General features: G+C 61.9%; 6 non-coding genes across 6 annotated transcripts; all 6 read right to left on the bottom strand.

Moving 5' to 3' along the window:
- Positions 1–6,112: 6,112 nt before the first annotated feature.
- On the bottom strand, positions 6,113–6,231 carry LOC131869724 (5S ribosomal RNA). Its single transcript, XR_009368099.1, has one exon. It is a non-coding gene; the product is annotated as a 5S ribosomal RNA (ribosomal RNA).
- Positions 6,232–14,035: 7,804 nt separating this feature from the next.
- LOC131869723 (5S ribosomal RNA) lies at positions 14,036–14,154 on the bottom strand. Its single transcript, XR_009368098.1, has one exon. It is a non-coding gene; the product is annotated as a 5S ribosomal RNA (ribosomal RNA).
- Positions 14,155–21,958: 7,804 nt separating this feature from the next.
- LOC131869722 (5S ribosomal RNA) lies at positions 21,959–22,077 on the bottom strand. Its single transcript, XR_009368097.1, has one exon. It is a non-coding gene; the product is annotated as a 5S ribosomal RNA (ribosomal RNA).
- A 7,804-nt stretch (positions 22,078–29,881) lies between these two features.
- Positions 29,882–30,000, bottom strand: LOC131869721 (5S ribosomal RNA). The gene has a single exon (XR_009368096.1). It is a non-coding gene; the product is annotated as a 5S ribosomal RNA (ribosomal RNA).
- A 7,817-nt stretch (positions 30,001–37,817) lies between these two features.
- LOC131869720 (5S ribosomal RNA) lies at positions 37,818–37,936 on the bottom strand. The gene has a single exon (XR_009368095.1). It is a non-coding gene; the product is annotated as a 5S ribosomal RNA (ribosomal RNA).
- Positions 37,937–45,754: 7,818 nt separating this feature from the next.
- LOC131869728 (5S ribosomal RNA) lies at positions 45,755–45,873 on the bottom strand. Its single transcript, XR_009368102.1, has one exon. It is a non-coding gene; the product is annotated as a 5S ribosomal RNA (ribosomal RNA).
- Positions 45,874–58,574: the final 12,701 nt, after the last annotated feature.

Here is a 58,574-nt window from a genome sequence, read left to right as displayed (position 1 = left end):
GTTGCGCGCCTTGGTGGGCACCATGCAGTGCACGAAGTCGGAGCCCGGTTTGCCCCGGGCGCGCACCTCCGCCAGGGTGGGCACCTTGGTGCGCACAACTTGCCTGGGCTGCGCATCAGGAAGGGCTCAAGATGGCACCCGCGTTCCGTTTTTTTCACTATCTTTCAGAACGGAAATTTTAAAATATCGTTTTTTTTTGCCTTTTCTGGAAATTAGTGAAGGCAGCGCATCAAAGGTGCGCAACGCTGGTGCGAACCTGGGAGCGCTCCGATGTGTGCTCCAAGGTGCGGCGTGCACGAAGTCGGAGCCCGGTTTGCCTCGGGTGCGCCCTGGTGGGCACCATGGTGCGCACCAAGGAGCGCTCCGAAGTGTGCTCCAAGGTGCGGCCTGCACGAAGTCGGAGCCCGGTTTGCCCCGGGTGTGCACCTCGGGTGGGCACCTTGGTGCGCATGCCTTGCCTGGGCTGCGCACCAGGGCGGGCTCAAGATGGCACCCGCGTTCCTTTTTTTTCACTATCTTTCAAAACGGAAATTTTAAAATCTCATTTTTTTTTGCCTTTTTCTGGAAATTAGTGAAGGCAGCGCATCAAAGGTGCGCACCTCGCTGCCCACCACGGTGCGCAACGCCGGTGGGCACCCGGGAGTGCTTCGAAGTGTGCTCCAAGGTGCTGCGTGCACGTTGTCGGAGCCCGGTTTGCCCCGGGTGCGCACCTCGCGTGCACCTTCGTCGGGGTGGGCACCTTGGCTTGGTTTGCCCCGGCTGCGCTCCGAAGCGGGGTTATTGGAGCGCCGCCTCTTTTTTTGTCGGAGCGTTTGGTGGGGTTTCTCGCATTGGCTCTTCCGAGGCCCGGTTGCCACCCTGGCGCGCACGAAGTCGGAAGTAGGGTTAATTGCCCGGGTGCGCACCTTTGCCAGGGTGGCACCTTACCTGGGCTGCGCACCAGGGCGGGCTCAAGATGGCACGCGCGTTCCGTTTTTTTCACTATCTTTCAAAACGGAAATTTTAAAATCTCCTTTTTTTTTTGCCTTTTCTGGAAATTAGTGAAGGCAGCGCATCAAAGGTGCGCACCTCGCTGCCCACCTTGGTGTGCTCTGAGGTGCGCACCCGGGAGCGCTACGAAGTGTGCTCCAAGGTGCGGCGTGCACGTTGTCGGAGCCCGGTTTGCCCCGGGTGCGCACCTCGCCTGCACCTTGGCCGGGGTGGGCACCTTGGCTGGGTTTGCCCAGGGTGCGCTCCGAAGCGGGGTTACTGGAGCGCCCCCTCTTTTTTTGTCAGAGAGTTTGGTGGGGTTTCTCGCATTGGCTCTTCCCAGGCCCGGTTGTTGGGTGCGCTCCCACCCTGGCGCGCGCGAAGTTGGAAGTTGGGTTAATTGCCCGGGCGCGCACCTTCGCCAGGGTGGGCACCTTGGTGCGCAAACCTTGGCTGGGCTGCGCACCAGGGCGGGCTCAAGATGGCACCAGCATTCCCTTTTTCTCACTATCTTTCAAAACGGAAATTTTAAAATCTCGTTTTTTTTTTGCCTTTTATGGAAATTAGTGAAGGCATCGCATCAAAGGTGCGCACCTCGCTGCCCACCTTGGTGTGCTCCGAGGTGCCCACCACGGTGCGCAACGCCGGTGCGAACCCGGGAGCGCCCCGATGTGTGCTCCAAGGTGCGGCGTGCACGAAGTCGGACCCCGGTTTGCCCCGGGTGCGCACCTCGCGTGCACCTTGGTGCGCACACCTTGGCTGGGTTGCGCGGCCTGGTGGGCACCATGGTGCGCACCAAGGAGCGCTCCGAAGTGTGCTCCAAGGTGCGGCGTGCACGAAGTCGGAGCCCGGTTTGCCCCGGGTGCGCACCTTCGCCGCGGTGGGCACCATGGCGTGCACGAAGTCGGAGCCCGGTTTGCCCCGGGTGCGCACCTCGCGTGCACCTTCGCCGGGGTGGGCACCTCGGCTGGGTTGCGCGCCCTGGTGCGCACCAAGGAGCGCTCTGAAGTGTGCTCCAAGGTGCGGCGTGCACGAAGTCGGAGCCCGGTTTGCCCCGGGTGTGCACCTCGCGTGCACCTTCGCTGCGGTGGGCACCTTGGCTGGGTTGCGCGCCTTGGTGGGCACCATGCAGTGCACGAAGTCGGAGCCCGGTTTGCCCCGGGCGCGCACCTCCGCCAGGGTGGGCACCTTGGTGCGCACAACTTGCCTGGGCTGCGCACCAGGAAGGGCTCAAGATGGCACCCGCGTTCCGTTTTTTTCACTATCTTTCAGAACGGAAATTTTAAAATATCGTTTTTTTTTGCCTTTTCTGGAAATTAGTGAAGGCAGCGCATCAAAGGTGCGCAACGCTGGTGCGAACCTGGGAGCGCTCCGATGTGTGCTCCAAGGTGCGGCGTGCACGAAGTCGGACCCCGGTTTGCCCCGGGTGCGCACCTCGCGTGCACCTTGGTGCGCACACCTTGGCTGGGTTGCGCGCCCTGGTGGGCACCATGGTGCGCACCAAGGAGCGCTCCGAAGTGTGCTCCAAGGTGCGGCGTGCACGAAGTCGGAGCCCGGTTTGCCCCGGGTGCGCACCTCGCGTGCACCTTCGCCGCGGTGGGCACCATGGCGTGCACGAAGTCGGAGCCCGGTTTGCCCCGGGTGCGCACCTCGCGTGCACCTTCGCCGGGGTGGGCACCTTAGTGTGCAGACCTTGGCTGGGTTGCGCGCCCTGGTGGGCACCATGGTGCGCACCAAGGAGCGCTCCGAAGTGTGCTCCAAGGTGCGGCCTGCACGAAGTCGGAGCCCGGTTTGCCCCGGGTGTGCACCTCGGGTGGGCACCTTGGTGCGCATGCCTTGCCTGGGCTGCGCACCAGGGCGGGCTCAAGATGGCACCCGCGTTCCTTTTTTTTCACTATCTTTCAAAACGGAAATTTTAAAATCTCATTTTTTTTTGCCTTTTTCTGGAAATTAGTGAAGGCAGCGCATCAAAGGTGCGCACCTCGCTGCCCACCACGGTGCGCAACGCCGGTGGGCACCCGGGAGTGCTTCGAAGTGTGCTCCAAGGTGCTGCGTGCACGTTGTCGGAGCCCGGTTTGCCCCGGGTGCGCACCTCGCGTGCACCTTCGTCGGGGTGGGCACCTTGGCTGGGTTTGCCCCGGCTGCGCTCCGAAGCGGGGTTATTGGAGCGCCGCCTCTTTTTTTGTCGGAGCGTTTGGTGGGGTTTCTCGCATTGGCTCTTCCGAGGCCCGGTTGCCACCCTGGCGCGCACGAAGTCGGAAGTAGGGTTAATTGCCCGGGTGCGCACCTTTGCCAGGGTGGGCACCTTACCTGGGCTGCGCACCAGGGCGGGCTCAAGATGGCACGCGCGTTCCGTTTTTTTCACTATCTTTCAAAACGGAAATTTTAAAATCTCCTTTTTTTTTTGCCTTTTCTGGAAATTAGTGAAGGCAGCGCATCAAAGGTGCGCACCTCGCTGCCCACCTTGGTGTGCTCTGAGGTGCGCACCCGGGAGCGCTACGAAGTGTGCTCCAAGGTGCGGCGTGCACGTTGTCGGAGCCCGGTTTGCCCCGGGTGCGCACCTCGCCTGCACCTTGGCCGGGGTGGGCACCTTGGCTGGGTTTGCCCAGGGTGCGCTCCGAAGCGGGGTTACTGGAGCGCCCCCTCTTTTTTTGTCAGAGCGTTTGGTGGGGTTTCTCGCATTGGCTCTTCCCAGGCCCGGTTGTTGGGTGCGCTCCCACCCTGGCGCGCGCGAAGTTGGAAGTTGGGTTAATTGCCCGGGCGCGCACCTTCGCCAGGGTGGGCACCTTGGTGCGCACACCTTGGCTGGGCTGCGCACCAGGGCGGGCTCAAGATGGCACCAGCATTCCCTTTTTCTCACTATCTTTCAAAACGGAAATTTTAAAATCTCGTTTTTTTTTTGCCTTTTATGGAAATTAGTGAAGGCATCGCATCAAAGGTGCGCACCTCGCTGCCCACCTTGGTGTGCTCCGAGGTGCCCACCACGGTGCGCAACGCCGGTGCGAACCCGGGAGCGCCCCGATGTGTGCTCCAAGGTGCGGCGTGCACGAAGTCGGACCCCGGTTTGCCCCGGGTGCGCACCTCGCGTGCACCTTGGTGCGCACACCTTGGCTGGGTTGCGCGGCCTGGTGGGCACCATGGTGCGCACCAAGGAGCGCTTCGAAGTGTGCTCCAAGGTGCGGCGTGCACGAAGTCGGAGCCCGGTTTGCCCCGGGTACGCACCTCGCGTGCACCTTCGCCGGGGTGGGCACCTCGGCTGGGTTGCGCGCCCTGGTGCGCACCAAGGAGCGCTCCGAAGTGTGCTCCAAGGTGCGGCGTGCACGAAGTCGGAGCCCGGTTTGCCCCGGGTGCGCACCTTCGCCGCGGTGCGCACCATGGCGTGCACGAAGTCGGAGCCCGGTTTGCCCCGGGTGCGCACCTCGCGTGCACCTTCGGCGGGGTTGCGCGCCCTGGTGGGCACCATGGTGCGCACCAAGGAGCGCTCCGAAGTGTGCTCCAAGGTGCGGCGTGCACGAAGTCGGAGCCCGGTTTGCCCCGGGTGCGCACCTCGCGTGCACCTTCGGCGGGGTTGCGCGCCCTGGTGGGCACCATGGTGCGCACCAAGGAGCGCTCCGAAGTGTGCTCCAAGGTGCGGCGTGCACGAAGTCGGAGCCCGGTTTGCCCCGGGTGCGCACCTCGCGTGCACCTTCGCCGCGGTGGGCACCATGGCGTGCACGAAGTCGGAGCCCGGTTTGCCCCGGGTGCGCACCTCGCGTGCACCTTCGCCGGGGTGGGCACCTCGGCTGGGTTGCGCGCCCTGGTGCGCACCAAGGAGCGCTCCGAAGTGTGCTCCAAGGTGCGGCGTGCACGAAGTCGGAGCCCGGTTTGCCCCGGGTGCGCACCTCGCGTGCACCTTCGCCAGGGTGGGCACCTCGGTGCGCACACCTTCTCAATGTTTTCTTGCCTTTTCTGGAAATTGGTGAAGGCAGCGCATCAAAGGTGCGCACCTCGGTGTGCTCCGAGGTGCGAACCCGAGAGCGCTCCGAGGTGCCCACGAAGTCGAAAGTCGGGTTAATTGCATTGTTTTCCCCGGGTGCGCTCCGAGGTGCGCAACATCGGCGCGCACCAAGGAGGGCTCCGAAGTGTGCTCCAAGGTGCGCACGATGGCGTGCACCTCTGGTGCGCACGATTCGGAGCTCGGTTTGACCGGGGTGCGCACACCTTGGCTGGGTTGCGCACCTTTTGTGCGCTCCAAGGTGCGCACGAAGTCGGAGCTCGGTTTGCCCCGGGTGCGCACCTTCGCCAGGGTGCGCACCTTGATGCGCACGCCTTGGCTGGGCTGCGCACCTTGGTGGGCGCCATGGTGCGCACCTTTCGTGCGCTCCAAGGTGCGCACGAAGTCGGAGCTCGGTTTGCCCCGGGTGCGCACCTTGGTGGGCGCCATGGTGCACTCCGAGGTGCCCAAGATTGGTGCGCACCAAGGAGCGCTCCGAAGTGCGCTCCAAGGTGCGCGCGAAGTCGAAAGTTGGGTTAATTGTCCGGTTTGCCTCGGGTGCGCACCTTGCGTGCACCTTCGCCAGGGTGGGCGCCTTGGTGCGCACACCTTGGCTGGGCTGCGCACACCTTGGCACCCGCGTTTCCTTCATTTTAAATTTTTTTTTTTTACAATCTCTCAAGTGGGAAATTCTATAATCTCAACTTTTTTTGCCTTTTCAGGAAACTTTTGAATGGAGCGCATCATTGGTGCGCTCCGAAGTGTGCTCCAAAGCTCTCTCCAGCTGCGTGCACCTGCCCCGGCCGCGCACCCGGCCCCGCCCAGCTTCGCTCACCTGTCCCGGGCGTCTGGTGCGGAACCTTAGAGTAAGAAACATCACCGTGCACCTTGGCCAACGTGCGCGACTCGACCGAGCGCGCACTGGCCGAGGTGCACACCGATTTCACCTGGGTGCGCGCGCAGCACCTCGGGCGCACCGGGGTGCGCGCACAACGCCCGGGTTGCACCGTGGCCTGTGTGCTCGGGGCGCCTCGGGTGCGCGCTCGGTGTCGCCCCCGCGCGCGCGGTAGTGCGGGCAGCGCACCCCGGCCCGGCCCGGCCCCGACGAGAACGCAAACGGGCAAAAGGTTTATTCAAATAGCATTGCGACGCCCGGCGAAAAACTAAAAAAGGGTGCAACACCGGGACTTCCCGGGAGGTCACCCATCCCAGTACTACTCCGGCCCAAGCGCGCTTAACTGCGGAGTTCTGATGGGATCCGGTGCACTAACGCTGGTATGATCGCACCCGTTATGAGCTTGTCGCAGTGTGTACTTAGCAAACCGCGACCCACGTGCGAATCCACCCCGGCCACCCACCCCCGTCGAGGTGCACACCCTCCCTCGCGAAGTGCGCCCCGTTCGCCAAGTGTGAGCCCTGCCCGGGTGCGCGCACCTTGCTAGGGCGTCGGGTGTGCACCCGGCCCGACCTACGTGCGTGCACCTGGAGGGGGCGTCGTGTGCGTGCAGTGTCCCGTCTGCAACGCGGTGCCCACACACCACCTCGGGCGCAACGACCTGCGCTCACATGTGGGCCGAGTGCACCTTGGTGCATGTTCGGGGCGCCTCGGGTGCACGCTCGATCTTGCCCCGGTGCACCAAGGCGCTCGGTTTGCCCCGGGTGCGCACTTGGTGCAAGGTGGGCACCCAAAATAGGGATCAAGCACCAAAACACAAGTTTCGGGATGCAAAATGGGACCCAAGGACCACAAATGCGTTCCAAGACCCATGATGGGTCCACGAGAACAAAAATGTGTTCCGAGACTTAATAAACAAATATTGGGTTTTAGGAGAAGAAACATGCTCTGATGCCCAAAACGAGAATCGACCCCGAAAAGGCCACAGGCCAAAAGTGGGATGCGAGACAAAAAAAAATGGGACCCGAGGACCAAAATTGGGTTCCCAGGTCGAAGACAGGGCAACCGGACAAGAAACGACCTCTAAGGCTCGAAATGAGTCCCGACGACTAAAACTTGACAAGAAGCACCCATCAGGCACCCAACTCGACACCCATGGGATGCCGACCCACCCGGGCTTCCACCTAGCACACCTTGGCACCCACCCACCCTCGCACCCAACCTCGCACCCAACTTAGCACCTTTGAACCCACATTGGCACTCACCCTGACCCTGGCACCTTGGAACCCACATTGGCACTCACCTTGACCCTGGCACCCACCTTTGCACTCACCTTGGGACCCACCCTGGCTCCCACCTCGGCACCCACCCAGACACCCACCTTGGTTCCTTGGCACCCACCTTGGATCCTTGGCACCCACCCCGACACCCACCTTGGCACGCAACTTGGCTACTTGCCACCCACCTTGGCTCCTTGACGCCCACCCCGACAACCACCCCGTGACCTACCCTGGCTAGGGTTGGTGCACACCCACCCTGGTGCCCACCTTGGCACCCACCCTATGACCCACCTTGGCACGCACCTTAGTACCCACCCCGTTACCCACCCTAGGACCCACCCCGTGACCCACCTTGGCCAGGGTGGGTGCCTTGGTGCGCACAACTTGCCTGGGCTGCACACCAGGGCGGGCTCAAGATGGCACCCGCGTTCCGTTTTTTTCACTATCTTTCAAAACGGAAATTTTAAAATCTCATTTTTTTCTTTTTTTTGCCTTTTCTGGAAATTAGTGAAGGCAGCGCATCAAAGGTGCGCAATGCTGGTGCGAACCCGGGAGCGCTCCGATGTGTGCTCCAAGGTGCGGCGTGCACGAAGTCCGAGCCCGGTTTGCCCCGGGTGCGCACCTCGCGTGCACCTTCGCCGGGGTGAGCACCTTGGCTGGGTTGCGCGCCCTGGTGCGTACCAAGGAGCGCTCTGAAGTGTGCTCCAAGGTGCGGCGTGCACGAAGTCGGAGCCCGGTTTGCCCCGGGTGTGCACCTCGGGTGCGCACCTCGCGTGCACCTTCGCTGCGGTGGGCACCTTGGCTGGGTTGCGCGCCTTGGTGGGCACCATGCAGTGCACGAAGTCGGAGCCCGGTTTGCCCCGGGCGCGCACCTCCGCCAGGGTGGGCACCTTGGTGCGCACAACTTGCCTGGGCTGCGCATCAGGAAGGGCTCAAGATGGCACCCGCGTTCCGTTTTTTTCACTATCTTTCAGAACGGAAATTTTAAAATATCGTTTTTTTTTGCCTTTTCTGGAAATTAGTGAAGGCAGCGCATCAAAGGTGCGCAACGCTGGTGCGAACCTGGGAGCGCTCCGATGTGTGCTCCAAGGTGCGGCGTGCACGAAGTCGGAGCCCGGTTTGCCTCGGGTGCGCCCTGGTGGGCACCATGGTGCGCACCAAGGAGCGCTCCGAAGTGTGCTCCAAGGTGCGGCCTGCACGAAGTCGGAGCCCGGTTTGCCCCGGGTGTGCACCTCGGGTGGGCACCTTGGTGCGCATGCCTTGCCTGGGCTGCGCACCAGGGCGGGCTCAAGATGGCACCCGCGTTCCTTTTTTTTCACTATCTTTCAAAACGGAAATTTTAAAATCTCATTTTTTTTTGCCTTTTTCTGGAAATTAGTGAAGGCAGCGCATCAAAGGTGCGCACCTCGCTGCCCACCACGGTGCGCAACGCCGGTGGGCACCCGGGAGTGCTTCGAAGTGTGCTCCAAGGTGCTGCGTGCACGTTGTCGGAGCCCGGTTTGCCCCGGGTGCGCACCTCGCGTGCACCTTCGTCGGGGTGGGCACCTTGGCTTGGTTTGCCCCGGCTGCGCTCCGAAGCGGGGTTATTGGAGCGCCGCCTCTTTTTTTGTCGGAGCGTTTGGTGGGGTTTCTCGCATTGGCTCTTCCGAGGCCCGGTTGCCACCCTGGCGCGCACGAAGTCGGAAGTAGGGTTAATTGCCCGGGTGCGCACCTTTGCCAGGGTGGCACCTTACCTGGGCTGCGCACCAGGGCGGGCTCAAGATGGCACGCGCGTTCCGTTTTTTTCACTATCTTTCAAAACGGAAATTTTAAAATCTCCTTTTTTTTTTGCCTTTTCTGGAAATTAGTGAAGGCAGCGCATCAAAGGTGCGCACCTCGCTGCCCACCTTGGTGTGCTCTGAGGTGCGCACCCGGGAGCGCTACGAAGTGTGCTCCAAGGTGCGGCGTGCACGTTGTCGGAGCCCGGTTTGCCCCGGGTGCGCACCTCGCCTGCACCTTGGCCGGGGTGGGCACCTTGGCTGGGTTTGCCCAGGGTGCGCTCCGAAGCGGGGTTACTGGAGCGCCCCCTCTTTTTTTGTCAGAGAGTTTGGTGGGGTTTCTCGCATTGGCTCTTCCCAGGCCCGGTTGTTGGGTGCGCTCCCACCCTGGCGCGCGCGAAGTTGGAAGTTGGGTTAATTGCCCGGGCGCGCACCTTCGCCAGGGTGGGCACCTTGGTGCGCAAACCTTGGCTGGGCTGCGCACCAGGGCGGGCTCAAGATGGCACCAGCATTCCCTTTTTCTCACTATCTTTCAAAACGGAAATTTTAAAATCTCGTTTTTTTTTTGCCTTTTATGGAAATTAGTGAAGGCATCGCATCAAAGGTGCGCACCTCGCTGCCCACCTTGGTGTGCTCCGAGGTGCCCACCACGGTGCGCAACGCCGGTGCGAACCCGGGAGCGCCCCGATGTGTGCTCCAAGGTGCGGCGTGCACGAAGTCGGACCCCGGTTTGCCCCGGGTGCGCACCTCGCGTGCACCTTGGTGCGCACACCTTGGCTGGGTTGCGCGGCCTGGTGGGCACCATGGTGCGCACCAAGGAGCGCTCCGAAGTGTGCTCCAAGGTGCGGCGTGCACGAAGTCGGAGCCCGGTTTGCCCCGGGTGCGCACCTTCGCCGCGGTGGGCACCATGGCGTGCACGAAGTCGGAGCCCGGTTTGCCCCGGGTGCGCACCTCGCGTGCACCTTCGCCGGGGTGGGCACCTCGGCTGGGTTGCGCGCCCTGGTGCGCACCAAGGAGCGCTCTGAAGTGTGCTCCAAGGTGCGGCGTGCACGAAGTCGGAGCCCGGTTTGCCCCGGGTGTGCACCTCGCGTGCACCTTCGCTGCGGTGGGCACCTTGGCTGGGTTGCGCGCCTTGGTGGGCACCATGCAGTGCACGAAGTCGGAGCCCGGTTTGCCCCGGGCGCGCACCTCCGCCAGGGTGGGCACCTTGGTGCGCACAACTTGCCTGGGCTGCGCACCAGGAAGGGCTCAAGATGGCACCCGCGTTCCGTTTTTTTCACTATCTTTCAGAACGGAAATTTTAAAATATCGTTTTTTTTTGCCTTTTCTGGAAATTAGTGAAGGCAGCGCATCAAAGGTGCGCAACGCTGGTGCGAACCTGGGAGCGCTCCGATGTGTGCTCCAAGGTGCGGCGTGCACGAAGTCGGACCCCGGTTTGCCCCGGGTGCGCACCTCGCGTGCACCTTGGTGCGCACACCTTGGCTGGGTTGCGCGCCCTGGTGGGCACCATGGTGCGCACCAAGGAGCGCTCCGAAGTGTGCTCCAAGGTGCGGCGTGCACGAAGTCGGAGCCCGGTTTGCCCCGGGTGCGCACCTCGCGTGCACCTTCGCCGCGGTGGGCACCATGGCGTGCACGAAGTCGGAGCCCGGTTTGCCCCGGGTGCGCACCTCGCGTGCACCTTCGCCGGGGTGGGCACCTTAGTGTGCAGACCTTGGCTGGGTTGCGCGCCCTGGTGGGCACCATGGTGCGCACCAAGGAGCGCTCCGAAGTGTGCTCCAAGGTGCGGCCTGCACGAAGTCGGAGCCCGGTTTGCCCCGGGTGTGCACCTCGGGTGGGCACCTTGGTGCGCATGCCTTGCCTGGGCTGCGCACCAGGGCGGGCTCAAGATGGCACCCGCGTTCCTTTTTTTTCACTATCTTTCAAAACGGAAATTTTAAAATCTCATTTTTTTTTGCCTTTTTCTGGAAATTAGTGAAGGCAGCGCATCAAAGGTGCGCACCTCGCTGCCCACCACGGTGCGCAACGCCGGTGGGCACCCGGGAGTGCTTCGAAGTGTGCTCCAAGGTGCTGCGTGCACGTTGTCGGAGCCCGGTTTGCCCCGGGTGCGCACCTCGCGTGCACCTTCGTCGGGGTGGGCACCTTGGCTGGGTTTGCCCCGGCTGCGCTCCGAAGCGGGGTTATTGGAGCGCCGCCTCTTTTTTTGTCGGAGCGTTTGGTGGGGTTTCTCGCATTGGCTCTTCCGAGGCCCGGTTGCCACCCTGGCGCGCACGAAGTCGGAAGTAGGGTTAATTGCCCGGGTGCGCACCTTTGCCAGGGTGGGCACCTTACCTGGGCTGCGCACCAGGGCGGGCTCAAGATGGCACGCGCGTTCCGTTTTTTTCACTATCTTTCAAAACGGAAATTTTAAAATCTCCTTTTTTTTTTGCCTTTTCTGGAAATTAGTGAAGGCAGCGCATCAAAGGTGCGCACCTCGCTGCCCACCTTGGTGTGCTCTGAGGTGCGCACCCGGGAGCGCTACGAAGTGTGCTCCAAGGTGCGGCGTGCACGTTGTCGGAGCCCGGTTTGCCCCGGGTGCGCACCTCGCCTGCACCTTGGCCGGGGTGGGCACCTTGGCTGGGTTTGCCCAGGGTGCGCTCCGAAGCGGGGTTACTGGAGCGCCCCCTCTTTTTTTGTCAGAGCGTTTGGTGGGGTTTCTCGCATTGGCTCTTCCCAGGCCCGGTTGTTGGGTGCGCTCCCACCCTGGCGCGCGCGAAGTTGGAAGTTGGGTTAATTGCCCGGGCGCGCACCTTCGCCAGGGTGGGCACCTTGGTGCGCACACCTTGGCTGGGCTGCGCACCAGGGCGGGCTCAAGATGGCACCAGCATTCCCTTTTTCTCACTATCTTTCAAAACGGAAATTTTAAAATCTCGTTTTTTTTTTGCCTTTTATGGAAATTAGTGAAGGCATCGCATCAAAGGTGCGCACCTCGCTGCCCACCTTGGTGTGCTCCGAGGTGCCCACCACGGTGCGCAACGCCGGTGCGAACCCGGGAGCGCCCCGATGTGTGCTCCAAGGTGCGGCGTGCACGAAGTCGGACCCCGGTTTGCCCCGGGTGCGCACCTCGCGTGCACCTTGGTGCGCACACCTTGGCTGGGTTGCGCGGCCTGGTGGGCACCATGGTGCGCACCAAGGAGCGCTCCGAAGTGTGCTCCAAGGTGCGGCGTGCACGAAGTCGGAGCCCGGTTTGCCCCGGGTACGCACCTCGCGTGCACCTTCGCCGGGGTGGGCACCTCGGCTGGGTTGCGCGCCCTGGTGCGCACCAAGGAGCGCTCCGAAGTGTGCTCCAAGGTGCGGCGTGCACGAAGTCGGAGCCCGGTTTGCCCCGGGTGCGCACCTTCGCCGCGGTGCGCACCATGGCGTGCACGAAGTCGGAGCCCGGTTTGCCCCGGGTGCGCACCTCGCGTGCACCTTCGGCGGGGTTGCGCGCCCTGGTGGGCACCATGGTGCGCACCAAGGAGCGCTCCGAAGTGTGCTCCAAGGTGCGGCGTGCACGAAGTCGGAGCCCGGTTTGCCCCGGGTGCGCACCTCGCGTGCACCTTCGGCGGGGTTGCGCGCCCTGGTGGGCACCATGGTGCGCACCAAGGAGCGCTCCGAAGTGTGCTCCAAGGTGCGGCGTGCACGAAGTCGGAGCCCGGTTTGCCCCGGGTGCGCACCTCGCGTGCACCTTCGCCGCGGTGGGCACCATGGCGTGCACGAAGTCGGAGCCCGGTTTGCCCCGGGTGCGCACCTCGCGTGCACCTTCGCCGGGGTGGGCACCTCGGCTGGGTTGCGCGCCCTGGTGCGCACCAAGGAGCGCTCCGAAGTGTGCTCCAAGGTGCGGCGTGCACGAAGTCGGAGCCCGGTTTGCCCCGGGTGCGCACCTCGCGTGCACCTTCGCCAGGGTGGGCACCTCGGTGCGCACACCTTCTCAATGTTTTCTTGCCTTTTCTGGAAATTGGTGAAGGCAGCGCATCAAAGGTGCGCACCTCGGTGTGCTCCGAGGTGCGAACCCGAGAGCGCTCCGAGGTGCCCACGAAGTCGAAAGTCGGGTTAATTGCATTGTTTTCCCCGGGTGCGCTCCGAGGTGCGCAACATCGGCGCGCACCAAGGAGGGCTCCGAAGTGTGCTCCAAGGTGCGCACGATGGCGTGCACCTCTGGTGCGCACGATTCGGAGCTCGGTTTGACCGGGGTGCGCACACCTTGGCTGGGTTGCGCACCTTTTGTGCGCTCCAAGGTGCGCACGAAGTCGGAGCTCGGTTTGCCCCGGGTGCGCACCTTCGCCAGGGTGCGCACCTTGATGCGCACGCCTTGGCTGGGCTGCGCACCTTGGTGGGCGCCATGGTGCGCACCTTTCGTGCGCTCCAAGGTGCGCACGAAGTCGGAGCTCGGTTTGCCCCGGGTGCGCACCTTGGTGGGCGCCATGGTGCACTCCGAGGTGCCCAAGATTGGTGCGCACCAAGGAGCGCTCCGAAGTGCGCTCCAAGGTGCGCGCGAAGTCGAAAGTTGGGTTAATTGTCCGGTTTGCCTCGGGTGCGCACCTTGCGTGCACCTTCGCCAGGGTGGGCGCCTTGGTGCGCACACCTTGGCTGGGCTGCGCACACCTTGGCACCCGCGTTTCCTTCATTTTAAATTTTTTTTTTTTACAATCTCTCAAGTGGGAAATTCTATAATCTCAACTTTTTTTGCCTTTTCAGGAAACTTTTGAATGGAGCGCATCATTGGTGCGCTCCGAAGTGTGCTCCAAAGCTCTCTCCAGCTGCGTGCACCTGCCCCGGCCGCGCACCCGGCCCCGCCCAGCTTCGCTCACCTGTCCCGGGCGTCTGGTGCGGAACCTTAGAGTAAGAAACATCACCGTGCACCTTGGCCAACGTGCGCGACTCGACCGAGCGCGCACTGGCCGAGGTGCACACCGATTTCACCTGGGTGCGCGCGCAGCACCTCGGGCGCACCGGGGTGCGCGCACAATGCCCGGGTTGCACCGTGGCCTGTGTGCTCGGGGCGCCTCGGGTGCGCGCTCGGTGTCGCCCCCGCGCGCGCGGTAGTGCGGGCAGCGCACCCCGGCCCGGCCCGGCCCCGACGAGAACGCAAACGGGCAAAAGGTTTATTCAAATAGCATTGCGACGCCCGGCGAAAAACTAAAAAAGGGTGCAACACCGGGACTTCCCGGGAGGTCACCCATCCCAGTACTACTCCGGCCCAAGCGCGCTTAACTGCGGAGTTCTGATGGGATCCGGTGCACTAACGCTGGTATGATCGCACCCGTTATGAGCTTGTCGCAGTGTGTACTTAGCAAACCGCGACCCACGTGCGAATCCACCCCGGCCACCCACCCCCGTCGAGGTGCACACCCTCCCTCGCGAAGTGCGCCCCGTTCGCCAAGTGTGAGCCCTGCCCGGGTGCGCGCACCTTGCTAGGGCGTCGGGTGTGCACCCGGCCCGGCCTACGTGCGTGCACCTGGAGGGGGCGTCGTGTGCGTGCAGTGTCCCGTCTGCAACGCGGTGCCCACACACCACCTCGGGCGCAACGACCTGCGCTCACATGTGGGCCGAGTGCACCTTGGTGCATGTTCGGGGCGCCTCGGGTGCACGCTCGATCTTGCCCCGGTGCACCAAGGCGCTCGGTTTGCCCCGGGTGCGCACTTGGTGCAAGGTGGGCACCCAAAATAGGGATCAAGCACCAAAACACAAGTTTCGGGATGCAAAATGGGACCCAAGGACCACAAATGCGTTCCAAGACCCATGATGGGTCCACGAGAACAAAAATGTGTTCCGAGACTTAATAAACAAATATTGGGTTTTAGGAGAAGAAACATGCTCTGATGCCCAAAACGAGAATCGACCCCGAAAAGGCCACAGGCCAAAAGTGGGATGCGAGACAAAAAAAAATGGGACCCGAGGACCAAAATTGGGTTCCCAGGTCGAAGACAGGGCAACCGGACAAGAAACGACCTCTAAGGCTCGAAATGAGTCCCGACGACTAAAACTTGACAAGAAGCACCCATCAGGCACCCAACTCGACACCCATGGGATGCCGACCCACCCGGGCTTCCACCTAGCACACCTTGGCACCCACCCACCCTCGCACCCAACCTCGCACCCAACTTAGCACCTTTGAACCCACATTGGCACTCACCCTGACCCTGGCACCTTGGAACCCACATTGGCACTCACCTTGACCCTGGCACCCACCTTTGCACTCACCTTGGGACCCACCCTGGCTCCCACCTCGGCACCCACCCAGACACCCACCTTGGTTCCTTGGCACCCACCTTGGATCCTTGGCACCCACCCCGACACCCACCTTGGCACGCAACTTGGCTACTTGCCACCCACCTTGGCTCCTTGACGCCCACCCCGACAACCACCCCGTGACCTACCCTGGCTAGGGTTGGTGCACACCCACCCTGGTGCCCACCTTGGCACCCACCCTATGACCCACCTTGGCACGCACCTTAGTACCCACCCCGTTACCCACCCTAGGACCCACCCCGTGACCCACCTTGGCCAGGGTGGGTGCCTTGGTGCGCACAACTTGCCTGGGCTGCACACCAGGGCGGGCTCAAGATGGCACCCGCGTTCCGTTTTTTTCACTATCTTTCAAAACGGAAATTTTAAAATCTCATTTTTTTCTTTTTTTTGCCTTTTCTGGAAATTAGTGAAGGCAGCGCATCAAAGGTGCGCAATGCTGGTGCGAACCCGGGAGCGCTCCGATGTGTGCTCCAAGGTGCGGCGTGCACGAAGTCCGAGCCCGGTTTGCCCCGGGTGCGCACCTCGCGTGCACCTTCGCCGGGGTGAGCACCTTGGCTGGGTTGCGCGCCCTGGTGCGTACCAAGGAGCGCTCTGAAGTGTGCTCCAAGGTGCGGCGTGCACGAAGTCGGAGCCCGGTTTGCCCCGGGTGTGCACCTCGGGTGCGCACCTCGCGTGCACCTTCGCTGCGGTGGGCACCTTGGCTGGGTTGCGCGCCTTGGTGGGCACCATGCAGTGCACGAAGTCGGAGCCCGGTTTGCCCCGGGCGCGCACCTCCGCCAGGGTGGGCACCTTGGTGCGCACAACTTGCCTGGGCTGCGCATCAGGAAGGGCTCAAGATGGCACCCGCGTTCCGTTTTTTTCACTATCTTTCAGAACGGAAATTTTAAAATATCGTTTTTTTTTGCCTTTTCTGGAAATTAGTGAAGGCAGCGCATCAAAGGTGCGCAACGCTGGTGCGAACCTGGGAGCGCTCCGATGTGTGCTCCAAGGTGCGGCGTGCACGAAGTCGGAGCCCGGTTTGCCTCGGGTGCGCCCTGGTGGGCACCATGGTGCGCACCAAGGAGCGCTCCGAAGTGTGCTCCAAGGTGCGGCCTGCACGAAGTCGGAGCCCGGTTTGCCCCGGGTGTGCACCTCGGGTGGGCACCTTGGTGCGCATGCCTTGCCTGGGCTGCGCACCAGGGCGGGCTCAAGATGGCACCCGCGTTCCTTTTTTTTCACTATCTTTCAAAACGGAAATTTTAAAATCTCATTTTTTTTTGCCTTTTTCTGGAAATTAGTGAAGGCAGCGCATCAAAGGTGCGCACCTCGCTGCCCACCACGGTGCGCAACGCCGGTGGGCACCCGGGAGTGCTTCGAAGTGTGCTCCAAGGTGCTGCGTGCACGTTGTCGGAGCCCGGTTTGCCCCGGGTGCGCACCTCGCGTGCACCTTCGTCGGGGTGGGCACCTTGGCTTGGTTTGCCCCGGCTGCGCTCCGAAGCGGGGTTATTGGAGCGCCGCCTCTTTTTTTGTCGGAGCGTTTGGTGGGGTTTCTCGCATTGGCTCTTCCGAGGCCCGGTTGCCACCCTGGCGCGCACGAAGTCGGAAGTAGGGTTAATTGCCCGGGTGCGCACCTTTGCCAGGGTGGCACCTTACCTGGGCTGCGCACCAGGGCGGGCTCAAGATGGCACGCGCGTTCCGTTTTTTTCACTATCTTTCAAAACGGAAATTTTAAAATCTCCTTTTTTTTTTGCCTTTTCTGGAAATTAGTGAAGGCAGCGCATCAAAGGTGCGCACCTCGCTGCCCACCTTGGTGTGCTCTGAGGTGCGCACCCGGGAGCGCTACGAAGTGTGCTCCAAGGTGCGGCGTGCACGTTGTCGGAGCCCGGTTTGCCCCGGGTGCGCACCTCGCCTGCACCTTGGCCGGGGTGGGCACCTTGGCTGGGTTTGCCCAGGGTGCGCTCCGAAGCGGGGTTACTGGAGCGCCCCCTCTTTTTTTGTCAGAGAGTTTGGTGGGGTTTCTCGCATTGGCTCTTCCCAGGCCCGGTTGTTGGGTGCGCTCCCACCCTGGCGCGCGCGAAGTTGGAAGTTGGGTTAATTGCCCGGGCGCGCACCTTCGCCAGGGTGGGCACCTTGGTGCGCAAACCTTGGCTGGGCTGCGCACCAGGGCGGGCTCAAGATGGCACCAGCATTCCCTTTTTCTCACTATCTTTCAAAACGGAAATTTTAAAATCTCGTTTTTTTTTTGCCTTTTATGGAAATTAGTGAAGGCATCGCATCAAAGGTGCGCACCTCGCTGCCCACCTTGGTGTGCTCCGAGGTGCCCACCACGGTGCGCAACGCCGGTGCGAACCCGGGAGCGCCCCGATGTGTGCTCCAAGGTGCGGCGTGCACGAAGTCGGACCCCGGTTTGCCCCGGGTGCGCACCTCGCGTGCACCTTGGTGCGCACACCTTGGCTGGGTTGCGCGGCCTGGTGGGCACCATGGTGCGCACCAAGGAGCGCTCCGAAGTGTGCTCCAAGGTGCGGCGTGCACGAAGTCGGAGCCCGGTTTGCCCCGGGTGCGCACCTTCGCCGCGGTGGGCACCATGGCGTGCACGAAGTCGGAGCCCGGTTTGCCCCGGGTGCGCACCTCGCGTGCACCTTCGCCGGGGTGGGCACCTCGGCTGGGTTGCGCGCCCTGGTGCGCACCAAGGAGCGCTCTGAAGTGTGCTCCAAGGTGCGGCGTGCACGAAGTCGGAGCCCGGTTTGCCCCGGGTGTGCACCTCGCGTGCACCTTCGCTGCGGTGGGCACCTTGGCTGGGTTGCGCGCCTTGGTGGGCACCATGCAGTGCACGAAGTCGGAGCCCGGTTTGCCCCGGGCGCGCACCTCCGCCAGGGTGGGCACCTTGGTGCGCACAACTTGCCTGGGCTGCGCACCAGGAAGGGCTCAAGATGGCACCCGCGTTCCGTTTTTTTCACTATCTTTCAGAACGGAAATTTTAAAATATCGTTTTTTTTTGCCTTTTCTGGAAATTAGTGAAGGCAGCGCATCAAAGGTGCGCAACGCTGGTGCGAACCTGGGAGCGCTCCGATGTGTGCTCCAAGGTGCGGCGTGCACGAAGTCGGACCCCGGTTTGCCCCGGGTGCGCACCTCGCGTGCACCTTGGTGCGCACACCTTGGCTGGGTTGCGCGCCCTGGTGGGCACCATGGTGCGCACCAAGGAGCGCTCCGAAGTGTGCTCCAAGGTGCGGCGTGCACGAAGTCGGAGCCCGGTTTGCCCCGGGTGCGCACCTCGCGTGCACCTTCGCCGCGGTGGGCACCATGGCGTGCACGAAGTCGGAGCCCGGTTTGCCCCGGGTGCGCACCTCGCGTGCACCTTCGCCGGGGTGGGCACCTTAGTGTGCAGACCTTGGCTGGGTTGCGCGCCCTGGTGGGCACCATGGTGCGCACCAAGGAGCGCTCCGAAGTGTGCTCCAAGGTGCGGCCTGCACGAAGTCGGAGCCCGGTTTGCCCCGGGTGTGCACCTCGGGTGGGCACCTTGGTGCGCATGCCTTGCCTGGGCTGCGCACCAGGGCGGGCTCAAGATGGCACCCGCGTTCCTTTTTTTTCACTATCTTTCAAAACGGAAATTTTAAAATCTCATTTTTTTTTGCCTTTTTCTGGAAATTAGTGAAGGCAGCGCATCAAAGGTGCGCACCTCGCTGCCCACCACGGTGCGCAACGCCGGTGGGCACCCGGGAGTGCTTCGAAGTGTGCTCCAAGGTGCTGCGTGCACGTTGTCGGAGCCCGGTTTGCCCCGGGTGCGCACCTCGCGTGCACCTTCGTCGGGGTGGGCACCTTGGCTGGGTTTGCCCCGGCTGCGCTCCGAAGCGGGGTTATTGGAGCGCCGCCTCTTTTTTTGTCGGAGCGTTTGGTGGGGTTTCTCGCATTGGCTCTTCCGAGGCCCGGTTGCCACCCTGGCGCGCACGAAGTCGGAAGTAGGGTTAATTGCCCGGGTGCGCACCTTTGCCAGGGTGGGCACCTTACCTGGGCTGCGCACCAGGGCGGGCTCAAGATGGCACGCGCGTTCCGTTTTTTTCACTATCTTTCAAAACGGAAATTTTAAAATCTCCTTTTTTTTTTGCCTTTTCTGGAAATTAGTGAAGGCAGCGCATCAAAGGTGCGCACCTCGCTGCCCACCTTGGTGTGCTCTGAGGTGCGCACCCGGGAGCGCTACGAAGTGTGCTCCAAGGTGCGGCGTGCACGTTGTCGGAGCCCGGTTTGCCCCGGGTGCGCACCTCGCCTGCACCTTGGCCGGGGTGGGCACCTTGGCTGGGTTTGCCCAGGGTGCGCTCTGAAGCGGGGTTACTGGAGCGCCCCCTCTTTTTTTGTCAGAGCGTTTGGTGGGGTTTCTCGCATTGGCTCTTCCCAGGCCCGGTTGTTGGGTGCGCTCCCACCCTGGCGCGCGCGAAGTTGGAAGTTGGGTTAATTGCCCGGGCGCGCACCTTCGCCAGGGTGGGCACCTTGGTGCGCACACCTTGGCTGGGCTGCGCACCAGGGCGGGCTCAAGATGGCACCAGCATTCCCTTTTTCTCACTATCTTTCAAAACGGAAATTTTAAAATCTCGTTTTTTTTTTGCCTTTTATGGAAATTAGTGAAGGCATCGCATCAAAGGTGCGCACCTCGCTGCCCACCTTGGTGTGCTCCGAGGTGCCCACCACGGTGCGCAACGCCGGTGCGAACCCGGGAGCGCCCCGATGTGTGCTCCAAGGTGCGGCGTGCACGAAGTCGGACCCCGGTTTGCCCCGGGTGCGCACCTCGCGTGCACCTTGGTGCGCACACCTTGGCTGGGTTGCGCGGCCTGGTGGGCACCATGGTGCGCACCAAGGAGCGCTCCGAAGTGTGCTCCAAGGTGCGGCGTGCACGAAGTCGGAGCCCGGTTTGCCCCGGGTACGCACCTCGCGTGCACCTTCGCCGGGGTGGGCACCTCGGCTGGGTTGCGCGCCCTGGTGCGCACCAAGGAGCGCTCCGAAGTGTGCTCCAAGGTGCGGCGTGCACGAAGTCGGAGCCCGGTTTGCCCCGGGTGCGCACCTTCGCCGCGGTGCGCACCATGGCGTGCACGAAGTCGGAGCCCGGTTTGCCCCGGGTGCGCACCTCGCGTGCACCTTCGGCGGGGTTGCGCGCCCTGGTGGGCACCATGGTGCGCACCAAGGAGCGCTCCGAAGTGTGCTCCAAGGTGCGGCGTGCACGAAGTCGGAGCCCGGTTTGCCCCGGGTGCGCACCTCGCGTGCACCTTCGGCGGGGTTGCGCGCCCTGGTGGGCACCATGGTGCGCACCAAGGAGCGCTCCGAAGTGTGCTCCAAGGTGTGGCGTGCACGAAGTCGGAGCCCGGTTTGCCCCGGGTGCGCACCTCGCGTGCACCTTCGCCGCGGTGGGCACCATGGCGTGCACGAAGTCGGAGCCCGGTTTGCCCCGGGTGCGCACCTCGCGTGCACCTTCGCCGGGGTGGGCACCTCGGCTGGGTTGCGCGCCCTGGTGCGCACCAAGGAGCGCTCCGAAGTGTGCTCCAAGGTGCGGCGTGCACGAAGTCGGAGCCCGGTTTGCCCCGGGTGCGCACCTCGCGTGCACCTTCGCCAGGGTGGGCACCTCGGTGCGCACACCTTCTCAATGTTTTCTTGCCTTTTCTGGAAATTGGTGAAGGCAGCGCATCAAAGGTGCGCACCTCGGTGTGCTCCGAGGTGCGAACCCGAGAGCGCTCCGAGGTGCCCACGAAGTCGAAAGTCGGGTTAATTGCATTGTTTTCCCCGGGTGCGCTCCGAGGTGCGCAACATCGGCGCGCACCAAGGAGGGCTCCGAAGTGTGCTCCAAGGTGCGCACGATGGCGTGCACCTCTGGTGCGCACGATTCGGAGCTCGGTTTGACCGGGGTGCGCACACCTTGGCTGGGTTGCGCACCTTTTGTGCGCTCCAAGGTGCGCACGAAGTCGGAGCTCGGTTTGCCCCGGGTGCGCACCTTCGCCAGGGTGCGCACCTTGATGCGCACGCCTTGGCTGGGCTGCGCACCTTGGTGGGCGCCATGGTGCGCACCTTTCGTGCGCTCCAAGGTGCGCACGAAGTCGGAGCTCGGTTTGCCCCGGGTGCGCACCTTGGTGGGCGCCATGGTGCACTCCGAGGTGCCCAAGATTGGTGCGCACCAAGGAGCGCTCCGAAGTGCGCTCCAAGGTGCGCGCGAAGTCGAAAGTTGGGTTAATTGTCCGGTTTGCCTCGGGTGCGCACCTTGCGTGCACCTTCGCCAGGGTGGGCGCCTTGGTGCGCACACCTTGGCTGGGCTGCGCACACCTTGGCACCCGCGTTTCCTTCATTTTAAATTTTTTTTTTTTACAATCTCTCAAGTGGGAAATTCTATAATCTCAACTTTTTTTGCCTTTTCAGGAAACTTTTGAATGGAGCGCATCATTGGTGCGCTCCGAAGTGTGCTCCAAAGCTCTCTCCAGCTGCGTGCACCTGCCCCGGCCGCGCACCCGGCCCCGCCCAGCTTCGCTCACCTGTCCCGGGCGTCTGGTGCGGAACCTTAGAGTAAGAAACATCACCGTGCACCTTGGCCAACGTGCGCGACTCGACCGAGCGCGCACTGGCCGAGGTGCACACCGATTTCACCTGGGTGCGCGCGCAGCACCTCGGGCGCACCGGGGTGCGCGCACAACGCCCGGGTTGCACCGTGGCCTGTGTGCTCGGGGCGCCTCGGGTGCGCGCTCGGTGTCGCCCCCGCGCGCGCGGTAGTGCGGGCAGCGCACCCCGGCCCGGCCCGGCCCCGACGAGAACGCAAACGGGCAAAAGGTTTATTCAAATAGCATTGCGACGCCCGGCGAAAAACTAAAAAAGGGTGCAACACCGGGACTTCCCGGGAGGTCACCCATCCCAGTACTACTCCGGCCCAAGCGCGCTTAACTGCGGAGTTCTGATGGGATCCGGTGCACTAACGCTGGTATGATCGCACCCGTTATGAGCTTGTCGCAGTGTGTACTTAGCAAACCGCGACCCACGTGCGAATCCACCCCGGCCACCCACCCCCGTCGAGGTGCACACCCTCCCTCGCGAAGTGCGCCCCGTTCGCCAAGTGTGAGCCCTGCCCGGGTGCGCGCACCTTGCTAGGGCGTCGGGTGTGCACCCGGCCCGGCCTACGTGCGTGCACCTGGAGGGGGCGTCGTGTGCGTGCAGTGTCCCGTCTGCAACGCGGTGCCCACACACCACCTCGGGCGCAACGACCTGCGCTCACATGTGGGCCGAGTGCACCTTGGTGCATGTTCGGGGCGCCTCGGGTGCACGCTCGATCTTGCCCCGGTGCACCAAGGCGCTCGGTTTGCCCCGGGTGCGCACTTGGTGCAAGGTGGGCACCCAAAATAGGGATCAAGCACCAAAACACAAGTTTCGGGATGCAAAATGGGACCCAAGGACCACAAATGCGTTCCAAGACCCATGATGGGTCCACGAGAACAAAAATGTGTTCCGAGACTTAATAAACAAATATTGGGTTTTAGGAGAAGAAACATGCTCTGATGCCCAAAACGAGAATCGACCCCGAAAAGGCCACAGGCCAAAAGTGGGATGCGAGACAAAAAAAAATGGGACCCGAGGACCAAAATTGGGTTCCCAGGTCGAAGACAGGGCAACCGGACAAGAAACGACCTCTAAGGCTCGAAATGAGTCCCGACGACTAAAACTTGACAAGAAGCACCCATCAGGCACCCAACTCGACACCCATGGGATGCCGACCCACCCGGGCTTCCACCTAGCACACCTTGGCACCCACCCACCCTCGCACCCAACCTCGCACCCAACTTAGCACCTTTGAACCCACATTGGCACTCACCCTGACCCTGGCACCTTGGAACCCACATTGGCACTCACCTTGACCCTGGCACCCACCTTTGCACTCACCTTGGGACCCACCCTGGCTCCCACCTCGGCACCCACCCAGACACCCACCTTGGTTCCTTGGCACCCACCTTGGATCCTTGGCACCCACCCCGACACCCACCTTGGCACGCAACTTGGCTACTTGCCACCCACCTTGGCTCCTTGACGCCCACCCCGACAACCACCCCGTGACCTACCCTGGCTAGGGTTGGTGCACACCCACCCTGGTGCCCACCTTGGCACCCACCCTATGACCCACCTTGGCACGCACCTTAGTACCCACCCCGTTACCCACCCTAGGACCCACCCCGTGACCCACCTTGGCCAGGGTGGGTGCCTTGGTGCGCACAACTTGCCTGGGCTGCACACCAGGGCGGGCTCAAGATGGCACCCGCGTTCCGTTTTTTTCACTATCTTTCAAAACGGAAATTTTAAAATCTCATTTTTTTCTTTTTTTTGCCTTTTCTGGAAATTAGTGAAGGCAGCGCATCAAAGGTGCGCAATGCTGGTGCGAACCCGGGAGCGCTCCGATGTGTGCTCCAAGGTGCGGCGTGCACGAAGTCCGAGCCCGGTTTGCCCCGGGTGCGCACCTCGCGTGCACCTTCGCCGGGGTGAGCACCTTGGCTGGGTTGCGCGCCCTGGTGCGTACCAAGGAGCGCTCTGAAGTGTGCTCCAAGGTGCGGCGTGCACGAAGTCGGAGCCCGGTTTGCCCCGGGTGTGCACCTCGGGTGCGCACCTCGCGTGCACCTTCGCTGCGGTGGGCACCTTGGCTGGGTTGCGCGCCTTGGTGGGCACCATGCAGTGCACGAAGTCGGAGCCCGGTTTGCCCCGGGCGCGCACCTCCGCCAGGGTGGGCACCTTGGTGCGCACAACTTGCCTGGGCTGCGCATCAGGAAGGGCTCAAGATGGCACCCGCGTTCCGTTTTTTTCACTATCTTTCAGAACGGAAATTTTAAAATATCGTTTTTTTTTGCCTTTTCTGGAAATTAGTGAAGGCAGCGCATCAAAGGTGCGCAACGCTGGTGCGAACCTGGGAGCGCTCCGATGTGTGCTCCAAGGTGCGGCGTGCACGAAGTCGGAGCCCGGTTTGCCTCGGGTGCGCCCTGGTGGGCACCATGGTGCGCACCAAGGAGCGCTCCGAAGTGTGCTCCAAGGTGCGGCCTGCACGAAGTCGGAGCCCGGTTTGCCCCGGGTGTGCACCTCGGGTGGGCACCTTGGTGCGCATGCCTTGCCTGGGCTGCGCACCAGGGCGGGCTCAAGATGGCACCCGCGTTCCTTTTTTTTCACTATCTTTCAAAACGGAAATTTTAAAATCTCATTTTTTTTTGCCTTTTTCTGGAAATTAGTGAAGGCAGCGCATCAAAGGTGCGCACCTCGCTGCCCACCACGGTGCGCAACGCCGGTGGGCACCCGGGAGTGCTTCGAAGTGTGCTCCAAGGTGCTGCGTGCACGTTGTCGGAGCCCGGTTTGCCCCGGGTGCGCACCTCGCGTGCACCTTCGTCGGGGTGGGCACCTTGGCTTGGTTTGCCCCGGCTGCGCTCCGAAGCGGGGTTATTGGAGCGCCGCCTCTTTTTTTGTCGGAGCGTTTGGTGGGGTTTCTCGCATTGGCTCTTCCGAGGCCCGGTTGCCACCCTGGCGCGCACGAAGTCGGAAGTAGGGTTAATTGCCCGGGTGCGCACCTTTGCCAGGGTGGCACCTTACCTGGGCTGCGCACCAGGGCGGGCTCAAGATGGCACGCGCGTTCCGTTTTTTTCACTATCTTTCAAAACGGAAATTTTAAAATCTCCTTTTTTTTTTGCCTTTTCTGGAAATTAGTGAAGGCAGCGCATCAAAGGTGCGCACCTCGCTGCCCACCTTGGTGTGCTCTGAGGTGCGCACCCGGGAGCGCTACGAAGTGTGCTCCAAGGTGCGGCGTGCACGTTGTCGGAGCCCGGTTTGCCCCGGGTGCGCACCTCGCCTGCACCTTGGCCGGGGTGGGCACCTTGGCTGGGTTTGCCCAGGGTGCGCTCCGAAGCGGGGTTACTGGAGCGCCCCCTCTTTTTTTGTCAGAGAGTTTGGTGGGGTTTCTCGCATTGGCTCTTCCCAGGCCCGGTTGTTGGGTGCGCTCCCACCCTGGCGCGCGCGAAGTTGGAAGTTGGGTTAATTGCCCGGGCGCGCACCTTCGCCAGGGTGGGCACCTTGGTGCGCAAACCTTGGCTGGGCTGCGCACCAGGGCGGGCTCAAGATGGCACCAGCATTCCCTTTTTCTCACTATCTTTCAAAACGGAAATTTTAAAATCTCGTTTTTTTTTTGCCTTTTATGGAAATTAGTGAAGGCATCGCATCAAAGGTGCGCACCTCGCTGCCCACCTTGGTGTGCTCCGAGGTGCCCACCACGGTGCGCAACGCCGGTGCGAACCCGGGAGCGCCCCGATGTGTGCTCCAAGGTGCGGCGTGCACGAAGTCGGACCCCGGTTTGCCCCGGGTGCGCACCTCGCGTGCACCTTGGTGCGCACACCTTGGCTGGGTTGCGCGGCCTGGTGGGCACCATGGTGCGCACCAAGGAGCGCTCCGAAGTGTGCTCCAAGGTGCGGCGTGCACGAAGTCGGAGCCCGGTTTGCCCCGGGTGCGCACCTTCGCCGCGGTGGGCACCATGGCGTGCACGAAGTCGGAGCCCGGTTTGCCCCGGGTGCGCACCTCGCGTGCACCTTCGCCGGGGTGGGCACCTCGGCTGGGTTGCGCGCCCTGGTGCGCACCAAGGAGCGCTCTGAAGTGTGCTCCAAGGTGCGGCGTGCACGAAGTCGGAGCCCGGTTTGCCCCGGGTGTGCACCTCGCGTGCACCTTCGCTGCGGTGGGCACCTTGGCTGGGTTGCGCGCCTTGGTGGGCACCATGCAGTGCACGAAGTCGGAGCCCGGTTTGCCCCGGGCGCGCACCTCCGCCAGGGTGGGCACCTTGGTGCGCACAACTTGCCTGGGCTGCGCACCAGGAAGGGCTCAAGATGGCACCCGCGTTCCGTTTTTTTCACTATCTTTCAGAACGGAAATTTTAAAATATCGTTTTTTTTTGCCTTTTCTGGAAATTAGTGAAGGCAGCGCATCAAAGGTGCGCAACGCTGGTGCGAACCTGGGAGCGCTCCGATGTGTGCTCCAAGGTGCGGCGTGCACGAAGTCGGACCCCGGTTTGCCCCGGGTGCGCACCTCGCGTGCACCTTGGTGCGCACACCTTGGCTGGGTTGCGCGCCCTGGTGGGCACCATGGTGCGCACCAAGGAGCGCTCCGAAGTGTGCTCCAAGGTGCGGCGTGCACGAAGTCGGAGCCCGGTTTGCCCCGGGTGCGCACCTCGCGTGCACCTTCGCCGCGGTGGGCACCATGGCGTGCACGAAGTCGGAGCCCGGTTTGCCCCGGGTGCGCACCTCGCGTGCACCTTCGCCGGGGTGGGCACCTTAGTGTGCAGACCTTGGCTGGGTTGCGCGCCCTGGTGGGCACCATGGTGCGCACCAAGGAGCGCTCCGAAGTGTGCTCCAAGGTGCGGCCTGCACGAAGTCGGAGCCCGGTTTGCCCCGGGTGTGCACCTCGGGTGGGCACCTTGGTGCGCATGCCTTGCCTGGGCTGCGCACCAGGGCGGGCTCAAGATGGCACCCGCGTTCCTTTTTTTTCACTATCTTTCAAAACGGAAATTTTAAAATCTCATTTTTTTTTGCCTTTTTCTGGAAATTAGTGAAGGCAGCGCATCAAAGGTGCGCACCTCGCTGCCCACCACGGTGCGCAACGCCGGTGGGCACCCGGGAGTGCTTCGAAGTGTGCTCCAAGGTGCTGCGTGCACGTTGTCGGAGCCCGGTTTGCCCCGGGTGCGCACCTCGCGTGCACCTTCGTCGGGGTGGGCACCTTGGCTGGGTTTGCCCCGGCTGCGCTCCGAAGCGGGGTTATTGGAGCGCCGCCTCTTTTTTTGTCGGAGCGTTTGGTGGGGTTTCTCGCATTGGCTCTTCCGAGGCCCGGTTGCCACCCTGGCGCGCACGAAGTCGGAAGTAGGGTTAATTGCCCGGGTGCGCACCTTTGCCAGGGTGGGCACCTTACCTGGGCTGCGCACCAGGGCGGGCTCAAGATGGCACGCGCGTTCCGTTTTTTTCACTATCTTTCAAAACGGAAATTTTAAAATCTCCTTTTTTTTTTGCCTTTTCTGGAAATTAGTGAAGGCAGCGCATCAAAGGTGCGCACCTCGCTGCCCACCTTGGTGTGCTCTGAGGTGCGCACCCGGGAGCGCTACGAAGTGTGCTCCAAGGTGCGGCGTGCACGTTGTCGGAGCCCGGTTTGCCCCGGGTGCGCACCTCGCCTGCACCTTGGCCGGGGTGGGCACCTTGGCTGGGTTTGCCCAGGGTGCGCTCCGAAGCGGGGTTACTGGAGCGCCCCCTCTTTTTTTGTCAGAGCGTTTGGTGGGGTTTCTCGCATTGGCTCTTCCCAGGCCCGGTTGTTGGGTGCGCTCCCACCCTGGCGCGCGCGAAGTTGGAAGTTGGGTTAATTGCCCGGGCGCGCACCTTCGCCAGGGTGGGCACCTTGGTGCGCACACCTTGGCTGGGCTGCGCACCAGGGCGGGCTCAAGATGGCACCAGCATTCCCTTTTTCTCACTATCTTTCAAAACGGAAATTTTAAAATCTCGTTTTTTTTTTGCCTTTTATGGAAATTAGTGAAGGCATCGCATCAAAGGTGCGCACCTCGCTGCCCACCTTGGTGTGCTCCGAGGTGCCCACCACGGTGCGCAACGCCGGTGCGAACCCGGGAGCGCCCCGATGTGTGCTCCAAGGTGCGGCGTGCACGAAGTCGGACCCCGGTTTGCCCCGGGTGCGCACCTCGCGTGCACCTTGGTGCGCACACCTTGGCTGGGTTGCGCGGCCTGGTGGGCACCATGGTGCGCACCAAGGAGCGCTCCGAAGTGTGCTCCAAGGTGCGGCGTGCACGAAGTCGGAGCCCGGTTTGCCCCGGGTACGCACCTCGCGTGCACCTTCGCCGGGGTGGGCACCTCGGCTGGGTTGCGCGCCCTGGTGCGCACCAAGGAGCGCTCCGAAGTGTGCTCCAAGGTGCGGCGTGCACGAAGTCGGAGCCCGGTTTGCCCCGGGTGCGCACCTTCGCCGCGGTGCGCACCATGGCGTGCACGAAGTCGGAGCCCGGTTTGCCCCGGGTGCGCACCTCGCGTGCACCTTCGGCGGGGTTGCGCGCCCTGGTGGGCACCATGGTGCGCACCAAGGAGCGCTCCGAAGTGTGCTCCAAGGTGCGGCGTGCACGAAGTCGGAGCCCGGTTTGCCCCGGGTGCGCACCTCGCGTGCACCTTCGGCGGGGTTGCGCGCCCTGGTGGGCACCATGGTGCGCACCAAGGAGCGCTCCGAAGTGTGCTCCAAGGTGCGGCGTGCACGAAGTCGGAGCCCGGTTTGCCCCGGGTGCGCACCTCGCGTGCACCTTCGCCGCGGTGGGCACCATGGCGTGCACGAAGTCGGAGCCCGGTTTGCCCCGGGTGCGCACCTCGCGTGCACCTTCGCCGGGGTGGGCACCTCGGCTGGGTTGCGCGCCCTGGTGCGCACCAAGGAGCGCTCCGAAGTGTGCTCCAAGGTGCGGCGTGCACGAAGTCGGAGCCCGGTTTGCCCCGGGTGCGCACCTCGCGTGCACCTTCGCCAGGGTGGGCACCTCGGTGCGCACACCTTCTCAATGTTTTCTTGCCTTTTCTGGAAATTGGTGAAGGCAGCGCATCAAAGGTGCGCACCTCGGTGTGCTCCGAGGTGCGAACCCGAGAGCGCTCCGAGGTGCCCACGAAGTCGAAAGTCGGGTTAATTGCATTGTTTTCCCCGGGTGCGCTCCGAGGTGCGCAACATCGGCGCGCACCAAGGAGGGCTCCGAAGTGTGCTCCAAGGTGCGCACGATGGCGTGCACCTCTGGTGCGCACGATTCGGAGCTCGGTTTGACCGGGGTGCGCACACCTTGGCTGGGTTGCGCACCTTTTGTGCGCTCCAAGGTGCGCACGAAGTCGGAGCTCGGTTTGCCCCGGGTGCGCACCTTCGCCAGGGTGCGCACCTTGATGCGCACGCCTTGGCTGGGCTGCGCACCTTGGTGGGCGCCATGGTGCGCACCTTTCGTGCGCTCCAAGGTGCGCACGAAGTCGGAGCTCGGTTTGCCCCGGGTGCGCACCTTGGTGGGCGCCATGGTGCACTCCGAGGTGCCCAAGATTGGTGCGCACCAAGGAGCGCTCCGAAGTGCGCTCCAAGGTGCGCGCGAAGTCGAAAGTTGGGTTAATTGTCCGGTTTGCCTCGGGTGCGCACCTTGCGTGCACCTTCGCCAGGGTGGGCGCCTTGGTGCGCACACCTTGGCTGGGCTGCGCACACCTTGGCACCCGCGTTTCCTTCATTTTAAATTTTTTTTTTTTACAATCTCTCAAGTGGGAAATTCTATAATCTCAACTTTTTTTGCCTTTTCAGGAAACTTTTGAATGGAGCGCATCATTGGTGCGCTCCGAAGTGTGCTCCAAAGCTCTCTCCAGCTGCGTGCACCTGCCCCGGCCGCGCACCCGGCCCCGCCCAGCTTCGCTCACCTGTCCCGGGCGTCTGGTGCGGAACCTTAGAGTAAGAAACATCACCGTGCACCTTGGCCAACGTGCGCGACTCGACCGAGCGCGCACTGGCCGAGGTGCACACCGATTTCACCTGGGTGCGCGCGCAGCACCTCGGGCGCACCGGGGTGCGCGCACAATGCCCGGGTTGCACCGTGGCCTGTGTGCTCGGGGCGCCTCGGGTGCGCGCTCGGTGTCGCCCCCGCGCGCGCGGTAGTGCGGGCAGCGCACCCCGGCCCGGCCCGGCCCCGACGAGAACGCAAACGGGCAAAAGGTTTATTCAAATAGCATTGCGACGCCCGGCGAAAAACTAAAAAAGGGTGCAACACCGGGACTTCCCGGGAGGTCACCCATCCCAGTACTACTCCGGCCCAAGCGCGCTTAACTGCGGAGTTCTGATGGGATCCGGTGCACTAACGCTGGTATGATCGCACCCGTTATGAGCTTGTCGCAGTGTGTACTTAGCAAACCGCGACCCACGTGCGAATCCACCCCGGCCACCCACCCCCGTCGAGGTGCACACCCTCCCTCGCGAAGTGCGCCCCGTTCGCCAAGTGTGAGCCCTGCCCGGGTGCGCGCACCTTGCTAGGGCGTCGGGTGTGCACCCGGCCCGGCCTACGTGCGTGCACCTGGAGGGGGCGTCGTGTGCGTGCAGTGTCCCGTCTGCAACGCGGTGCCCACACACCACCTCGGGCGCAACGACCTGCGCTCACATGTGGGCCGAGTGCACCTTGGTGCATGTTCGGGGCGCCTCGGGTGCACGCTCGATCTTGCCCCGGTGCACCAAGGCGCTCGGTTTGCCCCGGGTGCGCACTTGGTGCAAGGTGGGCACCCAAAATAGGGATCAAGCACCAAAACACAAGTTTCGGGATGCAAAATGGGACCCAAGGACCACAAATGCGTTCCAAGACCCATGATGGGTCCACGAGAACAAAAATGTGTTCCGAGACTTAATAAACAAATATTGGGTTTTAGGAGAAGAAACATGCTCTGATGCCCAAAACGAGAATCGACCCCGAAAAGGCCACAGGCCAAAAGTGGGATGCGAGACAAAAAAAAATGGGACCCGAGGACCAAAATTGGGTTCCCAGGTCGAAGACAGGGCAACCGGACAAGAAACGACCTCTAAGGCTCGAAATGAGTCCCGACGACTAAAACTTGACAAGAAGCACCCATCAGGCACCCAACTCGACACCCATGGGATGCCGACCCACCCGGGCTTCCACCTAGCACACCTTGGCACCCACCCACCCTCGCACCCAACCTCGCACCCAACTTAGCACCTTTGAACCCACATTGGCACTCACCCTGACCCTGGCACCTTGGAACCCACATTGGCACTCACCTTGACCCTGGCACCCACCTTTGCACTCACCTTGGGACCCACCCTGGCTCCCACCTCGGCACCCACCCAGACACCCACCTTGGTTCCTTGGCACCCACCTTGGATCCTTGGCACCCACCCCGACACCCACCTTGGCACGCAACTTGGCTACTTGCCACCCACCTTGGCTCCTTGACGCCCACCCCGACAACCACCCCGTGACCTACCCTGGCTAGGGTTGGTGCACACCCACCCTGGTGCCCACCTTGGCACCCACCCTATGACCCACCTTGGCACGCACCTTAGTACCCACCCCGTTACCCACCCTAGGACCCACCCCGTGACCCACCTTGGCCAGGGTGGGTGCCTTGGTGCGCACAACTTGCCTGGGCTGCACACCAGGGCGGGCTCAAGATGGCACCCGCGTTCCGTTTTTTTCACTATCTTTCAAAACGGAAATTTTAAAATCTCATTTTTTTCTTTTTTTTGCCTTTTCTGGAAATTAGTGAAGGCAGCGCATCAAAGGTGCGCAATGCTGGTGCGAACCCGGGAGCGCTCCGATGTGTGCTCCAAGGTGCGGCGTGCACGAAGTCCGAGCCCGGTTTGCCCCGGGTGCGCACCTCGCGTGCACCTTCGCCGGGGTGAGCACCTTGGCTGGGTTGCGCGCCCTGGTGCGTACCAAGGAGCGCTCTGAAGTGTGCTCCAAGGTGCGGCGTGCACGAAGTCGGAGCCCGGTTTGCCCCGGGTGTGCACCTCGGGTGCGCACCTCGCGTGCACCTTCGCTGCGGTGGGCACCTTGGCTGGGTTGCGCGCCTTGGTGGGCACCATGCAGTGCACGAAGTCGGAGCCCGGTTTGCCCCGGGCGCGCACCTCCGCCAGGGTGGGCACCTTGGTGCGCACAACTTGCCTGGGCTGCGCATCAGGAAGGGCTCAAGATGGCACCCGCGTTCCGTTTTTTTCACTATCTTTCAGAACGGAAATTTTAAAATATCGTTTTTTTTTGCCTTTTCTGGAAATTAGTGAAGGCAGCGCATCAAAGGTGCGCAACGCTGGTGCGAACCTGGGAGCGCTCCGATGTGTGCTCCAAGGTGCGGCGTGCACGAAGTCGGAGCCCGGTTTGCCTCGGGTGCGCCCTGGTGGGCACCATGGTGCGCACCAAGGAGCGCTCCGAAGTGTGCTCCAAGGTGCGGCCTGCACGAAGTCGGAGCCCGGTTTGCCCCGGGTGTGCACCTCGGGTGGGCACCTTGGTGCGCATGCCTTGCCTGGGCTGCGCACCAGGGCGGGCTCAAGATGGCACCCGCGTTCCTTTTTTTTCACTATCTTTCAAAACGGAAATTTTAAAATCTCATTTTTTTTTGCCTTTTTCTGGAAATTAGTGAAGGCAGCGCATCAAAGGTGCGCACCTCGCTGCCCACCACGGTGCGCAACGCCGGTGGGCACCCGGGAGTGCTTCGAAGTGTGCTCCAAGGTGCTGCGTGCACGTTGTCGGAGCCCGGTTTGCCCCGGGTGCGCACCTCGCGTGCACCTTCGTCGGGGTGGGCACCTTGGCTTGGTTTGCCCCGGCTGCGCTCCGAAGCGGGGTTATTGGAGCGCCGCCTCTTTTTTTGTCGGAGCGTTTGGTGGGGTTTCTCGCATTGGCTCTTCCGAGGCCCGGTTGCCACCCTGGCGCGCACGAAGTCGGAAGTAGGGTTAATTGCCCGGGTGCGCACCTTTGCCAGGGTGGCACCTTACCTGGGCTGCGCACCAGGGCGGGCTCAAGATGGCACGCGCGTTCCGTTTTTTTCACTATCTTTCAAAACGGAAATTTTAAAATCTCCTTTTTTTTTTGCCTTTTCTGGAAATTAGTGAAGGCAGCGCATCAAAGGTGCGCACCTCGCTGCCCACCTTGGTGTGCTCTGAGGTGCGCACCCGGGAGCGCTACGAAGTGTGCTCCAAGGTGCGGCGTGCACGTTGTCGGAGCCCGGTTTGCCCCGGGTGCGCACCTCGCCTGCACCTTGGCCGGGGTGGGCACCTTGGCTGGGTTTGCCCAGGGTGCGCTCCGAAGCGGGGTTACTGGAGCGCCCCCTCTTTTTTTGTCAGAGAGTTTGGTGGGGTTTCTCGCATTGGCTCTTCCCAGGCCCGGTTGTTGGGTGCGCTCCCACCCTGGCGCGCGCGAAGTTGGAAGTTGGGTTAATTGCCCGGGCGCGCACCTTCGCCAGGGTGGGCACCTTGGTGCGCAAACCTTGGCTGGGCTGCGCACCAGGGCGGGCTCAAGATGGCACCAGCATTCCCTTTTTCTCACTATCTTTCAAAACGGAAATTTTAAAATCTCGTTTTTTTTTTGCCTTTTATGGAAATTAGTGAAGGCATCGCATCAAAGGTGCGCACCTCGCTGCCCACCTTGGTGTGCTCCGAGGTGCCCACCACGGTGCGCAACGCCGGTGCGAACCCGGGAGCGCCCCGATGTGTGCTCCAAGGTGCGGCGTGCACGAAGTCGGACCCCGGTTTGCCCCGGGTGCGCACCTCGCGTGCACCTTGGTGCGCACACCTTGGCTGGGTTGCGCGGCCTGGTGGGCACCATGGTGCGCACCAAGGAGCGCTCCGAAGTGTGCTCCAAGGTGCGGCGTGCACGAAGTCGGAGCCCGGTTTGCCCCGGGTGCGCACCTTCGCCGCGGTGGGCACCATGGCGTGCACGAAGTCGGAGCCCGGTTTGCCCCGGGTGCGCACCTCGCGTGCACCTTCGCCGGGGTGGGCACCTCGGCTGGGTTGCGCGCCCTGGTGCGCACCAAGGAGCGCTCTGAAGTGTGCTCCAAGGTGCGGCGTGCACGAAGTCGGAGCCCGGTTTGCCCCGGGTGTGCACCTCGCGTGCGCACCTCGCGTGCACCTTCGCTGCGGTGGGCACCTTGGCTGGGTTGCGCGCCTTGGTGGGCACCATGCAGTGCACGAAGTCGGAGCCCGGATTGCCCCGGGCGCGCACCTCCGCCAGGGTGGGCACCTTGGTGCGCACAACTTGCCTGGGGTGCGCACCAGGAAGGGCTCAAGATGGCACCCGCGTTCCGTTTTTTTCACTATCTTTCAGAACGGAAATTTTAAAATCTCGTTTTTTTTTGCCTTTTCTGGAAATTAGTGAAGGCAGCGCATCAAAGGTGCGCAACGCTGGTGCGAACCTGGGAGCGCTCCGATGTGTGCTCCAAGGTGCGGCGTGCACGAAGTCGGACCCCGGTTTGCCCCGGGTGCGCACCTCGCGTGCACCTTGGTGCGCACACCTTGGCTGGGTTGCGCGCCCTGGTGGGCACCATGGTGCGCACCAAGGAGCGCTCCGAAGTGTGCTCCAAGGTGCGGCGTGCACGAAGTCGGAGCCCGGTTTGCCCCGGGTGCGCACCTCGCGTGCACCTTCGCCGCGGTGGGCACCATGGCGTGCACGAAGTCGGAGCCCGGTTTGCCCCGGGTGCGCACCTCGCGTGCACCTTCGCCGGGGTGGGCACCTTAGTGTGCAGACCTTGGCTGGGTTGCGCGCCCTGGTGGGCACCATGGTGCGCACCAAGGAGCGCTCCGAAGTGTGCTCCAAGGTGCGGCCTGCACGAAGTCGGAGCCCGGTTTGCCCCGGGTGTGCACCTCGGGTGGGCACCTTGGTGCGCATGCCTTGCCTGGGCTGCGCACCAGGGCGGGCTCAAGATGGCACCCGCGTTCCTTTTTTTTCACTATCTTTCAAAACGGAAATTTTAAAATCTCATTTTTTTTTGCCTTTTTCTGGAAATTAGTGAAGGCAGCGCATCAAAGGTGCGCACCTCGCTGCCCACCACGGTGCGCAACGCCGGTGGGCACCCGGGAGTGCTTCGAAGTGTGCTCCAAGGTGCTGCGTGCACGTTGTCGGAGCCCGGTTTGCCCCGGGTGCGCACCTCGCGTGCACCTTCGTCGGGGTGGGCACCTTGGCTGGGTTTGCCCCGGCTGCGCTCCGAAGCGGGGTTATTGGAGCGCCGCCTCTTTTTTTGTCGGAGCGTTTGGTGGGGTTTCTCGCATTGGCTCTTCCGAGGCCCGGTTGCCACCCTGGCGCGCACGAAGTCGGAAGTAGGGTTAATTGCCCGGGTGCGCACCTTTGCCAGGGTGGGCACCTTACCTGGGCTGCGCACCAGGGCGGGCTCAAGATGGCACGCGCGTTCCGTTTTTTTCACTATCTTTCAAAACGGAAATTTTAAAATCTCCTTTTTTTTTTGCCTTTTCTGGAAATTAGTGAAGGCAGCGCATCAAAGGTGCGCACCTCGCTGCCCACCTTGGTGTGCTCTGAGGTGCGCACCCGGGAGCGCTACGAAGTGTGCTCCAAGGTGCGGCGTGCACGTTGTCGGAGCCCGGTTTGCCCCGGGTGCGCACCTCGCCTGCACCTTGGCCGGGGTGGGCACCTTGGCTGGGTTTGCCCAGGGTGCGCTCTGAAGCGGGGTTACTGGAGCGCCCCCTCTTTTTTTGTCAGAGCGTTTGGTGGGGTTTCTCGCATTGGCTCTTCCCAGGCCCGGTTGTTGGGTGCGCTCCCACCCTGGCGCGCGCGAAGTTGGAAGTTGGGTTAATTGCCCGGGCGCGCACCTTCGCCAGGGTGGGCACCTTGGTGCGCACACCTTGGCTGGGCTGCGCACCAGGGCGGGCTCAAGATGGCACCAGCATTCCCTTTTTCTCACTATCTTTCAAAACGGAAATTTTAAAATCTCGTTTTTTTTTTGCCTTTTATGGAAATTAGTGAAGGCATCGCATCAAAGGTGCGCACCTCGCTGCCCACCTTGGTGTGCTCCGAGGTGCCCACCACGGTGCGCAACGCCGGTGCGAACCCGGGAGCGCCCCGATGTGTGCTCCAAGGTGCGGCGTGCACGAAGTCGGACCCCGGTTTGCCCCGGGTGCGCACCTCGCGTGCACCTTGGTGCGCACACCTTGGCTGGGTTGCGCGGCCTGGTGGGCACCATGGTGCGCACCAAGGAGCGCTCCGAAGTGTGCTCCAAGGTGCGGCGTGCACGAAGTCGGAGCCCGGTTTGCCCCGGGTACGCACCTCGCGTGCACCTTCGCCGGGGTGGGCACCTCGGCTGGGTTGCGCGCCCTGGTGCGCACCAAGGAGCGCTCCGAAGTGTGCTCCAAGGTGCGGCGTGCACGAAGTCGGAGCCCGGTTTGCCCCGGGTGCGCACCTTCGCCGCGGTGCGCACCATGGCGTGCACGAAGTCGGAGCCCGGTTTGCCCCGGGTGCGCACCTCGCGTGCACCTTCGGCGGGGTTGCGCGCCCTGGTGGGCACCATGGTGCGCACCAAGGAGCGCTCCGAAGTGTGCTCCAAGGTGCGGCGTGCACGAAGTCGGAGCCCGGTTTGCCCCGGGTGCGCACCTCGCGTGCACCTTCGGCGGGGTTGCGCGCCCTGGTGGGCACCATGGTGCGCACCAAGGAGCGCTCCGAAGTGTGCTCCAAGGTGTGGCGTGCACGAAGTCGGAGCCCGGTTTGCCCCGGGTGCGCACCTCGCGTGCACCTTCGCCGCGGTGGGCACCATGGCGTGCACGAAGTCGGAGCCCGGTTTGCCCCGGGTGCGCACCTCGCGTGCACCTTCGCCGGGGTGGGCACCTCGGCTGGGTTGCGCGCCCTGGTGCGCACCAAGGAGCGCTCCGAAGTGTGCTCCAAGGTGCGGCGTGCACGAAGTCGGAGCCCGGTTTGCCCCGGGTGCGCACCTCGCGTGCACCTTCGCCAGGGTGGGCACCTCGGTGCGCACACCTTCTCAATGTTTTCTTGCCTTTTCTGGAAATTGGTGAAGGCAGCGCATCAAAGGTGCGCACCTCGGTGTGCTCCGAGGTGCGAACCCGAGAGCGCTCCGAGGTGCCCACGAAGTCGAAAGTCGGGTTAATTGCATTGTTTTCCCCGGGTGCGCTCCGAGGTGCGCAACATCGGCGCGCACCAAGGAGGGCTCCGAAGTGTGCTCCAAGGTGCGCACGATGGCGTGCACCTCTGGTGCGCACGATTCGGAGCTCGGTTTGACCGGGGTGCGCACACCTTGGCTGGGTTGCGCACCTTTTGTGCGCTCCAAGGTGCGCACGAAGTCGGAGCTCGGTTTGCCCCGGGTGCGCACCTTCGCCAGGGTGCGCACCTTGATGCGCACGCCTTGGCTGGGCTGCGCACCTTGGTGGGCGCCATGGTGCGCACCTTTCGTGCGCTCCAAGGTGCGCACGAAGTCGGAGCTCGGTTTGCCCCGGGTGCGCACCTTGGTGGGCGCCATGGTGCACTCCGAGGTGCCCAAGATTGGTGCGCACCAAGGAGCGCTCCGAAGTGCGCTCCAAGGTGCGCGCGAAGTCGAAAGTTGGGTTAATTGTCCGGTTTGCCTCGGGTGCGCACCTTGCGTGCACCTTCGCCAGGGTGGGCGCCTTGGTGCGCACACCTTGGCTGGGCTGCGCACACCTTGGCACCCGCGTTTCCTTCATTTTAAATTTTTTTTTTTTACAATCTCTCAAGTGGGAAATTCTATAATCTCAACTTTTTTTGCCTTTTCAGGAAACTTTTGAATGGAGCGCATCATTGGTGCGCTCCGAAGTGTGCTCCAAAGCTCTCTCCAGCTGCGTGCACCTGCCCCGGCCGCGCACCCGGCCCCGCCCAGCTTCGCTCACCTGTCCCGGGCGTCTGGTGCGGAACCTTAGAGTAAGAAACATCACCGTGCACCTTGGCCAACGTGCGCGACTCGACCGAGCGCGCACTGGCCGAGGTGCACACCGATTTCACCTGGGTGCGCGCGCAGCACCTCGGGCGCACCGGGGTGCGCGCACAACGCCCGGGTTGCACCGTGGCCTGTGTGCTCGGGGCGCCTCGGGTGCGCGCTCGGTGTCGCCCCCGCGCGCGCGGTAGTGCGGGCAGCGCACCCCGGCCCGGCCCGGCCCCGACGAGAACGCAAACGGGCAAAAGGTTTATTCAAATAGCATTGCGACGCCCGGCGAAAAACTAAAAAAGGGTGCAACACCGGGACTTCCCGGGAGGTCACCCATCCCAGTACTACTCCGGCCCAAGCGCGCTTAACTGCGGAGTTCTGATGGGATCCGGTGCACTAACGCTGGTATGATCGCACCCGTTATGAGCTTGTCGCAGTGTGTACTTAGCAAACCGCGACCCACGTGCGAATCCACCCCGGCCACCCACCCCCGTCGAGGTGCACACCCTCCCTCGCGAAGTGCGCCCCGTTCGCCAAGTGTGAGCCCTGCCCGGGTGCGCGCACCTTGCTAGGGCGTCGGGTGTGCACCCGGCCCGGCCTACGTGCGTGCACCTGGAGGGGGCGTCGTGTGCGTGCAGTGTCCCGTCTGCAACGCGGTGCCCACACACCACCTCGGGCGCAACGACCTGCGCTCACATGTGGGCCGAGTGCACCTTGGTGCATGTTCGGGGCGCCTCGGGTGCACGCTCGATCTTGCCCCGGTGCACCAAGGCGCTCGGTTTGCCCCGGGTGCGCACTTGGTGCAAGGTGGGCACCCAAAATAGGGATCAAGCACCAAAACACAAGTTTCGGGATGCAAAATGGGACCCAAGGACCACAAATGCGTTCCAAGACCCATGATGGGTCCACGAGAACAAAAATGTGTTCCGAGACTTAATAAACAAATATTGGGTTTTAGGAGAAGAAACATGCTCTGATGCCCAAAACGAGAATCGACCCCGAAAAGGCCACAGGCCAAAAGTGGGATGCGAGACAAAAAAAAATGGGACCCGAGGACCAAAATTGGGTTCCCAGGTCGAAGACAGGGCAACCGGACAAGAAACGACCTCTAAGGCTCGAAATGAGTCCCGACGACTAAAACTTGACAAGAAGCACCCATCAGGCACCCAACTCGACACCCATGGGATGCCGACCCACCCGGGCTTCCACCTAGCACACCTTGGCACCCACCCACCCTCGCACCCAACCTCGCACCCAACTTAGCACCTTTGAACCCACATTGGCACTCACCCTGACCCTGGCACCTTGGAACCCACATTGGCACTCACCTTGACCCTGGCACCCACCTTTGCACTCACCTTGGGACCCACCCTGGCTCCCACCTCGGCACCCACCCAGACACCCACCTTGGTTCCTTGGCACCCACCTTGGATCCTTGGCACCCACCCCGACACCCACCTTGGCACGCAACTTGGCTACTTGCCACCCACCTTGGCTCCTTGACGCCCACCCCGACAACCACCCCGTGACCTACCCTGGCTAGGGTTGGTGCACACCCACCCTGGTGCCCACCTTGGCACCCACCCTATGACCCACCTTGGCACGCACCTTAGTACCCACCCCGTTACCCACCCTAGGACCCACCCCGTGACCCACCTTGGCCAGGGTGGGTGCCTTGGTGCGCACAACTTGCCTGGGCTGCACACCAGGGCGGGCTCAAGATGGCACCCGCGTTCCGTTTTTTTCACTATCTTTCAAAACGGAAATTTTAAAATCTCATTTTTTTCTTTTTTTTGCCTTTTCTGGAAATTAGTGAAGGCAGCGCATCAAAGGTGCGCAATGCTGGTGCGAACCCGGGAGCGCTCCGATGTGTGCTCCAAGGTGCGGCGTGCACGAAGTCCGAGCCCGGTTTGCCCCGGGTGCGCACCTCGCGTGCACCTTCGCCGGGGTGAGCACCTTGGCTGGGTTGCGCGCCCTGGTGCGTACCAAGGAGCGCTCTGAAGTGTGCTCCAAGGTGCGGCGTGCACGAAGTCGGAGCCCGGTTTGCCCCGGGTGTGCACCTCGGGTGCGCACCTCGCGTGCACCTTCGCTGCGGTGGGCACCTTGGCTGGGTTGCGCGCCTTGGTGGGCACCATGCAGTGCACGAAGTCGGAGCCCGGTTTGCCCCGGGCGCGCACCTCCGCCAGGGTGGGCACCTTGGTGCGCACAACTTGCCTGGGCTGCGCATCAGGAAGGGCTCAAGATGGCACCCGCGTTCCGTTTTTTTCACTATCTTTCAGAACGGAAATTTTAAAATATCGTTTTTTTTTGCCTTTTCTGGAAATTAGTGAAGGCAGCGCATCAAAGGTGCGCAACGCTGGTGCGAACCTGGGAGCGCTCCGATGTGTGCTCCAAGGTGCGGCGTGCACGAAGTCGGAGCCCGGTTTGCCTCGGGTGCGCCCTGGTGGGCACCATGGTGCGCACCAAGGAGCGCTCCGAAGTGTGCTCCAAGGTGCGGCCTGCACGAAGTCGGAGCCCGGTTTGCCCCGGGTGTGCACCTCGGGTGGGCACCTTGGTGCGCATGCCTTGCCTGGGCTGCGCACCAGGGCGGGCTCAAGATGGCACCCGCGTTCCTTTTTTTTCACTATCTTTCAAAACGGAAATTTTAAAATCTCATTTTTTTTTGCCTTTTTCTGGAAATTAGTGAAGGCAGCGCATCAAAGGTGCGCACCTCGCTGCCCACCACGGTGCGCAACGCCGGTGGGCACCCGGGAGTGCTTCGAAGTGTGCTCCAAGGTGCTGCGTGCACGTTGTCGGAGCCCGGTTTGCCCCGGGTGCGCACCTCGCGTGCACCTTCGTCGGGGTGGGCACCTTGGCTTGGTTTGCCCCGGCTGCGCTCCGAAGCGGGGTTATTGGAGCGCCGCCTCTTTTTTTGTCGGAGCGTTTGGTGGGGTTTCTCGCATTGGCTCTTCCGAGGCCCGGTTGCCACCCTGGCGCGCACGAAGTCGGAAGTAGGGTTAATTGCCCGGGTGCGCACCTTTGCCAGGGTGGCACCTTACCTGGGCTGCGCACCAGGGCGGGCTCAAGATGGCACGCGCGTTCCGTTTTTTTCACTATCTTTCAAAACGGAAATTTTAAAATCTCCTTTTTTTTTTGCCTTTTCTGGAAATTAGTGAAGGCAGCGCATCAAAGGTGCGCACCTCGCTGCCCACCTTGGTGTGCTCTGAGGTGCGCACCCGGGAGCGCTACGAAGTGTGCTCCAAGGTGCGGCGTGCACGTTGTCGGAGCCCGGTTTGCCCCGGGTGCGCACCTCGCCTGCACCTTGGCCGGGGTGGGCACCTTGGCTGGGTTTGCCCAGGGTGCGCTCCGAAGCGGGGTTACTGGAGCGCCCCCTCTTTTTTTGTCAGAGAGTTTGGTGGGGTTTCTCGCATTGGCTCTTCCCAGGCCCGGTTGTTGGGTGCGCTCCCACCCTGGCGCGCGCGAAGTTGGAAGTTGGGTTAATTGCCCGGGCGCGCACCTTCGCCAGGGTGGGCACCTTGGTGCGCAAACCTTGGCTGGGCTGCGCACCAGGGCGGGCTCAAGATGGCACCAGCATTCCCTTTTTCTCACTATCTTTCAAAACGGAAATTTTAAAATCTCGTTTTTTTTTTGCCTTTTATGGAAATTAGTGAAGGCATCGCATCAAAGGTGCGCACCTCGCTGCCCACCTTGGTGTGCTCCGAGGTGCCCACCACGGTGCGCAACGCCGGTGCGAACCCGGGAGCGCCCCGATGTGTGCTCCAAGGTGCGGCGTGCACGAAGTCGGACCCCGGTTTGCCCCGGGTGCGCACCTCGCGTGCACCTTGGTGCGCACACCTTGGCTGGGTTGCGCGGCCTGGTGGGCACCATGGTGCGCACCAAGGAGCGCTCCGAAGTGTGCTCCAAGGTGCGGCGTGCACGAAGTCGGAGCCCGGTTTGCCCCGGGTGCGCACCTTCGCCGCGGTGGGCACCATGGCGTGCACGAAGTCGGAGCCCGGTTTGCCCCGGGTGCGCACCTCGCGTGCACCTTCGCCGGGGTGGGCACCTCGGCTGGGTTGCGCGCCCTGGTGCGCACCAAGGAGCGCTCTGAAGTGTGCTCCAAGGTGCGGCGTGCACGAAGTCGGAGCCCGGTTTGCCCCGGGTGTGCACCTCGCGTGCGCACCTCGCGTGCACCTTCGCTGCGGTGGGCACCTTGGCTGGGTTGCGCGCCTTGGTGGGCACCATGCAGTGCACGAAGTCGGAGCCCGGATTGCCCCGGGCGCGCACCTCCGCCAGGGTGGGCACCTTGGTGCGCACAACTTGCCTGGGGTGCGCACCAGGAAGGGCTCAAGATGGCACCCGCGTTCCGTTTTTTTCACTATCTTTCAGAACGGAAATTTTAAAATCTCGTTTTTTTTTGCCTTTTCTGGAAATTAGTGAAGGCAGCGCATCAAAGGTGCGCAACGCTGGTGCGAACCTGGGAGCGCTCCGATGTGTGCTCCAAGGTGCGGCGTGCACGAAGTCGGACCCCGGTTTGCCCCGGGTGCGCACCTCGCGTGCACCTTGGTGCGCACACCTTGGCTGGGTTGCGCGCCCTGGTGGGCACCATGGTGCGCACCAAGGAGCGCTCCGAAGTGTGCTCCAAGGTGCGGCGTGCACGAAGTCGGAGCCCGGTTTGCCCCGGGTGCGCACCTCGCGTGCACCTTCGCCGCGGTGGGCACCATGGCGTGCACGAAGTCGGAGCCCGGTTTGCCCCGGGTGCGCACCTCGCGTGCACCTTCGCCGGGGTGGGCACCTTGGTGTGCAGACCTTGGCTGGGTTGCGCGCCCTGGTGGGCACCATGGTGCGCACCAAGGAGCGCTCCGAAGTGTGCTCCAAGGTGCGGCCTGCACGAAGTCGGAGCCCGGTTTGCCCCGGGTGTGCACCTCGGGTGGGCACCTTGGTGCGCATGCCTTGCCTGGGCTGCGCACCAGGGCGGGCTCAAGATGGCACCCGCGTTCCTTTTTTTTCACTATCTTTCAAAATGGAAATTTTAAAATCTCATTTTTTTTTGCCTTTTTCTGGAAATTAGTGAAGGCAGCGCATCAAAGGTGCGCACCTCGCTGCCCACCACGGTGCGCAACGCCGGTGGGCACCCGGGAGTGCTTCGAAGTGTGCTCCAAGGTGCTGCGTGCACGTTGTCGGAGCCCGGTTTGCCCCGGGTGCGCACCTCGCGTGCACCTTCGTCGGGGTGGGCACCTTGGCTGGGTTTGCCCCGGCTGCGCTCCGAAGCGGGGTTATTGGAGCGCCGCCTCTTTTTTTGTCGGAGCGTTTGGTGGGGTTTCTCGCATTGGCTCTTCCGAGGCCCGGTTGCCACCCTGGCGCGCACGAAGTCGGAAGTAGGGTTAATTGCCCGGGTGCGCACCTTTGCCAGGGTGGGCACCTTACCTGGGCTGCGCACCAGGGCGGGCTCAAGATGGCACGCGCGTTCCGTTTTTTTCACTATCTTTCAAAACGGAAATTTTAAAATCTCCTTTTTTTTTTGCCTTTTCTGGAAATTAGTGAAGGCAGCGCATCAAAGGTGCGCACCTCGCTGCCCACCTTGGTGTGCTCTGAGGTGCGCACCCGGGAGCGCTACGAAGTGTGCTCCAAGGTGCGGCGTGCACGTTGTCGGAGCCCGGTTTGCCCCGGGTGCGCACCTCGCCTGCACCTTGGCCGGGGTGGGCACCTTGGCTGGGTTTGCCCAGGGTGCGCTCCGAAGCGGGGTTACTGGAGCGCCCCCTCTTTTTTTGTCAGAGCGTTTGGTGGGGTTTCTCGCATTGGCTCTTCCCAGGCCCGGTTGTTGGGTGCGCTCCCACCCTGGCGCGCGCGAAGTTGGAAGTTGGGTTAATTGCCCGGGCGCGCACCTTCGCCAGGGTGGGCACCTTGGTGCGCACACCTTGGCTGGGCTGCGCACCAGGGCGGGCTCAAGATGGCACCAGCATTCCCTTTTTCTCACTATCTTTCAAAACGGAAATTTTAAAATCTCGTTTTTTTTTTGCCTTTTATGGAAATTAGTGAAGGCATCGCATCAAAGGTGCGCACCTCGCTGCCCACCTTGGTGTGCTCCGAGGTGCCCACCACGGTGCGCAACGCCGGTGCGAACCCGGGAGCGCCCCGATGTGTGCTCCAAGGTGCGGCGTGCACGAAGTCGGACCCCGGTTTGCCCCGGGTGCGCACCTCGCGTGCACCTTGGTGCGCACACCTTGGCTGGGTTGCGCGGCCTGGTGGGCACCATGGTGCGCACCAAGGAGCGCTCCGAAGTGTGCTCCAAGGTGCGGCGTGCACGAAGTCGGAGCCCGGTTTGCCCCGGGTACGCACCTCGCGTGCACCTTCGCCGGGGTGGGCACCTCGGCTGGGTTGCGCGCCCTGGTGCGCACCAAGGAGCGCTCCGAAGTGTGCTCCAAGGTGCGGCGTGCACGAAGTCGGAGCCCGGTTTGCCCCGGGTGCGCACCTTCGCCGCGGTGCGCACCATGGCGTGCACGAAGTCGGAGCCCGGTTTGCCCCGGGTGCGCACCTCGCGTGCACCTTCGGCGGGGTTGCGCGCCCTGGTGGGCACCATGGTGCGCACCAAGGAGCGCTCCGAAGTGTGCTCCAAGGTGCGGCGTGCACGAAGTCGGAGCCCGGTTTGCCCCGGGTGCGCACCTCGCGTGCACCTTCGGCGGGGTTGCGCGCCCTGGTGGGCACCATGGTGCGCACCAAGGAGCGCTCCGAAGTGTGCTCCAAGGTGCGGCGTGCACGAAGTCGGAGCCCGGTTTGCCCCGGGTGCGCACCTCGCGTGCACCTTCGCCGCGGTGGGCACCATGGCGTGCACGAAGTCGGAGCCCGGTTTGCCCCGGGTGCGCACCTCGCGTGCACCTTCGCCGGGGTGGGCACCTCGGCTGGGTTGCGCGCCCTGGTGCGCACCAAGGAGCGCTCCGAAGTGTGCTCCAAGGTGCGGCGTGCACGAAGTCGGAGCCCGGTTTGCCCCGGGTGCGCACCTCGCGTGCACCTTCGCCAGGGTGGGCACCTCGGTGCGCACACCTTCTCAATGTTTTCTTGCCTTTTCTGGAAATTGGTGAAGGCAGCGCATCAAAGGTGCGCACCTCGGTGTGCTCCGAGGTGCGAACCCGAGAGCGCTCCGAGGTGCCCACGAAGTCGAAAGTCGGGTTAATTGCATTGTTTTCCCCGGGTGCGCTCCGAGGTGCGCAACATCGGCGCGCACCAAGGAGGGCTCCGAAGTGTGCTCCAAGGTGCGCACGATGGCGTGCACCTCTGGTGCGCACGATTCGGAGCTCGGTTTGACCGGGGTGCGCACACCTTGGCTGGGTTGCGCACCTTTTGTGCGCTCCAAGGTGCGCACGAAGTCGGAGCTCGGTTTGCCCCGGGTGCGCACCTTCGCCAGGGTGCGCACCTTGATGCGCACGCCTTGGCTGGGCTGCGCACCTTGGTGGGCGCCATGGTGCGCACCTTTCGTGCGCTCCAAGGTGCGCACGAAGTCGGAGCTCGGTTTGCCCCGGGTGCGCACCTTGGTGGGCGCCATGGTGCACTCCGAGGTGCCCAAGATTGGTGCGCACCAAGGAGCGCTTCGAAGTGCGCTCCAAGGTGCGCGCGAAGTCGAAAGTTGGGTTAATTGTCCGGTTTGCCTCGGGTGCGCACCTTGCGTGCACCTTCGCCAGGGTGGGCGCCTTGGTGCGCACACCTTGGCTGGGCTGCGCACACCTTGGCACCCGCGTTTCCTTCATTTTAAATTTTTTTTTTTTACAATCTCTCAAGTGGGAAATTCTATAATCTCAACTTTTTTTGCCTTTTCAGGAAACTTTTGAATGGAGCGCATCATTGGTGCGCTCCGAAGTGTGCTCCAAAGCTCTCTCCAGCTGCGTGCACCTGCCCCGGCCGCGCACCCGGCCCCGCCCAGCTTCGCTCACCTGTCCCGGGCGTCTGGTGCGGAACCTTAGAGTAAGAAACATCACCGTGCACCTTGGCCAACGTGCGCGACTCGACCGAGCGCGCACTGGCCGAGGTGCACACCGATTTCACCTGGGTGCGCGCGCAGCACCTCGGGCGCACCGGGGTGCGCGCACAACGCCCGGGTTGCACCGTGGCCTGTGTGCTCGGGGTGCCTCGGGTGCGCGCTCGGTGTCGCCCCCCGCGCGCGCGGTAGTGCGGGCAGCGCACCCCGGCCCGGCCCGGCCCCGACGAGAACGCAAACGGGCAAAAGGTTTATTCAAATAGCATTGCGACGCCCGGCGAAAAACTAAAAAAGGGTGCAACACCGGGACTTCCCGGGAGGTCACCCATCCCAGTACTACTCCGGCCCAAGCGCGCTTAACTGCGGAGTTCTGATGGGATCCGGTGCACTAATGCTGGTATGATCGCACCCGTTATGAGCTTGTCGCAGTGTGTACTTAGCAAACCGCGACCCACGTGCGAATCCACCCCGGCCACCCACCCCCGTCGAGGTGCACACCCTCCCTCGCGAAGTGCGCCCCGTTCGCCAAGTGTGAGCCCTGCCCGGGTGCGCGCACCTTGCTAGGGCGTCGGGTGTGCACCCGGCCCGGCCTACGTGCGTGCACCTGGAGGGGGCGTCGTGTGCGTGCAGTGTCCCGTCTGCAACGCGGTGCCCACACACCACCTCGGGCGCAACGACCTGCGCTCACATGTGGGCCGAGTGCACCTTGGTGCATGTTCGGGGCGCCTCGGGTGCACGCTCGATCTTGCCCCGGTGCACCAAGGCGCTCGGTTTGCCCCGGGTGCGCACTTGGTGCAAGGTGGGCACCCAAAATAGGGATCAAGCACCAAAACACAAGTTTCGGGATGCAAAATGGGACCCAAGGACCACAAATGCGTTCCAAGACCCATGATGGGTCCACGAGAACAAAAATGTGTTCCGAGACTTAATAAACAAATATTGGGTTTTAGGAGAAGAAACATGCTCTGATGCCCAAAACGAGAATCGACCCCGAAAAGGCCACAGGCCAAAAGTGGGATGCGAGACAAAAAAAAATGGGACCCGAGGACCAAAATTGGGTTCCCAGGTCGAAGACAGGGCAACCGGACAAGAAACGACCTCTAAGGCTCGAAATGAGTCCCGACGACTAAAACTTGACAAGAAGCACCCATCAGGCACCCAACTCGACACCCATGGGATGCCGACCCACCCGGGCTTCCACCTAGCACACCTTGGCACCCACCCACCCTCGCACCCAACCTCGCACCCAACTTAGCACCTTTGAACCCACATTGGCACTCACCCTGACCCTGGCACCTTGGAACCCACATTGGCACTCACCTTGACCCTGGCACCCACCTTTGCACTCACCTTGGGACCCACCCTGGCTCCCACCTCGGCACCCACCCAGACACCCACCTTGGTTCCTTGGCACCCACCTTGGATCCTTGGCACCCACCCCGACACCCACCTTGGCACGCAACTTGGCTACTTGCCACCCACCTTGGCTCCTTGACGCCCACCCCGACAACCACCCCGTGACCTACCCTGGCTAGGGTTGGTGCACACCCACCCTGGTGCCCACCTTGGCACCCACCCTATGACCCACCTTGGCACGCACCTTAGTACCCACCCCGTTACCCACCCTAGGACCCACCCCGTGACCCACCTTGGCCAGGGTGGGTGCACCCACCCTGGTGCCCACCTTGGCACCCACCCATCCTAGCACCCAGCCTGTGACCGGGCTTGGAACCCAACCTTGCACCCGCACCCGTCTTGGCCAGTGTGGGTGCGCACCCATCCTGGCACCCACGTTGTGACACACCCTTTAACCCACGCACCCTAGCACCCACGTTGGCACCCACCTTGGAACCCAACCTAGCAACTTGGCACCCACCCCGTGACCCACCTTGGCATCCACCATAGCAGTCGCCGACTTGGCACCCACCTCGGCACCCACCTTGACACTTGTGGACCCACCTTGCCACTCACCCTAGCATCGACCCATCCTAGCACCCACCCTGGCACCTTTGCACCCTAGCACTCACCCATCCTAGCACCTAACCTGTGACCCACCTTGACACTCACCCTCGCACCCACCTTGGAACCCAACCTAGCACCCACCCACCCTGACACCAACCCTAGCACCTACCCACCCTTGCACCCACCCTGTGACCCATCTTGGCACCCACCCATCCTACCACTCAACCTATCACCCACCTTCTCACCCACCTTGGCATCCACCTTAGCACCCACCCACACTGGCACCTTGGCACCCACCTCGGGCAAGGTGGGTGCACACCCACCCTGGCACCCAATTTAGAACCCACCGAGCATGTTACCCACCTTGGCACCCACATTGCAGCCCACCCTAGTACCCACCCTATGACCCACATTGGCATCCACACCCTAGCACCCAGGCACCTCGACACCCGCCTTGACACCCACCCTAGCACTGAACCTGTGACCCACCTTGGAACTCACCCTAGAACCCACCCACCCTGTGAACCACCTTGGCATCCACCTTAGCACCCACCCACCTTGGCACCCACTCTAGCACTCACCCATCCTAACACCCAACTTGTTACCCACCTTGGCACCCGCCCTCGCGTCCACCTTGAAACCCACCCTAGCACCCACCCACGCAGGAGCCCACCTTGGCACCCAACCTAACACCCACGCATCCTGGCACCCAACTTGTGACCCACCTTGGAACCCACCCTAGTACCCACCTTTGAACCCACTATATCACCAACCCACCTTGGCACCCACCCTATGACCCTCTTTGGAATCCACCCTAGCACGCACCCACCCTGGCACCCACCATGGAGCGCACCCTAGCACCCACCCACCTCGGCACGCACCTCAACACCCACCTTGGTGTGCGCACTGCGCCAACCTCTCAAAGACCCTATGTGGTGCGCTCCAAAGTGTACACCTTTGGTGCGCTCCAAGGTGCGCACCTTTGGTGCACACCGAGGTGCACACCAAAGTGTGCACCGAGGTGAGCACCAAAGTGCACTCCAGGGTGCACACCAAGGCGTGCACCTTTGGTGCGGTCAATGCAAACGAATTCGGAAGTTGGGGTCGATGTCCTAATCGCTGCTGCAGACTACACGTATGAGAATCGGACAAATAGCTTTATATAGGGGAGGTGTTGCGTTTGATGGGTCGACTCCCCTGGTTGTGTGCACTGCACCAACTTCAAAGACCCTGTCTTGTTTAAGAAGTCAAAAGTTGGGGTGGATGTCCTAATCATTGCTGCAGTCTACGCATGTATGAGAATCAGACAAATAGCTTATATAGGGGAGGTGTTGCATTCGGTGGGTTGACTCCCCTGGTTGTGCGCACTGCGCCAACCTCAAAGACCCCGCATAGCAGAAGAAGTCGGAAGTCGGATTTTGGTGAGCACCAAGGCGTGCACCTTTGGTGCGGTCAACGCAGACGAATTCAGAAGTTGGGGTGGATGTCCTAATCGTTGTTGCAGGCTACACATGTATGAGAATCAGACAAATAGCTTATATAGGGGAGGTGTTGGGTTTGATGGGTCAACTCCCTTGGTTGTGCGCATTACGCCAACCTCAAAGACCTTGTTTTCGTTAAGAAGTCAAAAGTTGGGGTCAATGTCCTAATGGCTCCTGCAGGCTACACATGTATGAGAATCGGACAAATAGCTTATATAGGGGAGGTGTTGGGTTTGATGGGTCGACTCCCCTGGTTGTGCGCATTACGTCAACCTCAAAGACCTTGTTTTCGTTAAGAAGTCAAAAGTTGGGGTCGATGTCCTAATTGCTCCTGTAGACTACACATGTATGAGAATCAGACAAATAGCTTATATAGGGGAGGTGTTGGGTTTGATGGGTTGACTCCCCTAGTTGTTCGCATTACACCAACCTCAAAGACCTTGTTTTCGTTTAGAAGCCGAAAGTTGGGGTCGATGTCCTAATTGCTCCTGCAGGCTACGCATGTATGAGAATCAGACAAATAGCTTATATAGGGGAGGTGTTGGGTTTGATGGGTCGACTCCCCTGGTTGTGCGCATTGCGCCAACCTCAAAGACCCTGCATTGCGGATGAAGTCGAAAGTCAGAGTTTGGTGTGCTACAAGGTGTGGTCGAAGGTGCTCACCTAGGTGTGCACCTTTGGAGCACAGGAAAAGTGCCCTCCAAAAGTGCGCACCTTTGGAGTGCACAAAAGTGCCCTCCAAAAGTGCGCACCTTTGGAGCGCAGAAAAGTGCCCTCCAAAAAGTGCCCTCCAAAAGTGCGCACCTTTGGAGCGCAGAAAAGTGCCCTCCAAAAAGTGCCCTCCAAAAGTGCGCACCTTTGGAGCGCAGAAAAGTGCCCTCCAAAAAGTGCCCTCCAAAAGTGCGCACCTTTGGAGCGCAGAAAAGTGCCCTCCAAAAGTGCGCACCTTTGGAGCGCAGAAAAGTGCCCTCCAAAAAGTGCCCTCCAAAAGTGCGCACCTTTGGAGCGCAGAAAAGTGCCCTCCAAAAAGTGCCCTCCAAAAGTGCGCACCTTTGGAGCGCAGAAAAGTGCCCTCCAAAAAGTGCCCTCCAAAAGTGCGCACCTTTGGAGCGCAGAAAAGTGCCCTCCAAAAAGTGCCCTCCAAAAGTGCGCACCTTTGGAGCGCAGAAAAGTGCCCTCCAAAAAGTGCCCTCCAAAAGTGCGCACCTTTGGAGCGCAGAAAAGTGCCCTCCAAAAGTGCGCACCTTTGGAGCGCACAAAAGTGCCCTCCAAAAGTGCGCACTTTTGGTGCGCACCAAGGCGCTGGTTCGGTCGTTGCAGGCGAGTTCGGAAGTTGGGGTCGATGTCCTGAGCGGAGGTGCAAACTACACAGGTGTCGGAATCGGACAAATAGCTTATATAGGGGAGGTGTATGCTTCGATGGGTCGACTCCCCAGGTTGAGCGCACCGCGCCAACCTCAAAGACCCTACGGTATGGATGAAGTCGGAAGTTGGGTCCGATGACCAATTCGATTAGTAGGTATGCTCATGAGGTCGGAATTTGGGTCCGATGACCTGCCATGTGCAGGAAGGCGAATGTTGACACTGTGCGTTGCAAGGTGCACACCAAGGCGCTGGTGCGGTCTTTTTAGTCGAGTTCGGAAGTTGGGGTCGATGTCCTGATCGGAGGTGCAAGCTACACAGGTGTGGGAATCGGACAAATAGCTTATATAGGGGAGGTGTATGCTTCGTTGGGTCGACTCCCCGGGTTGAGCGCACCGCGCCAACCTCAAAGACCCTACGGTATGGATGAAGTCGGAAGTTGGGTCCGATGACCGATTCGATATGTAGGCATACTCGCGAGGTCGGAATTTGGGTCCGATGACCTGCCACGTGCAGGAAGGCGAATGTTGGCACTGTGCGTTGCAAGGTGCGCACCAAGGCGCTGGTTCGGTCGTTGGAGGCGAGTTCGGAAGTTGGGGTCGATGTCTTGATCGGAGGTGCAAACTACACAGGTGTGGGAATCGGACAAATAGCTTATATAGGGGAGGTGTATGCTTCGTTGGGTCGACTCCCCGGGTTGAGCGCACCGCGCCAACCTCAAAGACCCTACGGTATGGATGAAGTCGGAAGTTGGGTCCGATGACCGATTCGATATGTAGGCATACTCGCGAGGTCGGAATTTGGGTCCGATGACCTGCCATGTGCAGGAAGGCGAATGTTGGGACTGTGCGTCGCAAGGTGCGCACCAAGGCGCTGGTGCCGTCGTTGCAGTCGAGTTCGGAAGTTGGGGTCGATGTCCTGGTCAGAGGTGCAAACTACACAGGTGTGGGAATCGGACAAATAGCTTATATAGGGGAGGTGTATGCTTCGATGGGTCGACTCCCTGGGTTGAGCGCACCGCGCCAACCTCAAAGACCCTACAGTATGGATGAAGTCGGAAGTTGGGTCCGATGACCGATTCGATACGTAGGCATATTGGCGAGGTCTGAATTTGTGTCCGATGACCTGCCATGCGCAGGAAGGCGGAATTTGGGTCCGATGACCGAGTTGATGGCGTGCCATGCGCAGAAAGGCGGAATTTGGGTCCGATGACCGAGTTGATGTTGATGGCCCGCCATGCACAGGAAGGCGGAATTTGGGTCCGATGACCGATTTGAAGGCGTGCCATACGCAAAAAGGCGGAGTTTGGGTCCGATGACCGAGTTGATATTGATGGCCCGCCATGCGCAGGAAGGCGGAATTTGGGTCCGATGACCTGACATACGCATGGAGTCCGACTCGGGGGCCGATGTTCGATTCGATGACTTGCATTGTGGGTAAAGTCGGAAGTTGTGGTCTTTGACCCGATTCGATGACCAGACTTCGGCTGCTTGAGAATCGGACAAATAACTTATATAGGGGAGGTAGTGTTCTCGAGCATCCTCCCCCCGTGCCCGTTTATGTCGATTGATGCTGGTGCTCGACTGGTTGGAGCGCTCGGATGCAAAAATCTTGCACCAGGATTTATCGATTGTGATGGACACGGCAAGTCTCCTGATTGCTATGCAGGAGCTCATCGTGAATCTCTATGCGGCCTTGGTATGGACTCGACCTGCGGAATGGTTCGGCAATGGTAGTCGCTCCAACACGTCCTTGCAATGGCCACAGAGGTGATTCGACTAGAGCTCCAGTCTAGCTTTTGGGTTGCTTGGCGGACTGGTATAGCCGCGATCGAGTTCCGGCCATGAACGTTTTAGATAGCTCTTGGGCTTTCTGGGACGGAAGTCGGAAGTTTGGGCTGTTGTCCGATTTGATGACCATTCTTCGGATGTGTGAGAATCGGACAAATAACTTATATAGGGGACTGTGTTGTCTCACGCAGCCCCCTCCGTGCCCCTCTATCTCGACCGATGTTGGTGCTTGAAAGGGTTGGGATCGCTCGGATTTATAAACGTGCACCACCATTTGTCGAGTGTGAGGGACGCGGCAGGTCTCCTAAATGCTATGCGGGCGCTCTCTGAGAATCTCTATCCGGCCTCGACACAGACTAGTCTTGCTGAATGGTTTGGCACTGGTAGTCGATCCAACACGTCGTTGTTGTGGCCGCCTAGGCGATTCGATTCGAGCCCCCGTCTAGCTTTTGGGTTGCTTGGCGGATTTTGCCCTATCCGCAAGTGAGCTCGGTCCCTAAACGTTCGAGAAACCCGATTGCTATGCGCCGACTCTCTTTCTTGCGAGCCTCCATCTAGCTTTTGGGTCTCTACGGAACGGAAGTCAGAATCTGGGACCGTTGTTTGATTCGACGAGGCAGACTACGGTTGTGCGAGAATCGGACAAATAACTTATATAGGGGAGGTGTTGACTGGAGCATTCTCCCCCGTGCCCCTCTAACTCGACCAATGCTGGCGCTCGAACGGTGGTAGCGCTCGGATTTTCATTGAGCGCCAGCATTGGTCGATTTAGAGGGGCATGCGAGATTCCCGAATGCTATGCGAGGGCTCTAACGGAAATGTCTATTGGTTTCGGTATGGATGCAATTGCGAGTGGTTCGGCAAAGGTAGTCGTTCCGATGCGTCCATGTCGTGGCCAAATCGATAATTCGATTTGAGCCCTCGTATAGCATTTGGGTCTCTCGATGTGATTCCGCATTCCAGTCCCTTTGGGCACTGCTTGAGCCGCATCCCAGGGGGTTCCCTTCCCAATAATCTGCCTCGCAACCCGATTGCTATGCGGTGAGGCTCCTCGGCCGCCTCGGAACTATCTGTGTATCAGACGCATCGCGGGATAAGGGGTTGGCAACGGTAGTCGCCCCAAGCGCGTCCGATGCTTGGACCATTCCGAGGCGGCCCTGAAGCCTCTTCCGTCTAGCCGTTGGGTCCTTCTCGCCGCATCCCTCGCCTCGCACCCCGATTGCTATGCGGTGAGGCTCCTCGGCCGCCTCGGAACTATCTGTGTATCGGACGCGTCGCGGGATAAGGGGTTGTCACTGGTAGTCGCCCCAAGCGCGTCCGATGCTTGGACCATTCCGAGGCGGCCCTGAAGCCTCTTCCGTCTAGCCGTTGGGTCCTTCTCGCCGCATCCCTCGCCTCGCACCCCGATTGCTATGCGGTGAGGCTCCTCGGCCGCCTCGGAACTATCTGTGTATCGGACGCGTCGCGGGATAAGGGGTTGTCATTGGTAGTCGCCCCAAGCGCGTCCGATGCTTGGACCATTCCGAGGCGGCCCTGAAGCCTCTTCCGTCTAGCCGTTGGGTCCTTCTCGCCGCATCCCTCGCCTCGCACCCCGATTGCTATGCGGTGAGGCTCCTCGGCCGCCTCGGAACTATCTGTGTATCGGACGCGTCGCGGGATAAGGGGTTGTCACTGGTAGTCGCCCCAAGCGCGTCCGATGCTTGGACCATTCCGAGGCGGCCCTGAAGCCTCTTCCGTCTAGCCGTTGGGTCCTTCTCGCCGCATCCCTCGCCTCGCACCCCGATTGCTATGCGGTGAGGCTCCTCGGCCGCCTCGGAACTATCTGTGTATCGGACGCGTCGCGGGATAAGGGGTTGTCACTGGTAGTCGCCCCAAGCGCGTTCGATGCTTGGACCATTCCGAGGCGGCCCTGAAGCCTCTTCCGTCTAGCCGTTGGGTCCTTCTCGCCGCATCCCTCGCCTCGCACCCCGATTGCTATGCGGTGAGGCTCCTCGGCCGCCTTGGAACTATCTGTGTATCGGACGCGTCGCGGGATAAGGGGTTGTCACTGGTAGTCGCCCCAAGCGCGTCCGATGCTTAGACCATTCCGAGGCGGACCCGAAGCCTCTTCCGTCTAGCCGTTGGGTCCTTCTCGCCGCATCCTTCGCCTCGCACCCCGATTGCTATGCGGTGAGGCTCCTCGGCCGCCTCGGAACTATCTGTGTATCGGACGCATCGCGGGATAAGGGGTTGTCACTGGTAGTCGCCCCAAGCGCGTCCGATGCTTGGACCATTCCGAGGCGGACCCGAAGCCTCTTCCGTCTAGCCGTTGGGTCCTTCTCGCCGCATCCCTCGCCTCGCACCCCGATTGCTATGCGGTGAGGCTCCTCGGCCGCCTTGGAACTATCTGTGTATCGGACGCGTCGCGGGATAAGGGGTTGTCACTGGTAGTCGCCCCAAGCGCGTCCGATGCTTGGACCATTCCGAGGCGGACCCGAAGCCTCTTCCGTCTAGCCGTTGGGTCCTTCTCGCCGCATCCCTCGCCTCGCACCCCGATTGCTATGCGGTGAGGCTCCTCGGCCGCCTTGGAACTATCTGTGTATCGGACGCGTCGCGGGATAAGGGGTTGTCACTGGTAGTCGCCCCAAGCGCGTCCGATGCTTGGACCATTCCGAGGCGGACCCGAAGCCTCTTCCGTCTAGCCGTTGGGTCCTTCTCGCCGCATCCCTCGCCTCGCACCCCGATTGCTATGCGGTGAGGCTCCTCGGCCGCCTTGGAACTATCTGTGTATCGGACGCGTCGCGGGATAAGGGGTTGTCACTGGTAGTCGCCCCAAGCGCGTCCGATGCTTGGACCATTCCGAGGCGGCCCCGAAGCCTCTTCCGTGTAGCCGTTGGGTCCTTCTCGCCGCATCCCTCGCCTCGCACCCCGATTGCTATGCGGTGAGGCTCCTCGGCCGCCTTGGAACTATCTGTGTATCGGACGCGTCGCGGGATAAGGGGTTGTCACTGGTAGTCGCCCCAAGCGCGTCCGATGCTTGGACCATTCCGAGGCGGCCCCGAAGCCTCTTCCGTGTAGCCGTTGGGTCCTTCTCGCCGCATCCCTCGCCTCGCACCCCGATTGCTATGCGGTGAGGCTCCTCGGCCGCCTTGGAACTATCTGTGTATCGGACGCGTCGCGGGATAAGGGGTTGTCACTGGTAGTCGCCCCAAGCGCGTCCGATGCTTGGACCATTCCGAGGCGGACCTGAAGCCTCTTCCCTCTAGCCGTTGGGGCTTTCTCGCCGCATCCCTCGCCTCGCACCCTGATTGCTATGCTGTGAGGCTCCTCGGCCGCCTTGGAACTATCTGTGTATCGGACGCATCGCGGGATAAGGGGTTGGCAGTGGTAGTCGCCCCAAGCGCATCCGATGCTTGGACCATTCCGAGGCGGCCCTGCAGCCTCTTCCGTCTAGCCGTTGGGGCCATCTCGCCGCATCCCCCACCTCGCACCACGATTGCTATGCGGTGAGGCTCCTTGGCCGCCTCGGAACTATCTGTGTATCGGACGCATCGCGGGATAAGGGGTTGTCACTGGTAGTCGCCCCAAGCGCGTCCGATGCTTGGACTATTCCGAGGCGGCCCTGCAGCCTCTTCCGTCTAGCCGTTGGGGCCATCTCGCTGCATCCCCCACCTCCTCGGCCGCCTCGGAACTATCTGTGTATCGGACGCATCGCGGGATAAGGGGTTGGCAGTGGTAGTCGCCCCAAGCGCGTCCGATGCTTGGACTATTCCGAGGCAGCCCTGCAGCCTCTTCCGTCTAGCCTTTGGGGCCATCTCGCCGCATCCCTCGCCTCGCACCCCGATTGCTATGCGGTGAGGCTCCTCGGCCGCCTGGGAACTATCTTCGTATCGGACGCATCGCGGGATAAGGGGTTGTCACTGGTAGTCGCCCCAAGCGCGTCCGATGCTTGGACTATTCCGAGGCGGCCCTGTGGCCTCTTCCGTCTAGCCGTTGGGGCCATCTCGCCGCATCCCCCACCTCGCACCCCGATTGCTATGCGGTGAGGCTCTTCGGCCGCCTTGGAACTATCTTCGTATCGGACGCATTGCGGGATAAGGGGTTGTCACTGGTAGTGGCCCCAAGCGCGTCCGATGCTTGGACTATTCCGAGGCGGCCCTGCAGCCTCTTCCGTCTATAGCCGTTGGGGCCATCTCGCCGCATCCCCCACCTCGCACCCCGATTGCTATGCGGTGAGGCTCCTCGGCCGCCTTGGAACTATCTTCGTATCGGACGCATCGCGGGATAAGGGGTTGTCACTGGTAGTCGCCCCAAGCGCGTCCGATGCTTGGACTATTCCGACGCGGCCCTGTGGCCTCTTCCGTCTAGCCGTTGGGGCCATCTCGCCGCATCCCCCACCTCGCACCCCGATTGCTATGCGGTGAGGCTCCTCGGCCGCCTTGGAACCATCTTCGTATCGGACGCATCGCGGGATAGGGGGCTGTCACTGGTAGTCGCCCCAAGCGTGTCCGATGCTTGGACCATTCCTAGGCGGCCCTGAAGCCTCTTCCGTCTAGCCGTTGGGGCCTTCCCGCCCCATCCCTCGCCTCGCACCCCCGATTGCTATGCGGTGAGGCTCCTCGGCCGCCTTGGAACCATCTGTGTATCGGACGCATCGCGGGATAAGGGGTTGGCACTGGCAGTCGCCCCAAGCGCGTCCGATGCTTGGACCATTCCGAGGTGGCCCTGAAGCCTCTTCCGTCTAGCCGTTGGGGCCTTCCCGCCCCATCCCTCGCCTCGCACCCCGATTGATATGCGGTGAGGCTCCTCGGCCGCCTTGGAACTATCTGTGTATCGGACGCATCGCGGGATAAGGGGTTGGCACTGGTAGTCGTCCCAATCGCATCCGATGCTTGGACCATTCCGAGGCGGCCCTGCAGCCTCTTCCGTTTAGCCGTCGGGGCCTTCCCGCCGCATCCCTCGCCTCGCATCCCGATTCCTATGCGGTGAGTCTTCTCGGCCGCCGCGGAACTATACCTGTTATTGCTACTGCATCCTTCGGCTGGTAACCTCCTCTGCCGCCTTGGAACGTTCTCTTTGTCGGACGCGTCGCGGGATAAGGGGTTGGCACTGGTAGTCGCCCCAAGCGCGCCCGATGCATAGACCGCTCCGAGTCGACCTTGCTTTCAGCCTCTCACATGCATAGACCTCTCTGAGTCGACCCTGCAGCCTCTCACGTTTAGCCTTTGGAATCTCGCCTCACAACATGATTGCTATCCTTGATGCATCCCTTGCCTCGAGCCCTGATTGCTTTCTTGGCTGCATCCCTCCTCTCCTCACAGCCCGGTTGTCATCACTGCTTCATCCGTCGCTTCATGCATTCTGGCTGCTGGGCCCTTCCCACCGCACACCTCGATTGCTATCTCTTCTGCATCACACACCCCGATTGCTATCTCTGCTACATCCCTCGGCTCTCACTTCTGCATCCTTCGCCTCACACCTCGATTGCTATCAATGCTGCATCCGTAACCTCACACCCCGATTGCTATGCGGGGAGGCTCCTTGGCCGCCTTGGAAATTTCTGTGTGTCGGACGCACCGCGGGATAAGGGGTTGGCACTGGTAGTCGCCCCAAGTGCGCCCGATTCTTAGACCGCTTCGAGGTGACCTCGTAGCCTCTTTCGTCCAGGCTTCCTGCCTTCAACGCCCTTTTTACACCTCGATTGCTATGCGCGGGCTCGTTGGCGTCTATCACCTCTCTGCGAAGAGTGGCACGATGATTGTTGGGGTAAATCGTAGCAGTCCGATCTCTGGCCTTGGGCCATTGTGAGGGCTGATCGATTTCCTGTGCGCATCTCGTGTTCGCCCAGTAACAGACTCGACGACTTGTAATCGGTCTTGTTCCCGATTGTTCCTGGAGGTAGTCTTCGGAACTCTTGGATTTGACCTGTCACTCGAACTGTCCTCTTCCGAGGATGCTTGTGTGTGTGTGCTTGTGCCATTTCCTTGGCGGTATTAACGAGATATTAAAGAGCGGAGTGAGCGCCTCGCCCAGCTATGTTTGGGGCTCTCACTCCCTTACCCGGTGTGCGACCGCTTTGCACGTAGGTTGCGGAGCATCGCGACTCTTTCGATGTTTGGCGGTTGTCTTCCGGTGATGCGTTGGTCCCGAAGTGCACGTTACTAGCATTTCTGCCATTGTTCTCGATCTTTGGCACGTTCCTTCGTTGCAATTGGATATATATCTCCGTTTATACGCGCAGGCTTCTCCCGCCTATTCAGCGCTGTCCCACTCTCAGCACTCTCGTGGTCTCCTTGGCTTCTCTCTCCCGTGAGCGAGCTCTCTTCTCGAGTCTTTTCCATGTCCCATGGAGGTTGCCTTGCGAAATTCGGGCACACAAACGTGACCGGATAAGAGCGGAATTGCCTATGAGGAGAAGCTCACCTTAGGGAGCAGCAATGCCGAGTGTTTCGACAGAGGGTAGAGGGGGCGTTGTTTGGGCGGTTGCACAAAAGAGTGCTACGTTTGCACTGAAGGTTGCTTCTTCGTCTCCGACGAA

The sequence above is a fragment of the Cryptomeria japonica genome, unplaced genomic scaffold, assembly GCF_030272615.1.
Source record: "Cryptomeria japonica unplaced genomic scaffold, Sugi_1.0 HiC_scaffold_262, whole genome shotgun sequence".
Taxonomy (NCBI): Eukaryota; Viridiplantae; Streptophyta; class Pinopsida; order Cupressales; family Cupressaceae; genus Cryptomeria; species Cryptomeria japonica.
The sequence above is the reverse complement of the archived record's forward strand: the minus strand, read 5'-3'. Positions and strand labels throughout refer to the sequence as shown.